This window comes from Falco peregrinus, chromosome 18, assembly GCF_023634155.1.
Source record: "Falco peregrinus isolate bFalPer1 chromosome 18, bFalPer1.pri, whole genome shotgun sequence".
In the NCBI taxonomy this organism is placed as follows: domain Eukaryota; kingdom Metazoa; phylum Chordata; class Aves; order Falconiformes; family Falconidae; genus Falco; species Falco peregrinus.
Window position 1 is genome coordinate 1,156,949 of NC_073738.1, and position 68,366 is coordinate 1,225,314.

General features: G+C 46.7%; 5 protein-coding genes and 1 long non-coding RNA gene across 10 annotated transcripts; 4 read left to right on the top strand and 2 right to left on the bottom strand.

Moving 5' to 3' along the window:
- Positions 1–7,090: 7,090 nt before the first annotated feature.
- GIP (gastric inhibitory polypeptide) lies at positions 7,091–12,303 on the top strand. The gene is made up of 5 exons (XM_005236578.4): positions 7,091–7,164; positions 8,258–8,404; positions 8,726–8,857; positions 11,018–11,110; positions 12,087–12,303. Exons 1-5 carry the CDS (start codon positions 7,091–7,093, stop codon positions 12,094–12,096), a joined length of 456 nt encoding a protein of 151 aa, XP_005236635.4. The 3' UTR covers positions 12,097–12,303.
- Positions 12,304–13,203: 900 nt separating this feature from the next.
- Positions 13,204–17,556, top strand: SNF8 (SNF8 subunit of ESCRT-II). The gene is made up of 8 exons (XM_055789872.1): positions 13,204–13,296; positions 13,800–13,850; positions 14,409–14,547; positions 14,933–15,037; positions 15,767–15,839; positions 16,489–16,630; positions 16,797–16,871; positions 17,310–17,556. The coding sequence occupies exons 1-8, from the start codon at positions 13,243–13,245 to the stop codon at positions 17,445–17,447; spliced, it is 777 nt and encodes a 258-aa protein (XP_055645847.1). The 5' UTR covers positions 13,204–13,242; the 3' UTR covers positions 17,448–17,556.
- Positions 17,557–17,598: 42 nt separating this feature from the next.
- UBE2Z (ubiquitin conjugating enzyme E2 Z) lies at positions 17,599–29,830 on the bottom strand. Of its 2 annotated transcripts, XR_008744668.1 has the most exons (8): positions 29,409–29,830; positions 27,543–27,615; positions 25,574–25,761; positions 23,530–23,641; positions 22,819–22,931; positions 22,186–22,276; positions 19,980–20,360; positions 17,599–17,849 (listed from the first exon to the last, which is right to left on the bottom strand). XR_008744668.1 is itself a non-coding variant. In XM_055789871.1 (7 exons), the coding sequence occupies exons 1-7, from the start codon at positions 29,729–29,731 to the stop codon at positions 20,190–20,192; spliced, it is 1,071 nt and encodes a 356-aa protein (XP_055645846.1). In that variant the 5' UTR covers positions 29,732–29,830; the 3' UTR covers positions 18,841–20,189. The 2 variants fall into 2 exon arrangements, 1 of the variants encoding a protein (XP_055645846.1); XM_055789871.1 differs by lacking the exon at positions 17,599–17,849 and having other exon boundaries at positions 18,841–20,360.
- Positions 29,831–31,451: 1,621 nt separating this feature from the next.
- On the bottom strand, positions 31,452–34,070 carry ATP5MC1 (ATP synthase membrane subunit c locus 1). 2 transcript variants are annotated; one of them, XM_055789927.1, is made up of 5 exons: positions 33,985–34,070; positions 33,393–33,441; positions 32,728–32,805; positions 32,266–32,441; positions 31,452–31,676 (listed from the first exon to the last, which is right to left on the bottom strand). In XM_055789927.1, the coding sequence occupies exons 2-5, from the start codon at positions 33,429–33,431 to the stop codon at positions 31,562–31,564; spliced, it is 408 nt and encodes a 135-aa protein (XP_055645902.1). In that variant the 5' UTR covers positions 33,432–33,441; positions 33,985–34,070; the 3' UTR covers positions 31,452–31,561. The 2 variants fall into 2 exon arrangements, with proteins under 2 accessions (XP_055645902.1, XP_055645901.1); XM_055789926.1 differs by having other exon boundaries at positions 33,934–34,049.
- A 263-nt stretch (positions 34,071–34,333) lies between these two features.
- Positions 34,334–46,332, top strand: CALCOCO2 (calcium binding and coiled-coil domain 2). Of its 3 annotated transcripts, XM_013298465.3 has the most exons (13): positions 34,338–34,929; positions 35,289–35,403; positions 37,763–37,951; positions 38,302–38,404; positions 39,075–39,208; positions 39,929–40,066; positions 40,532–40,659; positions 40,771–40,861; positions 41,654–41,776; positions 44,273–44,368; positions 45,053–45,191; positions 45,601–45,638; positions 46,148–46,332. In XM_013298465.3, the coding sequence occupies exons 2-13, from the start codon at positions 35,293–35,295 to the stop codon at positions 46,322–46,324; spliced, it is 1,467 nt and encodes a 488-aa protein (XP_013153919.2). In that variant the 5' UTR covers positions 34,338–34,929; positions 35,289–35,292; the 3' UTR covers positions 46,325–46,332. The 3 variants fall into 3 exon arrangements, with proteins under 3 accessions (XP_027641192.1, XP_013153919.2, XP_055645900.1); XM_027785391.2 differs by lacking the exon at positions 35,289–35,403 and having other exon boundaries at positions 34,334–34,929; XM_055789925.1 differs by lacking the exons at positions 34,338–34,929; positions 35,289–35,403 and adding an exon at positions 35,801–35,921.
- An 8,744-nt stretch (positions 46,333–55,076) lies between these two features.
- Positions 55,077–59,446, top strand: LOC129782649 (uncharacterized). The gene is made up of 4 exons (XR_008744704.1): positions 55,077–55,271; positions 55,549–55,671; positions 57,717–57,848; positions 59,195–59,446. It is a non-coding gene; the product is annotated as an uncharacterized LOC129782649 (long non-coding RNA).
- The last annotated feature ends 8,920 nt before the right edge of the window (positions 59,447–68,366 follow it).

Sequence of the window (68,366 nt, forward strand, 5' to 3'; positions counted from 1 at the left end):
ATAATTCCACGTTACTGAACCAGCCACTTGGGCAGGCGCCTTGCCGTGGACCGGGTTGTCTAGTTTCTCGTCCTGCTGGTACATAGTTGGGATTTAGCGGGACTGATTATTTCCTCTCCTTTCCTGCAGCTCCACCACTCTAATCTCCCCAGCTGGTGACTTCTGGCCCTATCTTTGCTCAAAAGGGGAATCAAGGATGGTTTTCACATCACGATTGCTGCCGCAAGGTGAAGTGCTAACGGGGTAAAGCGCTAACAGGGTACAGCCCAGGTAGTTCTAATGCTACAGCAAGTCCAGATCACCTCTCCAGCCCCGGGAAGCTGTGATGGTGCTCACTACGCAGGGGTGAAAGTTGCAGTTGTGAGATTCTTATAAGCAGCTCAATGGTCCAAATAAATCTTCCCCGCATAGATGTTCCAGGTGCTGTCACAGGCTTTTTGTTACGGCAGTTACTGTCCTGTAGGTCCCTGCTGCTGGGAGATATGACAAGCGTTTCAGAAAAAAAAAAAAAAACCCAAACCAAAACCAAAAAAACCAACAAGCAGAGGATGCAGCAAAAAGTCCGTATTCCCTGTGTTTTGCAGTTCCCATTTTTAGTTGTTGTGGATTTTTTTCCCCTCGCAAAGAACTGGCAATCAGGAAGGCTCCGAGACAGCCGCCCCAGTGAGCTGAATTAGTCAAGAACAACTGCTGGAGCCTTAAAAGGCCCTAGGGTTTGTCTGCAGTTAAAAGAGAACATTGGCATTTAAAAACATATCTGGTATTTTGCCATCGTGAAAAAACCTGTTCCAATCCCCGCAAGCACTGGAGGGGGAGGCAGGTCTGAACCCAGGAGAGAGGATGAAGCGGCGTGCAGCCCTCCAAAGATGCCCTGGAAATCCATCCAGCCCATCATCCGCATCCCCGGTGCAGCTCCACGTGAGCAGGGGATGGGACGAGGAGCCAGGCAAACCCTCGCTGCCTTCAGCTGAGCCCAAGCTGCTGCCACCATGTTTCGGGAAGCCTGAGCTCCCTGGCAGGGTCCTGGCCCCCGGGATGGGTGCGTGCTCTCCCCCCCTAACAGCACCAGCCCTCGCCGCACGACGGGTAGAAGGTGCTGTTAGACCCCAGGCAGCCCTGGGAAGCAGGGGAAGGCTGGACACGGGCTGCGGGGTCAGGGCTTGGGGGAAAGAAGCTCAGATTTAGGACTTGAGCTCTGCAAAGGGTGAGTGAGAATAAAGCATGTAAGAGTTACCTCCTCTGCGAGACATTGCTGGTATTTTAGGGAGACAAACAAGCTCCCAAGAAAAAGCTTGGAGCCTCTTGCACCTTTGGCAGCAGCAAAGTTGAATTAAGAACAGAATCAGCCCTGAATCAAGACCAGAGTTGAATGATGCTCCACTGCATGTGATTTCAGGTAGAGGATGGGGGTGAAAAACTCTAAAATCCCTTCTTCCTCCTTCCCTGTGCTTTGAGGAGCCGAGCAAATGCTAACACCGATCGATCATAGCCAGCTACGGTTGGGAACCTCAGATCAGCCCAATGCTTGCACACAAAATGGAGCAGAACGTGCTGTTTTCATCTGGGACAGGCAGCACCTGAAATCCATCCCTGGCAGTGCTGAGGTGCCCTGAGCAGCGCCACGCAGAGCAGCAGCTGAAGAGCCCTGCTCCGATGGGAAAGGGAAAATCTTACTCACCAAATCCATTGGGAAGAGGAGAGGTGTAAACTGTGACACTGAAGGAGAGATGTTAGAGCTAAACACCAAGAAAATTCTTTGAGACGTTTGCAGCATTCTCCTTGCTGAAAACTTTTGGGAACGGATCAGACTTGTCCTTTCAGAGTGATCTAAATGGAGCTGAGGCTGCCTGGGAGCAGGGGAAGGAATGGATGACCTCTTAAGGTCACTTCAAGCCCTATTTTTCCATGATTACAGGGACATCTAATACTTGAAATGCTCTGTAATCAAAGTTGCCCTTGAGATGTTTCGGTGTCTCAAAGCAGAGCAGAAGGACCATTTCAGTAGCGCAGCTGTGATCTTCCCAGTGCATTCCTGAATTCCTGAAACACCAACTCCTCGAGTCAGGTCTGCTGCAGAGCAGAGCAGAGCTCGCTCACTCCACACTGCCTGGCAGGGTAGGATGAAGCAGGGCAGCTCCACCTCTCCCGTTTAATTTGCAGGGAGACAAATGCTGCAGCTGGGTGAAACCTAAGCTAAAGTGTCCTCTGTCCCAAGCTAGGACGCAGCGGAAGGTTGTGAAATGACTCGTGTTATCAGAGAAGGCAGCAGACCACAGATAGCACTACAAGGGAAGAGCTGCTGTGGCTGGGATGGGCTGAGGCTGGAGAAGAACAAGGTTGACATCATTAATTGGACCCCCTGTAACAGGGGGCAGAAAGCAGATGCGGGCGCGTGGTCCTTCTCTAGGTCCCTAGGTCTGCCCTGGGCGCTTCCCAGACCCAAACTGGCATGCAGAGGTTCGGCGCTTCAGGTACCGACCAGTGGATACTGCACAGGGCAGGATGAAACGCAGGCAGTGCCCACCTGCCCTCGGAACTCCTGCTCCTCTGCAGGCTTTTTGCATGAAAGGTTGGCAGAAATTTTGGAGTGATGCTGCCGTCTGAACTGCGTCATGAGTGGATGCCCCAAAATAACTGTAATTGTGAACTCTGGGTCAACATTTCATGTTGCTGGACATTTATTTCACCCTATTAACTTTATACCCTACAGAGGCACTTAATGAGAGGAAAACAAATAGGTTGCACTTTGGAGAAACAAGATATCTGAGTTGGCTGGGAGCAAAGTACCTAGAATACATATAATAAAGACACTGGGCTAAACTATTCTATTTTATTGATTAGCAGCTATGCTAGGAGTGCAAATTGGTTACTTGTAACTATTATAGTGCATCATTTATTACAGCAGGCACAATGCTCCTGCATGGGTGAAAAGCTCTGGAGACCCTGGCACGCTTGTGCGCTGCAAGCTAAAGGACGAAGCCACATGTTAAGTAGCTCCTGTGAAAGTAGTAATTACTCCCTAATAGCACTGAACTCTTAATCTACACTAATAATGTCCTTCTGAGCCTTTATCTTGATGCAATATAGGTGCAAGATTTTTTTTGCTGGAGAGGCTGGTTGGGCAGGGGGTTGTATAACTGCAGCGCAGCAAGAGCTCGCCTCTGCCTGCGCCGGGGGCAGGTGGATGCGGCGTTTGTTCTGCACCCTGTGGTCTTTGGGGGCAGGAACACAGGTAGCGGTTGAAACCAGCCTGTATCCGATGCTCTGTCCCAGCAGCACTTCTCAGAAGAGCAGAAAGAGACACTTTATAGAAAGGAACTACAAAATGGATAGCCTTTCCGTGGAGAGAAGCACCTCACCGTGCTGGATTTCTGCATGTGTTTGGGATGAGATACACCAGGGGCACCGTGCCAGCACAGCGAAACCCTCTCCCACGCCGAAACCACCGACACTCCAATTTTGCCATTATTACTGCAATTCCACTAAGGGCTGCTTTTTGCTCAGCCCTGTCAACCAGAAATCCTACTTCTTTCCCACACAAATCCCTGATGTAGCTGAGCCAGCACAAACCTGGGAGGATACACGCACCCCTCCTACACCCAGGTGTGCAGGGTTACTGCTCTGAGCCGCTCTGCTGAGCTCCACAAAATAAATAATAATAATAAAAAAAAGCTGGCAGACCTGAGGGGAAGGTTGTAACTTGGATAACCTCCTGCAAAAGTTCAGGCTGCTCGGGGGAACCGAGCTGCGGACGGGACCGTGCCATGAGCCAGCCACGGGCACTGCCGCGCATCGGAACGATGCGAGCGCAGCTCAGCCCCTGGGTTAGGCTGGCACAGGCACAATCCTGCTCTGCTTCCCTCAGCAGCTGAAGCTGGGTGTGACGGGGATCCTAGAGCAGCACCTGGTAGCAGTCCCTAAACGAGATTTACACACTAAAATGCAATGGGTCGAGCTCTCCCAGAGGGACTCAGGGAAAGCAGGCAAGTCAAGCACGAGGGAGAACATCTTACCGGGCACGTAGTCACAGCAGAGCTGATGGGAAGGTGGGTTCACCCCTCCTACTCTGATGGCACAATTCACATCTGCAGAACATCTGCTGTCCTAGATCCAGCTGTGCGAGGGCAGGGTGAGGTGGTGGCCTCACTGACCCATGTCCCCAGCAGCTGCAGAGCCACCAGGAAACACTCCATCACCTACTCAGGACAGAAAAAGCCCAAATGGGGGCTCAGGTCCCCCTACCACCCCTCACCATTACAGGCAGCTGCTGTGCCGCCACCATCCGCCTCGTTAACCAATGCTGCCTCACCATTGCCTACTAGAGTCCTGTCTGCCACCTTCCACCCCAAGTTTTCTTCTCTTAGAATGCATATTTTGGGGGACAGATGCTGTTTTCAGTATTTGGGGGGGTTGCACAAAGGGTTTCAGACCACAGTTGAGATGCCCAGGCTTGATGGTGACCAAAAAATCCCAATGATAGAAGCTATTGATTGTAGCAAAGATATTCTTTCTGTAAGAAAGACAAGGAGCAGATTGGATCTCTCTGAGACAGCACTTACACTTGGCAAAAGAAAAGATGGAAATTAAGGAAGTTTTTGCCATGGAAGGAGGTGCTATGCGGAATTAAGGTTTAGACCAACGCCATATGTCTTATGCCCACAATCCACGTTCATTCTTGATTTTGTGATAGAGTAATGTTTAATTGCCATTAATGTAAACAAATTTTAAAAGGTTATTTTCCTGCTCTGTAGGTCAATAGACTTAATGAAGCAGCTCTAAGTGGGTTTGAATTGCTTTGATTAGGTGCCTGATTTCCTGTTTACCTCATGGGAGTGGGTTTGGTCCTGCACAGCTCACATATATAAAAGCCCTGGAAGGTCTCCTCAGCACCAGAACCAACTGAAATCCTCTGGGCAGCTTCAGAGAAAGGTAAGCAGCTCTATGTTAGTCTCTCTTGTTGTATTTTTTTACTTTCTTTCCTCCCCCCCCCCCCAAAATAACAGTGGGAGCGAGCAGTTTGAGAGCATCAGGCAGGAGCTGGAGCAGAGCAGAGCAGCCTGTATCCCTGGCGCAGGGTTTCCTGAAGTGGTACAGGACTAGCCACTCTCTCGGTAGCTTTGGCAGGAAGGACCCGCAGCAGCGTGGCTGCTGGGTTGTAAAGGGAACGATGGTTCTTTCAGAGGAGGATTCAGTATGTGGCAAATAGCAGTTTGGGATCTGCACCTGCACAGGGAAACAAGGAGAAATTGGCTCTTGGTTGCTTTTGGGGACCTCCCAGCTATGGATAAAACAGGGGCAATGTTTCTTCCAAAGCAGACAGTATTGTATGGGGGACTGGAAGACCTTCACGTTGCAAAGATCCCAAACTTTCACGTTGCAAAGATACAAGGGAGTTGCTCCTCCTTTGATGAACAAGTCAAATCACAGGATCAAAACAGCGTAGGTGTCACAGCAAACTCCGTGCCAGGCAGGGCTAGCACAGCTCGACTACCCCAGTTCAGTGTCACGCAGGCAAAGGGGTCTTGTATTAACTAAAAAATGGGTTTTTAACAGCCTCTGAAAATGTGGATTGCTTTCCCTCCCTGTCTGGGTAAATTCTGCAGAGAAGGAGAACTGTCCTTCCTTAAAATTAGGCTACAATGCATTTTCTCTCCTAGTATCATAAATAATTACCCTAAGCAGAACAATATTCTTCGCACAACTGAGCTATTTTCAGATCCATCATCGTACCCTCAGTTATATCGCCAATATATGAAATGAAAAGCAAATAAAAGGGAAAGCCTCAGTTATTTAATCATGATGTTTTTTTCCCGTTCTCATTTAAAATACTCCTCAGCTCTTTGTATAATGGAATTTATTTCTGCTGTTAACACACTCTGTAACTATTTGTCTTTTATTGCTTTAGCTCTAAGTATTTTAGGGATTTTGCCAGTGTTCAGAACATTACATTACACCTTTGCTTTTAAGAGCATTCCTCAGAACTCGATGTATCTGAGATAATGTAATGCATTCAGTATGAAAATGAAAACATTTGTAAAAGATGTCACAGTTTTCCAGAAATAAAAAATGCCACAATTACAAACAACATCCCAACTTGCAAATTATTGGTCTCTCCAAAATAAGAACTGGGCTGTCATAAGAGTACAAATTACTACTTAAAGGAGTAAAGTTCTATAGATGTATGAATAAATTTTTGAAGGATGGAATATTTGAGTCCTGATCTAGACCTTTTTCGTTTTGTTACTGTACTATCCTTCCTGTTAACAGCAGCTCTCCATCGCAGTGCTGTTTCCAGAAATAGCTGTGACAAAGAGTGAGGTGAGGGACAACAAAACATATCTGTGAGCCATGATCAGAACCATTTTTGTACGGAGTTTGCAAAGCTGGAATAGTAATTAAAAGAGCTCAAATGTCCAAGGGCTTTTGAGCCGAACTGTGGACATGAAGACTCGGAACAGCTTGAAACTAATAAATCTTGGAATCCGATCCTGTCACTGTCCATGCGGTATTTTTCATAACTGATATTCGCTGACTCTGGCTCCAGTCCCTACATAAGGCATTACCCACCCCAACAGAAACTGTCCCAGAAATTAGATCAGGCTCCTAAATCCTGCGGAACTGCAGCGTGGGATAAGCGGGATGCCGTTGCTGCTGAATTGTCTGATCCAACGTAGGTTCCCGTTCACATACTCAAGATTGAATCGACCCTTAAAGCACAATGAGGTACCCACAGGGTCAGCTTGTAAACATGGAGGAAGACAAAGCCCTTGCCTCCAGGAATGTGCAACTCACAATGAATTTGATGGTTACAATAAAAGTATAGGGAACCAACATTAAAAGACACCAGGGTGGGAAAGAGCGTTGGCATTGAAAAAGTGATTTAACTGGGAGCGGCAGAATAAGGCTTTGTAGGATGGAGAAGGCTGCTCGAAGCACAAGGACTGAAGAAACACATTTACAAGCACAGGCACGTGCCCAGCCACCACACATCCTCCTGGGCTCACTGTCCTGTCACTTATGTCCCATGTGTTCGTAGGGGCCGGACATCTGGATTGCCCTTTGCTTTTGAACAGAGAAACCAGCTGAGAAAATGATGTCTTTCAAAGTTCTCTCTCTGCTCCTCGCATCTCTGGGGTTTGTTTTGATGGAAGAGAACGTCTCAGGGTAAGTGTTTTGGAAAGCTCACAGTATATTTTGAGACTCTTCCAGCTCCTCACTGGAGGCAAATGGACTCTTTCCATTGGCATCTTGGTGAGTAGGTGAGAACATGAGTCCTGAGGTAGAGCTCAGATAATAGAGACAGCCAAGCATACAAAGATGAGCACATGATAAGAGAGATATCAAACTAAAGCCCTGAGCCTTTGAGCCAGAGCCAGGAACTCCCAAGTTTTCCCTACAAACTCCATGGCTCTGGGTTAGGAGGAACAAGCTGGAAGTCAACCAGGAGAAGAAGGTTGGCTGAGAACTAGAAACAAGATGTAATCCTCTCGCATGAATGAGGGTGGGGGCACCCAGTATTTGAAATAGTCTGAAAAGATGACTGGTTACATAAAGCAGGTATGTTATAAAGACTTTCCCTACCTTTCCCTACATCAAGCAGGTATATTATAAAAACTTTCCCTATCTTTCCCTACATCAAGGAGGTATATTATAAAGACTTTCCCTCTATTTCTCAGACTCCTATTACAAAATTTCCAGCTACCACCTGAGAAGATCCAAAAGATCCCTTATTAGAGCAGGAGAGCTTGCTGCAATCCCAGATAGCAGTACTATAAAAGGATCTGTCTTGAAATCCTTCAGTAACGTAGGTAGCCACCAGCTGTCTGCCCTGTCAGACTGGCTCTGGTCTCAAGGTCAGCCCTGGTCTCCTGCCACTCGCCCCTGAGCCTCTCGAGGATGCGGGGACAGGTTTCCTTGGCCCGAGGTGCACGGCTGGCCAGAGGCAGCCCAAGCACACTGGGTGCCTGAGCTCGGAGCCATGATCTGTGAGGATCAGGCAGGGAAAGCCTCCCTGACTCCAGGCTGCCAGCAAACACCCAGAGCTCTGCTCCTCCATCTCCTTCCGGGTGGTCAGACACGAGCTGCCATCGCGTTCGCAGCCAGCAGAACCCACGAGGAGCTCAGTGCGGGAACAGTCACCGGCTCCAAGGGGGATCCAAAGCGATCACAAAACCTCGCGGACTGTAGGGAGCACGTGGGCCACTGGGGCAGCCCAGGCGAAGCAGGACTCACTCTTGCCTCTGTGCTCTTCCCCCAGTTTAAGCATCAGCATCCCCAGTGCCAGACCAGTGCAGCGGCGCTACTCCGAGGCCACCCTGGCAAGCGACTACAGCCGCACGATGGACACCATGCTGAAGAAGAACTTTGTGGAGTGGTTGCTGGCCAGACGGGAGAAGAAAAGCGAGTAAGTGCGTAGACTCCCAGCGCTCCTACGGTCCAAACCGACAGCTGCTGTCAGCCGACCTATGGCTACAGAAGGATGGGGAGCCGAGGTTCTTCCTGGACCGCAGCAGTGATTCTCCAGGGAGCTGGTTTTCTTTATTTCTTGTATTTTCATAAGTCCTATAACGTTTCTGCTCTGTCAGACAGCACAGCTACCCCGCTCCCTGCCCGAGCCCGCCGCCCGCCCTGCCGGTGGTGGGGGGAGGGAGCCGGGTGCGGGGAACGCGGCGTTGTGGCGCCCCCTGGTGGCGCCGCCCGGCATCGCCCCGTTCCGCCCTTGCAGCAGCGCCGCGGAGCTGCGCAGGAGGGAAGCTGAGCCCCGAGGTCCAGCTGGGGACGGCCAGAGCTTCGACCTGGGCGCTCAGGGAGCCAAGGACTTCTTCACCTGGCTGCTGAAAGCCAAGAAAAACCAGAGGTGAGACTGGAGAACAGGTCTGGTCACCGGGAGGGGTGAGGTCTCCAAGAGTTTTGGAGAGTTTGGGGGCAGGTGTCAATGGTAACAGTGTCAAGTAGGAAAATGAGAGGATTTTGATTTCAAAAGGAAATTTCACATTTCGCCATTCTGCCTCATGAGTGAGGAAAAGAACAAAGACTAAAAAAAGCTTCTCTAGATTTTAAATTTCTCAGAACACACCCCACCCCCACCCCAAATTTACAAAAACATAGATGATTTGGGTCATCTTTTGTTTTGCAAATGTCAGCACAGCTTCATCAAACCCCAGCGCTTTGATAAGGTCAAGATGCGGACTTTTGACAGGGCTGAAGCGCATCCACTCCTCTAACATCACCCTAACAGAGAAGTCAAAATGAAGTGCTTTGACCTAATCAAAACAAAGCCCTCTCAAAAGAAAACTCCCCAGCAAAAATGAGATGAAATTGATACATTTCTACAAAACATTTTGATTTGATCAAATCAAGCCATGGGGGGGAAAGAAAAAAAAAACAAACCCAACCCACTCGTTCACACTCTCAGCACCTGACCGGTTCATTTTCTAAAAAAGAAACAAAACGGTTCATTCCTTGGATCACCGCTACAAGCTCTCATTATGAAGAGCCTGTCATCTAAACGCGAAACCAGGCAGGAGAGATGCCTGCCTGGCCCAGGAGGAATTTCCCAGTTTGTTTCTGATCTGAGCATCCCCAGTTAAAGGCACAGATTTTTTTGATTTTTGTTTTTTTTAAGATGTAATTATCTTAAAATCATCACGGTTACAATGGCGATACGAGCTCACTTGGAACAGGTACCTCTGGGCAAGGTAACCGAGTCCATATGGAGCATTCTGGTGCTGCAGCTCGTGCCTGCCTTTCCCAAGCCATCTGGCTGTGAGCACGCTTGTGTATCTCAGCCCTGCGCGGCTTTGTGCTGTGTCAGCATATCCACAGCCTGTCAATAGCCTGTTTCACCTCCCCCAGTCTTAGCTTATGTCACAAATGTTCAAAAAGCAAATTAGACACGAGTCCAAGGAAAAATCTGTTCTCAGGCACTTTATATATTAAAAAAAAAACAACACACAAACCACTGACAAATGAATGAGGGATACATTTCCTTTCTGTAACATGAAGGGGATTTTACAAAACCTAACAGGTTGCTGCTGCTTAGTCCTAAAATGGTGGCGAGAAGGGAAAAAAAAGCACTTACCGCACACAGCCCACATCCTTCAGGCACAATCCTAGCCTCTTCTGGCAAAATAAATGGAATTTCTAACTACAGGGAGTCATGGGACAGTCACCCAGAACAAGAATCTGGGGGCATTTGTTGTCTTTTGCAGCCTTTGCATGAAAACTGCTTTAGAAACCAGGGTGCAGGGGATGACCCGGGGTGGGGGAAACGAGCAGAGTTCTGGTTCACAGAGGTGTCTCAGGCCAAGCACTCAGAAAATCAGACACCGAGAATCACTAGTCATACTGAAAATACAAAATCAAAGAAATGAGGGCTTTGAGGGATCTCAAGAGGTCACTCAGTCTGACCTCTGCTCCAAAGCAGGATCAACTCGCCCTAAACTGTTCCTGACAGATGTTTGTCTAACCTGTTCTGGGGGGGGAGGTGGAGGGGGGAAGGGAAACCTTTGATGCTAGAGATTAATCAGCTTGATTAGCTTCATTTAGAAAAAAATTGTTTGCTAGCGTCTCCCTTAATCTCCTTAATTGCAAATAAAAAACAGGACTTGCAGGGGGGAAAGTCCTTCTCGGAAACAAAGACTTTCCTTTGTGAGTTGGGAGTGTAGATGCCGCTTCACCCACGCTCTGCTTTTGTTTTGATGCCTGCTGGGTCTAGGAGGAGGTGGGGTGCAGGGGGGGTCACTGCACAGCTCCCGCTCGTCCCCCCAGCCGGATAGACATGCTCACCGCCAGGCAGCCCATACACGCCAAGATCAAGGCACTGTTGTGTGCAAGGAGCTCACCATGTCAGAGAGGTTAAAGCTTTTTTGTGGGTTTCTCTCAGTCAAAGACAGTAGAAGACGAGGAAAATAAAATATCCCTGTGAACTTGAGGAGATGGGGAAAAGAAGCTGTTATGTACTGCATCTGGATTGTTGCCTCTCCTCTGTCTTCATGGCATGGCACGTTTCTTGCAGTTTTACTTCTCTGGAAGGTTCAGAAGGTTTGAAGGATGTTTTGAACCAGGACTTTCTGACATGGCTGATGTCGACTGATCTCTGCAGACCAGCGTGAGTGGCTGTTCTACCCATTCCTGGTGTTACAAGCATCCCTAGAGAACTCTTCCCAGCCCTCGTCCCCAAAGCCACTTGCTGCAGTGCTCAATCAAGGAATTTAGGATTTCTTTAGATAACCACTGAGTGCTTACAGGGCACAGCTCAGCTGGATTTGACTGGAGAGTTAAGGGCTCTGGCCAGAGTTTGGTCCTGCAAAAGTATCCTCAGCTCATTGATACAACAAAGATGGGGAAAGACAGATTGCAAAAAAATTGCTGTCTATAGAGCAGGGAGGTTAGTAAAGCCTTTCCCCCTCTTTTTAATGAGAAAATAGAGGTGTCTTTTTTTTTTCCTGTGCATTGTACACTGCTACGAAAGGCTTTCAGAGAGAAACACAAGTAACCAGGATGCAAAAGGTGCAGGGGAGGGCCCCAAGGAGGCTCCAGGGAACAGCGAGCCCATCCTATGCTTAGCCGAGTAAGACAAAGTCACCATCTATTAAAAAAAACAAGCGAGAAAAGAGCTGTTTATGCTAATGGCAAAAGTTGGCATAAGAACAAAAAGGGATGAACTGGCCATGAATAAATGTAGGTTGGAAATAAGAGGCAGCTCTGTGCTACAGACAATTCCAGGCAGCTTGGTCAGACAATATGAGCCGAGTGGCCGGCCAGCCGGCCAGGGAAAACAAATAACTGTTGAGCTCATACTGCAGCCTTTCCTGCGGAGAAACACTGATTTGCATCTCTCTCCTCTACCCAGCTGCTGGCTGGTTTTTGGGGTTTTTTTTCCTCAAAACTTGTAGGTACTTACTATTAGATACTAACTTGGAGTCACATCTTGCTATCAAAATGGATTTGCAAAGTATCCAGGGGGGGTGGTCGCTAGGGAAGGCGAGAACTTGTGCCTTGTTTCCTATCGGAACCAAATGAAAACGGGTTAAGCGCCACACCGCAGGAATTGATGTTTTTCTCTCCCACTTCTGCTTTGTTAGGACTGCGTAGCTCCAGGACCCCCCAGGGAACGCTCTCCTCACCCCAGCAAGACCCGCGAGGAGGAGGAAGGGACCCTACATTCACTCCCTTCTGTGCATATTGTCCGTTTTGCTAATGCAGGCAATAAAGAGTTGGGTTTGAAGCTGAAGTAAGATTCGGAGAAGAACCAATTTGGGGATGGGCTATAAAATATGAGTTAAAAAAAATACGTATGTCCTTTCAAACAAGGTTGTTAAAGAGTCACCCACCGTGTGTGCCAGCGAGGGGGCCGGCGGGATTCCCACACAGGATTTGCGGTGTTCGGGACCCAACAAACCGGGCTGGGAGCTGGGCTGCCCCAACACAGGCGCCCCCGGCTCGCCCTCCCGCCTGACCCCCCAGCGTGGAGGGGCCCCTCCCACAGAGGGGACCCCCCCCTTCCAAACTGGGACTTACCTCCATCTGCGGGGGCAGGCTTACCTGAGTTGGGCTCACCCGAGTTGGGCTCACCCTGGGGGAGGCTGAAGCCCCCCTCCACTGAGGGCTAGCCCCCCACTCCTGGGGGGGGACCCCTTCCCCCAAGGAGGGACTTACGCTCATTTGGGGGGCTCCCCCCACCTCGGGGGAGACTGAATCCCCCTCCACTGAGGGCTACCCCCAACCCGGGGGGGGGGGCCCTACCCAAACAGGTACTTAACTCCATTTCGGGGGGCCACCTGTACCCGAACCGAGCTCCCCCCACCCCAGAGGCAGACTCCCCCCACCCCAAAGAGGTGACCCCCCAAAGAGGGACTCAAATCTATTGGGGGGGGGGTGTCATGCCTACCCGAACAGGGCTCCCCCCACCCCGGGGGAGCCTGAAACCCCCCTCCAGTGAGGGCAACCCCACCGCCCCGGGGGGGGACCCCTCCCACGGAGCGTCCCCCCGCAGACGGGCCTCCCCCCCCGGGGGGCCCACCCCAGCAGGGTCTCGTCCTCCCCCCGTGCACACACACACAAGGACCCCCCGCGCGGTCTGGGCCCCCCAGCGCCCCCCCCCCCCCCCCGCCCTCGGGAGGGGTGACGGGGGGGCCCTGTCACGCGAGGGGGGCCGGTCACGCGGCGCGGCCCCGCCCCTGCCGTGCGTCACCCCGCCCGTCGCGGGGAGATGACGTCACGCGGCGCGGCGGGGCCGGGATGCACCGGCGGGGGGTGGGCGCCGGCGCCATCGCCAAGAAGAAGCTCGCGGAGGTGAGGGGCGTCGAGATCTCGCTGGGGAAGGGGACGGGATCGGGGGGGCGGCGGCCGGGCCCGGTGCGGGGGGTGTCAGGCCCGTGGGCAGCGGCCCCGGCCCGTGGAGGGGTACCAGAGCCGCTGGGACGGGGCAGCACCCTCCGGGCCCCTGGGGAGGCGGGCAGGACCCCCGGTCTTGGGTGGAGGGAGCTGCCCGGCGCCATTAGTCCCGCGTGAGGGGGGCCAGGACCCCCGGACTTGGGTGGTGGGAGCTGCCCAGGGCCATTAGTACCCTGTGAGGGGGGCCAGGACCCTTCAGCCCTGTGGCAGGGGGTGCCAGGCTCGGTGTGGGGCCATCCCTGTTCTCACATCTGCCATCCCCGGTGGACTCCCTGCTTGCCCAGGGCACTGGTCCGCATGTCCTCCTGGTTCAGCCATCCTTACGGAGCATCTCCCTCATCCAGTTTTGGTTTCTGGTCCACCTGCAGCACTGCCTCCATCATCCTGTTTTCTTCCTGCAGGCGAAGTACAAGGAGCGAGGGACGGTCCTGGCCGAAGACCAGCTCGCCCAGGTGGGAGATCCCCTGCTGCCCCGGCAGCAGCAATAACTGGCTGTGAGCCCAGCCCAAACCTGGCCTTTGCTTCCCGCTCTGCTTTGGTGTCCGGAGCGTTATCCATGAGCAGCGTGGGTAACAATGGCACCCGTTAGGCTGCCTTTCCCTCACAGAGCTGGGGTGTTTGCTGCAAGCCTTGCACTGCCTCCCTTCTCGAGACCTCGGCAACATCTCATTTCTGTAGAACTGCTTCTGTGTACATCACTGAGTCACTGCTGCCCCCCTCAAGCCTATCTCTTGGCCTTCGCTTTGTCTTATCTCCACTGTGGTCTGATACTGGTTTGTATTCAGTATTAAAAGCGTGCATGTGGAGAATTCTGATTTCACTGAGTGATTTTTATCTTGTTTCCTTCCTTTAAGACCACTGGGGCCATCAGCACTGGGTAGGCAGCACGTCAGAGACCTCAGTGTTTCTTGAGGATTCTGCTCACTCAGTGCCTGTGGGGGCTGCCTTGGCAGAAAAACCACATTAAATAAGTGCGAACACAGAAACGCTTCTCTGTGATTCTCTTTCAGATGTCTAAGCAGCTGGACATGTTTAAGACCAACTTAGAAGAGTTTGCTAGCAAGCACAAGCAAGAGATCCGTAAAAACCCCGAGTTCCGGGTCCAGTTCCAGGATATGTGTGCAACCATCGGAGTGGATCCTTTGGCATGTGAGGAACAGGCACGGGGGTTAACGACCTCGCTGATCTCTCACTGTAAACAGGTCACACTGAAGCTGGTGGCAGCTGTCCCCGAGCGAAGCTGATGGGGTTTTGACTCACAGGGCTTGTGAACTGGTGCAGTGTACTTTTGGGTGCTATTTACTTAAAAGGGTGGGAGGAAAATGGGTGGAGATAACCAAAACTGTTGGACTTGGTGATCTTAAAGGTCTTTTCCAACCCAAACAATTCTATGATTCTATAAAGTGGAGACTTTTCATTAACAGACCTGAGTCCTCACAGTGAGGTTTGTGAGCAGCCTGCTTCACATCAGTAACTGTTAAGGAAGAATATTTTGCCCAGTGGTCCAACTGCTTTCCCCTTTCTCACTTCACAGCCGGTAAAGGATTCTGGTCAGAGATGCTGGGAGTTGGAGACTTTTACTACGAGCTGGGTGTGCAGATCATTGAAGTTTGCTTGGCTCTGAAACACAGGAATGGAGGTGAGGATCCCACTCTGGTTTCTCTGAGATACAGCTAATAGGAGGACAGATACCTTTTTGCTGTGGAAAATGAGTTGCATCGCTCTGTGTAGCGTTCTTTACTAGATCTCACAAATTACCAAGATGGCAGTTAAGTCTTCCTTGTTCCTCAAAAGCCTCATTTTGTTTCTACAACACGTTACAGCTACCACTGATAATCAGCCAGCTTTAGTGATTCCTACAGAAATCAACGAGCTCTGCCCTGTTTAGGTAACAAAACCATAACTCACAGTATCATGGGGAAGGAGCGGGGGTCAGTGACAATCCTGAAGGATTACAAAACTGCCAGGTTACTGCTTTGAACCTGGCAGTAAGCTTGTCTCCGAAGGATCACAGCAATATTCAGAAGAGCTGGAATACCAGTGATAAGTGCCTAATGAAAAGGTAGTAGATGTTCTTCATTCCAAAGGGGCAATCTGAGACCAGGACTGGGCTACAGCAAAGTCAGTTGAAGCCTGAGTCTTGTGGGAAAAGGCAACAGCTGACTGCCGCATGTTAGTCCTGGGAACAGAAGGGACTCAGTGCTTATCCCACCCAGTGCTTGATTCTGGGAACAATGAACAGCCACTTGTAAAATGGAAGGCAGGGGTGAGCCAGTGGCAAATGCACGAAGGACCCTTGCCTGCTCTTGCTGGAGTAATCGTACTGCTATGCAGTAATGCTTTCCTGTCCTCTTTTGTTGACTCTTAGGTCTGATAACATTGGAAGAACTTCATCAGCAAGTGCTGAAGGGAAGGGGGAAGTTTGCTCAGGATGTCAGCCAGTGAGTGTCTGCGTAAAGGGGAATCAAGTAGATTTGGGGAAGAAAAGGGGGTGACTGATCTCCAGCTGTGATGGGACTCCAAATTTGACTTCTGTCAATGGAGTCACTTACACATGATCCACATTTAATGACTTAACCATTTCAGAAAGCAGCAGTGTGCTTTCTCTGGGAGCCCTAAGGTGTAAAGGACTGTTGCCTTGAGCTGGAGACAGTTGGTTCCCTGAAAATCCAGCTCTCTTACTGCCACAATGTGCTGGAGCGGTTCTGGGCTCCCGAGCTGTAAGGGAGGGACTCGGGTATCATTACAGAATCAGACTTCAGGACACAACTTGCCATGATCACAAACTGGGGCTGAATCTTTAAACTTTAACACTTGCAGCTCCGGTGCCACCAGTGTGTGTCTAACGCAAGTCTGCACTTCTGAAGGGGGGCACAGATATACTATATCTGTATAATATATATTTATATAATAACACTAATTCTAAATTGCTTTATAAAAAAAATTTTCAGCTGTTTCAGCTGAAACTGGAGCAAGCTCCAAGGGGCTGTTCTTGCTCATAGCTTCTGCACATCAAGCTTTCATTTACAGAATGTAGTGTGCAGTTTGAGAGAGGCTCTCTAAAGCCTTGCATTGACCTCTGCTTCTCAGGGATGATCTCCTTCGTGCCATCAAGAAACTGAAGGTCTTGGGGAACGGCTTTGGGATTATCCCTGTTGGCGGAACATACCTGATCCAGTCAGTGCCAGCTGAACTGAACATGGATCACACTGTCGTCTTGCAGCTGGCAGAGGTATTGAGCCAGGAGATTTTAAAATACAACCACCTTGAAAGAACCTTATTGCTTCCATGATGAGAAACTGATTAGACCAGGCCTGCAGGCAAAACTGTCCACACTCTTTTAAACTATGGACTTAATTCTTGACTATAAGCAGAGAGTATTTTTCTTCTTTTTTCAGAAAAAGGGCTATGTAACAGTCAGTGAGATCAGGTCCAGTCTTAAGTGGGAGACGGAACGTGCAAAGCAAGTGCTGGTACGTATGAAGGTCTCACGTCACGGAGTTCAATGACAGTGTAGAGTGACTGCTCGCGCAGCCCTGCAGCAGACACCTGGCCGGGGACATGTTATCACAACACACACAGGGGATCCTAAGCCTGCTGGTTGACCAAAGGCAGAGTACGTGCTGCGTAAGCAGAGCGAGGAAAGCGGAATCTCAGTAGCTGCATATATTCCTGTGGCTTTGCTAAGCTCCATTAAAACTTGAATCTTCTTAGCTCAGGTCCTACACAAACATGGGCATGGCTGGATGTCTGAACTATATTTCTCCTGGTCAAGTTGACTAAAAATTACTGTAGCCCAAACTCTAAGCTCTCCCTTACCCTCGAATAAATACGGGGTCAGGCCTCTGTTGTGAATGGCTTCTCAGCCATTTAGTTAAGTTTCACTCACAGTTTCCGCTCTGTCTGTATAGGAACACTTGCTGAAGGAAGGAATGGCCTGGCTGGATATGCAGGCAGCAGGAGAACCTCAGTACTGGCTGCCCGCTCTCTTTACGGAGCTGTACTCTCAGGAAATCACTCCAGAGGAAGCCAAGGAGGCAATACCTTGACTGCTACATGTTCTGTGCCTGTATATAATTCTTCCTGTGAGGTTATTTGCATATCACCTGAAACACAGGGACAGTGGACTTGAAATAAAAGTTTTGTAAAAAGTGTCTAGCTTGAAAAGTTTACCAGGACTAATTCATACTTGCTTACCTCTGAATTTTCCCCTCTGTTGTGGGTGGAAATGCCACTTACCATTACAGGCAACTAAATACCTTGTCACAGCAACAAGGAAATTATCTAAGCTGCTTTTGCAACTGCAGTCTCAGACGATGCAAATGTGACTCTGGCTAAAGAATCCTGGAGCCAGCAGTGACACTGAGAAACTGTTCTGCAGTCCTCTCTGCTCTGTGAATGAGTCGTTGTTCCACTAAGGAGTACCACAGCCTAGATTCTGCCAAAACAAACTTTATTGCACAAAAAAAAAAAATCTTATGTACAATAGTATATAAACAAGGTATCTTAGAGTGACTCTTGTGCATATATTTTCAAATCAGGTCTAAAAATCTGTTGCTAAAACATCTCTGCCTAGAGCAGTCATTTGAGGATTGTCACTTTGAAATGGAAACATTCAGAAATGGTAGGACAACATTAGAGCTATAAAACTAATGCTTCTCTTTTACAGCCACATGCTAGTTATGTGAATAGTGTCCACAATAAGGCATTTTCTTGTTTCGTTGTATCAGTGGATGGTAACGCCACATGCATCACAAACAGATTTCAGAACCAGCTCTGCCTTGGGAAGGCAGCAGAGTCACAGCTCTACCCGCAATGCTACTGAATGGTGAAAAACAACGTGACATTTACAATGGGATTACAGAGGCGGTAAAGTAGCACACAGCTCATGACTTCTCGGGAGACCCCCTGCCTCCCCGAGACCTCATCGCAAGCTGAACACCACTTTAGTCACTCTCCTCTGGTGTTATGTGTTGAGTGAGTCCTATGTAAGTTCAGCTTTCCCTTGAGGGATGACAGGGTTTAAGTCTAAATCAAGCCAATGACAGACCCAGGGGAGTTTGCTTGCTAAAAGGAAAAAAGGTTCTCAAGTTGTTAAATAATTCAGAAATGTTTCCACCTTTCAGCTTTTCAGAGCTGCTTAAGCAGCAGTGTGCAGGCTTCTGAGTTCTGCAAGAGTTGATACAAATCACAGAGACTGAAAATAATTCAGTGACGCATGGGGCATTGCCTTTCTCGTACAGCACGCAGCAGGGGTCTTTTGGCCCCTCTTTCTGCACTTTTTTTAGAAGATGACTGCGTTGGAAGTTCTCCCACCACCATCAGGAGTCTGAAACAGGGCCGAGCTGGTGGGAAGGTGTTTAAGGGAACTGGGAGAGGGCCCAGGACAATGTGCAACTTTGTGCTTAGCTTTCTAGCAAAGCTCCCATAAAAATTATTTAAAAAAAAAAAAAAGTATAGATTAAGCTCTTTAACAACAAAACATTCTACTGCTCCAATCAATCAGCAGGCTCATTTGCCTGGAGAAACGGTAATTCACCTCCACCCAACTGAATACATCTTTGATGTAATGGCACTCACAGCCAGCAGACACCTCTCCAAGAGGGTGGCCTTCACTCAGTAAAAAGTTGCTCTTTAGAACGGTCAAATACACTGAAGTGTTAAACTTTACGACACTCGGCTCGGCTGGACTCAGCCAAGTTTGGCAAAGGAATTTATCAGTAACAAGGCATACACCTCCGAAGGACTCCGCCCGTGAACAGTGGCTTCCTTAGCTAGAATTGCCCCTTATCCTAGCATCTCAATCTGATGGATCAAGGTAGCAGCAGCAGCGAGTGAGGTGGCAGGAGGAAGAAGGAAGGAAAATAAAATAATACACTGATCAGAGAGGTGGAAAGCAGAGTACTTCAGTTAAGGACACAGAACAGCTCCGTTCAGAGCAGCCAGAATAAAATATTTCTAGAATGCTAACTTCAAATCAAATACACAAACTAGGCTTATTTTTAAGTGCTCCCCCCATCTCTGAACAATGATTTTCTCACCCTCCCTTCCCCAAAATGCCAGGATGAACACACCTGCACTTGATTTATGGATTCTTGCTGTTTCCACTTTGCATCCACCCCTCTGTGCCCAAAGTTTCAGTGGACGAAGTCACCCAGGGCTTGAGTAAAGCTTTCAGAAAGGAGCCCAGATTCCACCACTGCTCTTTATCTTTGGTCTGTCTAGAACAGTGTCTAGAAGAAAGACATCAAGTAGATGGGCTCCACAGAGCAGAGAGGCTCCATCTCTCCCAACCCGCACAAAAAGGTTTCGCCTGGGCACACAGTGCGTGGGCCCTGTCATACCCTGGACTCATCAAAGCGCTCCCACAGCTACAGCTCCACATTCAGCGTGGCCCCAGGAAAGGGCTCACTGTCTAGGAACAGAAAAGCTGTAAAGAGGATTTGCAGTCTAGATCTCATTCTTTAATCAAATGGAGGAAAAAAAAAAAAAAAGAAAAAAAAAGAAAAAACCAACCAGTGTAGGTGTTTCCAAAAAATAACCTGATGCCACATGCTCCGGCTTTCTAGCATAGTAAGTACCTTTTAAGAGTAGCCTGTCACAAGCTTGGCTTTGTCTAGCATGAAGTCTTCTCATTCAGCGTTATCCACCAAAGCAGTACAAGGAGACAGGAGATATCCCGCAGTATCCTCCGCTCTGGCATTGGTTTGGTTGTCAAGTCTGTCAGGGGTACTCTAGAGTGTGAAGACAGAACATCCCCATGGCTTGGCCTCTCCACTGTTACCGTAGCTCTAAGCTTTAGAGCAACCCTGAGTGTCTGTCTCTGTCTCGGAGGAGCTGCTCTCAGAGTCTATTTCTGTATTCTCCTGCTGGTGTTTCTCTTGCACCTTCTGCCGAATTCCTTGCAAACGCACTAATAGGGACTGATAGTCAAAGTGGCCTCGTTTTTCACCAAAAGGATCCTGGAAGAAAACCATAGATAAGCCCATTAATACAGACCATTATCCGTCTGGCAAGAGGCACAAAGGAGAGAGCTGCATAGTAATCGGGCAACAAATTATCAAAGGCTTAAGGGTTAAATTCCATCTTATGATGGAGAGGCCCCTTAACTTCCCACTGTCGTGGCAGAGGTTGAAGACTGATAACTTCTGTGTGGAGTCTCTTTTGGGAAACCTTACAAACCTAAGCAAACTTCCGAAACAGATGAAAGGCCAAGCAGACATGGGTTGAATTTCTACTCCCAGATTTGAGGAAGTAAACTACTTCAAAGATTTGGTCTCAAGACCACTCCAGGGAGGCAGGGAAAACATTACAAATGAAAGCCTCTAAAATCCAGGAGCCAGAACACTTGACCACACTTTGTACTAGTGCTACAGACCCTGTCCAAATGAAAGCATCGCTATTTCGTTTTAAACCAAGCCCCCCAGCTGAGATGTAGCCAAGTCAGAGGCAGAAAGTCTTTGGAGATTATTTAGCATTTGCTGCTTTCACGCCCTTCCCAGGTCAAAGACACACTGCCAGGGCTATATAAGGTGCTGGTGCACTTTACGCTGTCCTACCTGATGGGAATCTTCAGTACAAGCCAACATGTGGCCCCAAAGTTAACAAGACAGCACGTCTTGCATGCACTTAACTGATACTGAGCCTGGAGCGACTTAGTTTGAAAAACAGGGTAATGAAGACAACAAAACCATCTCTCCAGCACGTGTTCATGCTTCCTGCACTACTATTTACAAGCGAGCAGAAAACCAGCCATGGCAGTCACTGCCTCTGGGAACCGAGCACAACACAGTGATCTTCATAAACCCTGGAGAAAAGCAACTGAGTCCTGGCTCCTTGAAGAAGAGACAAGAGTGGAACCAAACCTGACAATCCTCTAATGTCACCAAACTTCACTCGCTGCCTTCAGTTCAGTACTCTCTGCAGCTGTAAGTCAGGCACAGACCTTCCTTATGGGAATTTGTCACTCCAAACATGAACTCTCCTGTTCTGGGAGTCCTTTCAATTTATGAATTACACAGCCAGCAATGCACCGACAGGAAAAAAGGGCTGAGACAAAATCATTAAATCAACCACCTCCATCTTTCCTTAGCAGTGGAATTTCTCAACGAGTCAGACAAGAGGTGGCTGATGAGGAAGACACACCTATTCATATGCAAATTAGCTTTGTAATCTATTCTTTAATGTCTACTTTCCTGCAGAAACAAGCTCCTGTAACTCAACCTGTCTAGATGTGTCTGCTATATTGACAGTGTTCCCCCACTCCTTCCCTCCTCAGTAACTTGACTCAGTCACCCACTTTCAATCTCATCTCACAGAACTAGGGGTGTCAGAGAAAAGTTGCTACCTGCTGTGTGAGCAAAAGAACCTCAGAAAACGAGAAACTCTAGCAGCAACCCAACAAGAAAATACTGCAATGAAGTTCAGTTGCCACCAGCATTGGTTAACCTGCACGCACCCTCCCTGCTTAACATCAAATCCGCATGAACACACACTGTGCCAGTTCCACCGCTGAGAGAAGTACCTGCTTGCCTGGGGAGGGCGTCAGGTCCAGCACTCTGAAATCTAGCAGCCTTGAAAATCTAACACAGAAAAACTGTGTGCATACTCTGAACTTGAGAATTATACTGTTTCTTCCACAGGAACGTCTCAGTTTCATGGCTGATACAAAGTTGGAATACATATTTCACAGAAAAGATCCAGATCCACCCCATGTGCCGCACATTGTTGTTTGTCAGCCTTATCTAAGGCAGTGTGTTATCAACAGGAAAACTGTCTGCCACTCACCTGCATTGTCTGTCCTTGGAGATAAAGTCTCTCTTTACACACCCCTTCATAGAAGTCATAGTATTCCATGAAGGATTTCTCCATCACGCCCCTGCATGCGAGACAGCAAATGATCAACACAAAATGACAGTGTTACAACACTCACATCATCATCCAGGGTCACCCCATCCCACTGAACTCCAGTTCACGTTGTCAGCATGGACAGCCATACAGTGTGCCCCAGTCAGCTAACAGGGTACAGTGAGGCAGGACACAGAGTGAAACAAACTGCAGCATCACTGCAGCTGAAGAGAGCCTGCACGTGATTCCACAACAGCTGTGCTCCCCCCCCCAGCCCAAGATATTTTTTTTTTCCTCTATAAGACAAGGCACATTTATTCTCAAACACGAGTCAGAGGATGCAGCCATTGTGCACAATAACACAGGCTTTGTCAATGCACAGCTCCTGGGCACCACAGAGACACAGCCATCCACTTCAGGGGAAACAAAACAACTCTTAGCAGGACCAAGCAGAGTTAAAAGACTTGCTCTTCCCTGAAGCAACTCTCAGGATCTCAGGAATAACAGCCAGGTACGTTTATCCTGCTTCCCTACACCACTTTCTTATGCTCCCTCCATGCCTCTTTTCCATACCGTAACGGCTCAGGACAGGGACACTTCCCTTCCAGCATGTCGCACACTGCTACTCGGATGGTCTCATGCCGAATGCACTCATTATAGTTCTTGCTGTCCCCAGGGTGCCTCTCCTGGAAACAGAATTTGGGCCAGTGAGTCCACGCAACTGCAATGGCTCTTCGTCTCTCCCTCCTGGGCCTGATGAATTTCATTGGTGCATGAACCCACTACAGCTCTGTCTGTTCTGTGTATGCTGAGCTAGTTTATACTGCAAATGAAAAGCTGGCAAGATTTTACCTGTCTCCAGAGCCTTGGACTCACACAGCTGTGGAGACAGGTCAACTGATGAAGTTAGCACAGAAATCAGCCTCTCTCTGAGATGCTGGAGACCATGAAAACCTGAGTAGTTTGGTTCCCGCATGACTAAATGTCCCAGGGAAGCCATTTCAGGAGTCATGTAGCAGAGAAACAAAGAGCCATCCCATACTTCTCAAATGCCTCGTGTTCTTCTATTACCTTACATATAGGCGAGCTAAGGAGCCTCTGGTTCAGAGCTGGCTTGCAACTCCCCCTCAAGCTCTGACTAGAGGCAGAGCAAGCTGAAAAAGAGCCAAGCAGCATAACCTACTTTTGTCCCAGTTTCCAGAATGGGATTTGCCACCAGGAGCAAGATGTGGAGGGAAAAGAGAAATAGCTGCAGAACCAGAGAGATCCACCTCAAACTCTCACCTGCTCAAAGCCGGGTTCATTGTGATAAGGGTTCTCAGTCATCAGAGACTGGATGGAGATGAGGACTGAAGAGATACTCTGTGCTGGGCTCCATGCAGGCCCGGTCCAAGTGCTGAAGCATCAAAACAGAAAAGCATCAATTAACAATGCAGGACTGGCTCAGTGAGCATCACCCCTCCAACGGCCAAGGATCAGAAAGCTCGGGAAACCACATTTACTTCTTACAGAAATGCAACAGAAAAAGAAACAGCTGCTACAGATATGGGAAGCACTGGACACTGAGGAAGTTTTCAGGGTCAAAGTAGTTTATTCTCTCAACCAAATGAGTACTTGAGCAAGACAAGAGGCTGGCTAACCCCACTCCACTGCTAACACACACAGGGCATCACACGAGTTGAGGAAGAATACATTTCCAAGCATTTTACAGGGAACTTTAAAGCTATGTCTATCATCTTGCACAGCTGCCTGGAGCAACACAAGCTCCCAGCACTACCATAAGTCAAACCCAACAATTTTCAAGAACTAAAATCTGATTTTCAAGACTCAAACAAGACCATGACTTGTGCAGTCTGTAATACAGACATTCAGTGCAAGGACTGCCATCAAAAGCACTAACAGATGCTCTACTATAGGAATAAGTATAGGAATGCCCATTTCATACACGCAGGGTAGCAAAAACCTTCGCACAGAACAGCACAAGCAGAAAAAGCTGCTCTGCTGCTTGCCCTTAATATCCTAGTTCCAGATACAGACCTGTCTCCCTGTGAGCTGAACAAGGATGTGCTGACCCATATATGCTCTTCCTAAATCCTTTCATTTGCAGCTCCCTCTGCGCTTCCCATTTCTGCTAAGGCCGAAGCTCTTTGTTCACTCTTCAATAATTTAGCTTCCATGCTAGGGCTACAATTGCATGAGCCACAAGGCAGCAGCTTGTGCGGGAGCTGCTGGGCATTCAGACCTCCAAGATAAGGACGTGCCCTGCACACCTCAGTGCTTTGCAGGTGCTGGCATCTAGCTCGCTGGATCAGGAAGACTTCTACACTGAGCAAGGTATTTCCCAGCACCATGTGCCTCGACCAGCACCTATCAGCTGACTGGTATCAGCTACTTGCACCAACTTCGGTGTGAGCGGCACATGCAAAGCACTGCTGAAACCATACCAGCAAAGGCAGTCATAACCACATCAGCACTCAGACTGTGCTGGTTGATCAAATCCCCACAGCAATTCAAGCTGTTGCTGCCCTTTCCTCACCTGGCCGCTGTTACTGCCTCCCTGCAGCAGAAGGAACCAGGTACTCACAACCCAGCTGCACCAGTCCAGAGCCTCAGCAAAAGCCTTTCTTTACTGGCAACTGGAACTGTTGCAGCTGGGGTTGGGAGTATCACACCGTGGCCTGGGTTCCTCTGGCAGAGCTGTAAGAGCCATTCAATCAGCCAAGACTTACACATGTTTAAAAATCAGGCAGGTGAATAACGAGCATTTGCAGCCGTGGAGCCTGTTTGAACAGGCATCATGGGAGCAGCGCTTGTAAATCATTACACACAGCGCTCAGCCCCACATACTACGTGTAAGTGGAAGCCCAGAGCAGTCAAATGGCTCTCAAGGAAGTTCTTAGTGGCTTTTAATTTTATTTATTTATTTTCAAACTCACACAGAGAGAGGAAATTAAAACCACAAAAACCTACATTCAAAGAACATTAAGGATCAGGCTGCAAAGCGCAAAAGCGGAAGAAATGCAGTGCTTGGTCCGAGGCTTTGCAAGGGGAAGCAGGAGAAAAGCGGCAGCATCCACTGAACTTCATGCTTCCCCTGCTCTGTTCTCAGGTGCTTTTAAACACAAGTTAGGCTCTTACGTCAGTAGAGGAATTTGTGCCGCTTTAAGACTCTGATTCTGCACATGACTTCGCAGAAGCATAAAGGTGCATCCAAGCACGCGTCTGGGGCAACATCAAGGCACAATGTGCTGAGAAAGATGCGTGAGGCAGAACACAGCCTGCAGCCACCTCCTGATCTCCCATCAAAACAGCCAAAGTCTCCTCTTACCCTAGAATACTCAGGCAGACTTTCCCATTGCGGTAGAAGTTGGGGTTAAACCTCACTGTGTTATTTCCCGTTGTCATCAGTTTGACCCTTGGTGGGTGGATGGGATAATCTGGAGGACAGCGAAACAGGAACAAGAAGAAACCCCCTTCATAAGGCGTGTCAAATGGGCCTGTGATCAATGCATGAATCTGGAAAACAAAAGCCCGTCTTGCGCACCACTTCAAAATTGTGCAGCACCGTCAAATCCTCAACAAAGCCAACCAAAGGCAAGAAACCTCCACCCAGGCAACAGCACAGAGGCAGCATCTTCCACAAGCACACCCATGTGCAGGCCATACTTAACCCTCCCTCCTTCCCTCGTTAGCCAGAGCCACTGCTGTGCACTTCTCTCCCCTCTGCCACACTCAATGTGCAAAGCAGGTTTCCAATGTGAAGTTTGGCCACAGTCCACAACAGCTGCCTCCCATACATCTCTATACAACCCAAACCAGACTGAATCACAGTTCAGGTGGTAAGCTATGCTTAAAAAAAAAAAAAAAAAAAAAAAAGATTTCAAACATGAAAAAAAATCTAATTTTAGAAAGAAAAAAAAATCAGAATTTCTGTGCATTCCTCAATTTTATGGTCTTGTGCGGATTTGGTCTTATTAAAACCAATCACTCAATTTCCTCTTCCAGGATCCAAAATTGAGACCCTATTCTCTCCATGCTAATTACCCTCCAAGATCCCAATTGTATACCAGGAAATCTACTCCCTTTGGGCTATTAAGGAAGCTTGTTCCCCAAGCGATCCAAGCAGTCTCCTTTAATGATCCTCTTACCTCCCCAGGATTTCAGTTAAAAGCCCTGAGGCTGGTGTTCTACAAACCCGCATTTCCATTGAAGGGCATTTTGGTGCTTTCAGCTATCTACACCAGGGAAGCCAGAGCAGCAGTAAGAGCCCCAGGTGGGAGCTGGCTGTGCAGAGACACTCCCTTTGTGCTACCTCCAAAACCCCAGGGGCGCTAAGTTGGGCAGGCACTTACACGGAGGGGGAATTTGGGGGATGCCACGTTTGTCAGGGGGGTGGGAGAAGTGTGCAGCAGAGGAAAAAACAAAGCAACCTCACACACACGCACATACAACACCCAGAAACCAGCATGGCCAGACCGGGTGACACTGGCTAAAGAAAGGGCAGCACCAGCCAAGAAACACACTGGATCAAGAACACTGAGCAACCTCTTGCCTCCCAGCTCACTGCATTCTCTCTGGCATAACTGGAAATTCCCAGTCCTGGAAAAACCCGAGAACCAGGAGGGGAAGAACTGGGGCAGGAGAAGCCGTAGCCATGCCCGTGTCCCTAGAGAGCAGGTCTGTTGGCAGCGATGTGGTGGGAGCGTGGGTCAGACCTGCACGCGACCCTGGTACCTGTGAGAACCCAGCCGGCAGCTCCGCAGCAGGACAGGGCCCGCCTGCAGGGACGCACCTCACTGCCAGCTCACAACAATTAAACATCTCCAGGTTCCGCAGGTGGATTACAGATACTCCAGCACTGCTTGTAGCTAATGGACATTTCTCATTTCTAGCTTCTCTGAGAAGCCCCCCATGGCCACTAGCTTTCCACAGAGCTCTCCTTTGAGCTGCTCTGTTGATTGTTTTCAAGCATCAGTAGGATGAAACGAGCTGAATCAGTACCCCACTGGTTCACAGGGCCTCTAAAGCAGAGCTGGCTTTATCTGTGGAAGCTCCTCGGATTCCTGTGATGGTATCTCTCCACACAGCCAGTTTCCTTGAGAGCCTCCTCCCATTATAAATACAGCCCATCGCAATGCCACCAAGAAAACTGGAACTTCATTATGCTTTTGCAAGACTCGCCCTGACTTCTCTCAAAACATGAAGGGAATACTCCATTTGGGTACACCCTTAAAGCAGCCATCAGCAGCAACATATAGAGAAGTGGAAAGTTGAAGCAGCTCCAAATCTTCTCTTACCTTGGTCATGTCATGGGGATCAGGCACAACAAACATTCCCGGGGGCGGTTCCTTGTAAATGGACATGATATCCCTGAACAAAGGAAACAGGAATTAGTCAAGATCTCCCTTGGCGTTCATCAGCCCTTGAAGCACTGAACGTTCTAGATGACAAATCTGCACACAGATGCAAAGGGACAGACTTTTAAGACAGAAACTTGTAAAGAGCTAGACATTTTTCTTTTGCCTCTGTTTTCTGGCTGGGCTCTTTCAACTTACCCCCCAGAACAGCTGAGGCATTTCAAGGGCACGAGCAGCATTCAGGAAAACAATACACAAGACATCAGAACAAGTGCACCTTGACTAACTGCTGTCTTGTATTTCACCATGGATCAGCTCCAGCATGTAGAACTTCAACCATAAACTTCCCCTAAAGTAATCACTTGAAAGTTCTTCTAGGTGAAGTTTGTTGTTTAAAGGATGACTTCTCCTCCCTGTGTTTTCCTTCTCCACACTCAGACTATTTACAGGATCCCTCTTATATACCCAGTCATTTGGTTTTCCCCAAACATACCATGACTCAACTGCCTTTGAGAACGTTACCACTCTGACAAATTCGGGTTTAATCAGACAGCAGGTTCAAGAGTAGTGAGAATGCACGCACACACACAGCTTGATCACAACGGCCTTGTTTCTCTAGGAACTCAAACCAAATGAAGTGAAAAACAATAAATCACCTACAACTCCATGAAATTTACAGATAAATCGAACGGCACCTATTACCTTCCATCACCCAAAACCTCCCTCCCATAACCAGAGCTGCAGTGAGCTCCAGGACAAGCTCCCACTCAACCTTCCCATTTCGGAAGCAACTAGAGCTCAGAGGTTTCAAGGTGAGAACAAATGCAAAAGCAACAGCAGAGCCTTGCCTTCCTGCCTACTGTTACAAGGTTAGTGCTTCTGGCATTTGGATTGGAAACTGCCCAAATAGCTGGTGCCATCTTCGGAAGACATTATACAAGCTCTAGAACAAGGATGAGCAAGAGCCTGGCAGGCAGCGATACTTGCTCTGAAGGAAGAGGAAGAACTTGTTGAAACAGTGCCAGCATTTCTAACAATACAAGACTGCTTGTTATATTAAAGGCTATCGACACACCAGGTTTAACCAGATGAACCTTTAAAAAGTCAGAGCAACCAAACGGATGGGCATCAGCAGGAAGAAGGATCGCTACAGGCAGGTTAAGTATAAAAAACTTGACCGTTAATGGGAGTTACAAACCTGCTCCCCTCCCCATTTAACAGCACCTCCAAGGAGCTGCTAGCGATCCCGAGGGCAGGATCGGAGCCACACACCAAGGAGCTTTGCTGCCAAACACCCCAGAAACTGCAGATGGAGAAAGAGACCCTGGATGGTGATACAGGGGTCCACGGCTCCAGGGCAAAGGGAAGTGTGAGATTCCATCGTCACCCAAACACCTGGGCAAGGGGAGTCCCGGAGAACAGTGGGGACTGGGGCCTGTTCCCAGGACACAGAAGTGGGGGCCTGGGGCCTGTCCCCGGGAGCACCCCGGGACATGCGAGGGGGGAACCGGGGCCTGTCCCCAGGCCCACCTCCAGGTCTCCAGGCCTGTTGGTGAGGGGACGGTGAGGCCCAGGGATCCATTACCCCCTCGAGGTTACCGGGGACAAGCCAGGTGTCTCTGCCCCGTTACAAGCCTCTGCCCCGTGCCCGCCCTCCGCCCGGGCAGCCCCCCGAGCCCAAGCCGGGGCAGGGCCCGGGGGTTTCCCGGCCCACACAGCTAGCCAGGCCCGGGGCCACCCCCCAGCTCGCCAGCGGAGCCGGCTGCGGGCACAGCCACCGGGCCCAGGGCGGGGAGGCTCTCTCACCGTTTGATCCGCAGGAGGCAGGCCGGGCTGGGCCGCTCGCTATCCCAGTCACCGCTAACCGTAGGGTCCCAGAAGGCGGAGTGCGTGAGGAGCGCGGCCCCCGCGGCCGCCGCCGCTGCCGCGATGGGGGCCCCGCCGCTCCCCGGGGCCACGCCGGCGCCCGGCGTCGCAGCACCGAAGCCCGCCGCCGCCCACAACTCGGCGGGGATGAAGACGCCGGGGCTCCCCGCGCCCCCGCCCGGGCCGGCCGAGGCTCCGCCGCTACCCGCCGCCGCCAGCACCGCGGCCGGGGCCGCCTCCTCGGCGGCCGGACTCTCCGCCATTCCGCGCCCGGCCTCGGGGAACGCCGCTTCCGGGACTCCGCACCAGCGAGTCCGCCGGCCAGAGCGGCCCCCGCTCCCCGCCTCCACCACCGATCGCCGGCCAGAGCGGCACCGCCCCCGCTCCCCCCTCCCACTACCGGCGCAAACTCCCCCCAGCCACCATAGAGTCTCTGCACTGGCGCCAGAGCGCCCCTTCCACAGAGACGCGTAACCCTGGGCTAGAGTATCCCACCGGGAGCAGCGCGCCCTCTGCCGCGGCGGATGTCTGCGGGGCTGGAGGCGGCACAAATCCTAGTTTGCGGCTTTTTGGGCGGAAAAACAACCGTTCTGCGGCAACAGGCTCGCTCCCAGCACGCCTCAGCCTGCGCAGGCATGGCCGGGCCGCCTTCCAGCCCTCTCCTGCGCCTCAGGGCACCCTCAGGAAGCGACAGAGCCCGCCCGGAGCGCTGGGGGGTCGCCGTGGCCCGTAGGACACCGCCGGGGCCCCTCACCCCCGCGCCGCCTGCCAGACACTCGGGTACCTACAGCACACTGCGGCTGCACGCAAACGGTTTGAGTTTCAAGGTCACAGTCGCTTTGCCAGGGGTACAACAAGTTGTTTATGCCCATTTTTATACGTATCAGGGAGAATAAACGCAACGTGCTGTGCTACCAGCAACTGCTGTGTTCCTGAGACACGCAGACCACTGCGCCCCACGACAATTCCCAAAGCGCAGTGTTACCGTTGTAGGGTTACACATTCATTCCCAGCAGCCAGCCTGGCCACCTGCTTATGATTTTTCCTTTTTAGTTCCACCAGCAAGTCTCCCTTGAGCTCTTTTTTGTTTCTCCAAGAAGTCACAGAACAGTTTGAGTCAAATTCTTCGCAGGCCCTTCCCCTTGCCAGGGCATAAGCAGCTCTTCTGGACAGAGCACTGCCTGCACCCCATTCACATCCCCAGGGAGGCCACAATCCTGCTCCAGGGGCTTTAAGCACACTGAGGAGCTGCATTAATTCAATTACCTAAAGGAGATAACCTCCCACAGTGCTCACCTTCCTACCTTCCTCAAAGGCACAGCTGTCCTACCACGAGGTCTAAGACTCAGGTGAGACTTTAGTATCTCTCCTCCCTAGTATACTCCAATCTCTAAGACAGCTGAAGCACGTAACTGTTGGGGGGGAAAAAAAGAAATAAAATTCAGCTGTGGTCCTTTGTGTAAACTGATGCTTGGAGGAGGCACATGAATAGTGTGACCTTGAAACTGACTCTTCTTTGCAAAAGAAGAAAATTCAGATGATATGCCAGTGCTTATCCTTGTGTACTTGTAGTTTAGTTATGCAAACACCATTAATAAGCTTCTAAGCACACTCACCTGTACCCAGCACCTTTTCTACATACTGCCTTTCAGACAAAAAAGGTGCACAGTATTTTCAACAATATGTGGAAAAACCACTTTGTCAGCTCATCTAGACATATTTGCTTCACTATGGACAATACTTGCTGGGATTTTTTGTATAGATTTGAGCTGTTCAAGGGCATTCTAACTGAATTCACATTAGATTTTGTCCCCTCCCACCACCATTTCACACTCCCCTTTTGCTTTATCAGCGAGTGCCTCCCCTACCTGGGATATAACCCTCTTCAACCAATACATCAACTCACCTAAACACTTCCTCACCACTGGACCAGAACATAAGAAAAAAAAAAAAGAATTAAGAAAAAAAAAATAAAGCCACCAGTTTATTTAGAGAAATCTTTTCTTTAATTGTCAGTCTGGAACGCTCTGATGGAAGCAGACTCAAACCGCAGAGGACAGAGTGATGGAAGCCGCAGCCAGGACCAGAAGTTGTCACATAGCAAAGAGGATAAGGAATGCCACCATCAAACAGAAGAGACCCATGGCCTCAGACAGGGCAAAGCCCAGGATGGCATAGGAGAAAAGCTGCTGCTTGAGAGATGGATTCCTGTATGTTGTACAAGTGGGGGAACAAACCAGAGAGGGAAGAAAAACAAACACACAAAAAGATCCACGGTGAGAAAAAAAAAAACAAACCAGAGCCTGTATCACAGAAAGACAGGATTATGTCACACAGGCAACGTATTTTGGAGTACAAACCAGCTTTATGGCAGGTAACTACTGGCTGGAATGAGAAAGTCATAATTCTTCCCTGGTTTTAGTGATGTAGACACACTGAAGCCTGAAGGCTGGCTTCACGTGCCCTGGTGGTACCAAGCAACAGTTCCTGCTAACAACTAGTGCTTCATCTCTTCTAGAGGCAGACAGAGCTCCACAGAGCAGCTGCATCATTTAGAAGTAACTACAGGGTGGATTCAAACAATTCATGTGCTTTCTTACTATTTATTTCAAGAGAATAATGAATTATAACAACTATTTTATAGTCCAATGAGGACTGCTTCAGTTAAACACAGTATCTGCTTATATATACTATGCGTGTAGAGCTGGACATATATTGCAAAGAAAACTCTACTAATCTACCAAATTTAGTGCTGGGAGAAGGGAATAAATTCAAGCCAGCCTAGCATCTTACTTACCTGGCATAGCCAATGATCAAGCTGCCGAACACTGTCCCAATGCCTGCTCCTGAACCAGCCACCCCAACTGTGGCAGCACCAGCACCAATGAACTTAGCAGCAGTGTCAATATCCCTGGAAACGGCACTGGTTTGGAACTCACGGCGGGTCAGCTGTGGATAGGAAATGCCAGCTGGCTGTAGGGCATAGGAGAAGAAACATAATAATGACACTTTTAATCATAAATAGAAAAGTTTACTAAAACATGCTCACCATTTATCCTCTACTCAAGGCAGAGCAAGACCAGCCAAGCTTGCTAAGCTATCTCTAAACTGGCCTAGAAGCCACCATATTACCCCATGTCCCCATATTACCCACCCTCTAGATACACAAACTTACTCCTCCATCTCAGGAGAAACCATCAAGTATCACAGGCAGCGAGTACAGAAACACAGGACCCAGTTTACCACATAAAAGTCTCACCTGTACAGTCTGAACCTCCGGCCTGCTGAAAACAGACACTGAAACTGGTCTGGCCAGGGCCCTGGAACAGCACCGGAACTGAAGCAAAACACAGACAATTAACTCCTATAATTGGATGTGGCCGCACTAACCCTCAGGGAAGAGCAGTTATTTTAAGAAGAACAGTCTTAGAAATTCCTGAAAACATCTTAAGTATGAAATAAGACTAAAAAGCAAAGGCACGTGCAAATGGGGGATATTTCTGTTTTAGCCAGCTGGATTAAGTCCACAAGCAACACTAGCACAGACCACCCAATGTAGCACAGTGTCACACCTGCTACAGCAGTTTAGTTATTACTACAGTTCCCTATCTTTTCCTCCTAATTCATACCTGGAATGAAAGGGGTGGCCGACTACCTCTGTGACAATCACTTAGCTTATCTTTGGAGACGCCCTTGGGCCTACAGTTCATCGCACATCTATTAACATGGGAGGTATCACTCTGGTCACCAGAGGTCACCTTGTTTCCCCTCCTTGATAAATCCTCGGTATGACCAGCTTGCGCAGTCCCACCTCAGCTGAGGGTGGTCGGCACAGCGTTTTGAACCAAGCAACACACCGAAAAGCTTCACAATCGTCCACGCCCACTAAGCATTACTATACTCCTCTTAAGACAGGCGACTTACCAGAGCTGGAGAGCTGAGGAGAGCCAAAGGAGCCTGCATTTTGCTTAATCTAATACAAATAAACAGAAAAAGAAAGGGAATTGGGAATCCCAATGCTACCGCCACCAGCCAGCACCCTCCTCCCGGGACTGGCCCACCACACGGCTACCTGCAGCCCCGTCGCCGAGTCGTGCCCGAGGCTTTCCCCACCGCCCCCACGCGCGGCTCCGTGTCCCCCCGCCTCCCTCCCCCAGTTAATCCTCCTCAGGAGCCTTCCCAGGGCTGAGCCTGCGCCTCCCCGACACGGGGCGCGCCCCCACGGCGGGCCAGCCGTGCCAGCCCGAGCCCAAAATGACAAAATGCCCTAGGGGGGCCTAGGAACAGCGGAACCACCACGCCTGTCGCGCCCTCGGCGGCTGCCGCCTCCCAGCAAAGGGCACGGCCCGGCCAGGCCCCGACCCCGCGGGCCGCCCAAGCCCGGCACGACTCCGCGGCCAGCGGCACCTCCCCCACTGGCGCCGGGGCGCGGCGGGGCCCGGGGCGGGCCAGGAGCGGGGCCCACCTGCGCGGGGTCCGCTCAGGGCTGCGGCGGCGGCGGCTGCGAGAGGCTCACCTTGCCGTGTGCCCCCGCGTCCTCCGCGCTCATTGGCTGCCGCCCTCCGCGGCGCGCGGCATCCTGGGCTAACATCCGGCTTCCTGATTGGCTGCGGCCGAGCGAGCACCTCCCACCAGCATCCGGGACAGCGGGACGGGGCGGGAGGGCGGTGTCACTACGCGGGCCGCTATTGGCTAGTTATTTTCACTGGGTGCTTGCTGATTGGATGACGGCCTGGAAGTCTTCAAGAGGACCATGAGGCCAGTGGGGTTGCTCTTGTACCATAGAGGTGACCATAGAGGCCGGGGGGTGATGCCGGAGGGGCGGGGTGGGCGGGGCAGCTGGTTGCGGTGTGCCGGCGGCTGCTGCGCCCGCCCCCTCCCCAGTCTCTTTTAAAAGATCATTTTGAATGTTTAAACGTCTTCCCGTGCTTTATTGCAGTGCCCGGTTCAGCCTCAGGGCCGCTCTGCGCGTCGGGTCCGTGCGTCGCTGGAGCCGCGGTTGAGGCCGTGGGGCCTGGGCAAGGCCCGGCTCCGTGCCCCGTGCCCGGGGGCTGCCGCCGGGGTGAGCCGGGAGAGACAGTGGGCCCGTCCGGGGCCTCCGGTGTCCCGCTCACCGGGGTGTCCCGGAGGGGCCTCCCCAGGCCTGCAGCCCCTTACCAGGGCTTTACGCTCCCGCTTTGCTAACCTCCCTGAGCTTTTTTTCAACCCCCTCCCGAGCCTGGCGGCCCAGGGCAACCGGTACCGGAGTTCTCTGTCTTTCCCCACGCCGTAACCGGAGCGCTGGCACGGAACGGGGGTATCGGGGCGGGGGGATCCCGTATCGAACTACAAGTCCCAGCAGCGGGCCGGGACCGCCCAGGGGGAGGTATCCCGAGCAGGCGGCACGGGGACGGGGGCCTCCGCCTTTTCCTGGGCTTCCGCCTCTCCGCGCAGTCTCGGAGGTTTCCAACGGTGCCCCTCGGTGAGTGGGGCGGGGGGCGGAATGTGACGGGGTCCCCTGTACCCCTCCCGGCCCGGAGTTCTGATGTCCCCCGCGGGGGTCGTACGGGAGGCTGGGGGGGGCGATCCTGCGAAGCGGCGACGACACTTGCGCTTTCGTTTCCCGGCGGTGGCACCGGGGGTGTCCGGCCTATGGGGTGGGGGGAACAGTCTGGTCCTCTCCCCAGCGGGACCCCACTCGCGGGTATGCTAACGGGCACCGGCTGCCGGCTGTGGGGGCTGCCCGGCGCATCGGGTGTCCAACAGCAGCTGGAAGTTGGTCTCGCTTGGGAAAGGGGATTCCATGATTCCATGTTTTTCTACATCTTCGGGACGCTGCAGGTGAATGAAAGAAGCAAACGGCAACAGCGAAAGAAAAGGGAAAAAACCAGGAATTTCCCGGAGAGGCTGGGCCATAAGCACCAGAGGAAGCGGGATTTATTCTGCTCTGCTCAGGGTGAGCTGTTATGATACCTCGTTAGGCATTAACACCCCGAAGGTGTGGCTGTCCCAGTACCCTCAGGCGGCAGCAGCCTCGCGCGGCCTCTCCTGCCTTCGCTGATGACTTGGAAGCTGTTGGCGTAACAAAAATGTGAACGTTAATAAAATGTCCTCTCCCCTCTACTTCCTGTCATCTTTTTGTGGAAGTGAATCACACGCTCTGCCATCAGCACGCTCTGCACAGCCTCTGGGCTTGTTTGCCTTCAAGATTACAAGTATTTTCACCAAAACCAGCATCTTTTCTTGCTTTTTTTTTTCTTCTTTCAGCAAGGCCTATTGTTTTTCTGCATCCAGCCAATGAGTCTTCATTTTCTTTAACCTTTGTCGCAGCAGGGGCTCATGTCCTGTCCCAAAGCAATGCAATAACATGATTAAGGTGCTGTCCTTACATCTATTTTTTTTTTATCTCCTCCATCTGGTGGCTGTCAAGAGATCCTTTGCGTTTGGGAACTGCAAATCATAAGGCACATCAAGGTAGGAAAGATTGACAAGAGCCAGATAAAGGCTGAGGCTTAGGTGAATTGCACACCATTTCCAACGCTTTACTGAAATAACTAAAAGTACGCTGCAGCCCTGGGTGTCCTGGAGGATTGCACCGCATCCATTTGTAGGGGTTGCCCTGCCTTCTACTCCCAGCAGGAGGAATTCCCCTCCCAAGATAGCCTATGTCAGTGCAGTTATCACTGCTCTTTCCAGCTTGGATACCTTTTCCTTTCTGAGTGCAGCCTCACAGTCCCCATCTAAACTTCTGCCTGATTGTCAGGCTATTATTTGGCACAGAATACAGGTGATCTCCTGGATGATGCCCGAAAAAAGAGCAGGGTTCCTGGGAGCTTATTTCCATGTGAAGCTTCTGGATTGGAGGTGACCTGAAATGCTCCAGTAGGATGATTGCTCATGATGAACTTTCCCTCTGTTCTGAGGTCAATCCTTGCTTGCTGCTGCTGTCACTAAAATCAGCTGAGAAGGTTCTGCTTTGGATTCCTGGAATTGAATTGTCTGGGATTGGTGGCAGAGCTTTCTCAGCAGTGATCTGCCCCTTGACAGATTGCCAGGGCTGAAGCCTTTCTGCCTAGAAGACCTCATGGCAAAGAGGGTGATTTATTGTTGTGTTTCCAGTCCTGCCTAGGCTCCTGGCAGTTTGCATACTGCTTTGATCAATGTACCTCGTACAGATTTATGTTGTGTGATTTGTAGTGTCACAATGCACTGCAAAGTTTCCTGTATAGATAACTCACACAAAAGCTTTAATGCTGTTTGTTGACCCTGCTGTCATGCAACATATTCATTTCGATACTGAGAATCATCTTGCAGTTTCAGCATAGCAGTCACGAGTAGCAAGGCTATAATAGCCTCATGACGCAGGCTGGTGAGACAGAAGTACGACGATCTGCCTCACCAGGATCTCCTCTGTTTCTGCTTTTCCATGGGAGCCGAGCTTAGCAAGGTACCTCTTTTCCCTTGAAGCCAGGAAGCTGAAGACGAAAGATACTATGTTTGGAGGTCAACTCATTGCATCGGATTTGAATGCAGATGACAGGGAGGCTGTTGAATTTGCTTGTCACCAGCATGACTGTGTCTTGTGTGTCTCACCACGGTCAGCCAGTGAAGGTGGAGCATGTTAGGGCTGGGAATGCACAAGTTGTGGAGCTCCTAGCATGATAGATTGTAAGCTGCTATTTTTGTTGTATACTACTGTTGAAGCATTTTACTGATGCAGTGAAACCTCTGTTCTTCTCGAGCAACATACTTGTGTCCAGATTTCACAAGAGCTGATGCACCCCCACATTAACTACCTACGGTGGGGGTGTGCCCGGAGTATCACATCACATTAAAAACATGATGTGAGGCTGCATGTGGGGACAGCCGGCATTCCAGCAGGGTCTTCAAGCATGGGATCCCACCAGCCGGCACACATTCTCCTGCTGCTGCAAGGCACCACTGCCTCTCCCGTGTGGCAGATCTGTAGGTTAGTCAGTGGGTCTGGTTCATGGAAGGAGAGAGGCTGTTGTGCCATACGAGCAGCCTCAGAGTGCCAGGCTCTGTGGCTGGGAAGTGGCAGTCAGGTGAAAGTCTTGCATGTGTCTGCTAAAGAGGATCTGCAAGCTGCCATGGATGTCCGGAGCAGCCTGGGCGCAGTGGCAGGGACACCAGTGGGCTCATGTGCCTCACTGAGAAACCCTGGCATGTGCTTAGGGGGTTTGGACCTCACAGCCGCGTCATTCCCAAGCTGTACCTGTTCATACCCTTCACGGATACAACTGCATTGGCAGCATCTGGAGATGAGATAATCCCCCCCTCCTTTCCTCTTATAGACTTCCACGATGGACGAGACCTCCGATGAGCCTCCCACTTCCGTGGTCCTCTTGGACAACTGCCACTTCTCCCAGGTCATCTTTAACAATGTGGAGAAGTTTTACGTTCCCGGAGGAGACATAACCTGTTACTATACCCTCACACAGAACATCGTTCCTCGTGGGAAGGACTGGGTGGGCATCTTCCGGGTAAGTGACTACTGTGAAACCAGATGTGCCAAGTATGAGAAAGCAGCAGCAGGCAGAAACAAATAGCTTGGGCTTTGATAGAACGGGGTTGGGGAATTTTTTCAGTAATAACCTTGTGTAGTGGAACATCTTTATTGTGCCTAGGGACAAAGTGCCAGACGCGTTGTGACCTGAGCAGCCTCAAGGCTAATCAAACACTCCAATTATCCTTTCATGCATAGACCACAGCTCTTAAAAGTCGGTATCAATGGAAAACTCCTCCCAGTAACTGATCTATGTGGAAATGTAGTCCCATGACCACAGGATAAACAGGAACTGTGTGATGCCATGTAACAGTTTTGCTGTTGCAGGTGGGATGGAAAACAACGCGGGAGTATTACACATTCATGTGGGCCCCTCTGCCTGGTGACGTCCACGGTGATACTGCTGTGCAGCAACAGATCCAGTTCAAAGGTGTGTTGGGCACTTGGGTCACTGAGGCGATGTATGCACACATGCACACACAGGCATGCGCACAGACTCATGCCTTAGTGCCGCTAATAGGCACTACATTTGGAATTACAGAATGTAGGACCATGCTTTGGGAGACTTTATTTCAAATCCCATAATAAATCACAACGTTTTGAATCTGCTAAATTCTGCCATCCTGAGTGATATGGTTTGCATTCTTATTACTGGCACAAGGGGTTACTAACAATTAATAACAATAAATAACATTGCAAGAACAATACTGAACTAGGATGTCGTGGTTTTCTGTGATTCTCACTATCTGTGCTGTATAGTTAAGATGTAGAGGAATGAAGGCAGTGGGTTGATTGATTATCATTGATAATATGCAGCTGTGGCCTTGCCTCGAAGGCAGTGAGTTGATTGACATGGACGATGTGCAGCTGTAGCTTGTCCCACTAAGCAGTTAAATAGCCCTGAGGAGTGTGGGAGAGGTCATTGGGCAGAGGGAGAGTTAGTGTGGTCTGTGTTGGAGGAAGGTGAAACAGCATGGATGGTAGAATCTGACCAACAGTAAAAGCCTTGTTGCAGCCAGCTAGTTTGTTTGTGCTGCAACATTAAAAGTACTTGAATAATTAGAGGCTGGACATGATGGGATTGTTGTGCTTGTCTGAAGGTTACTATCTCCCGAAAGATGATGAATATTACCAATTCTGCTATGTCGACCAGGATGGTGTGGTCCGGGGAGCCAGTGTGCCTTTCCAATTCAGAGCAGAGACTGAGGATGATATCCTGGTGGTTACCACGCAGGTATGTGCCCTCTCTTCCCTTGCTTTTTGCTGCCTCTGCTTTCATTAGCATATGCTTACTGCTAATGTGGAGTGATCTGGTAACCTGGATGCTAAGCTGGGACTCAGCAGACTTGGATTCTGTTCTTGGCTTTGCTACTGATCTGTCACACAAATTTGGGCGGCCTTTGTTTTTCTACCTGCCACTTATCACTTAGTTGGTGAGCTCTTTGTAACAGACAGCAACTTAATATATAGCATTTCAGGGCATTTTGAATACTTTTAAATGTGTATGTTAGTTGCATGGAAACAGCCTGCCGTTAGGTGGGAGTAAGGGGATGTGGAGGGACAATAATGAGGTTCTGTGAAGCTAAGAATTCTTTCTGTAGTGTCTTGTGTGCAGCCCTTTTGTTAAGAACTACACTGCACTCATGGTCCTAATCTAACTGATTTTGGGGCTGCAAGCCCAAAGTTCTGTCTGCGCTGACTTCTGCAGATGCAGAAGGCCTTGAGCATCTCCAGAGATCAGGGGTAATATGTGCTCAGTATTCAAGAACTGGGTTGATGGTCATTTTTGGCCAGGCTAGGGAGAGGAAGCAGCAGTCTGGTCTGCGCTGCTAGTGAAAGCACGGGGAGGTACGTGGTGTTCCTTTTGCAGAGCTCATCTTTCTTTGCACTGTGCTGTTTGGAATGTAGTTTTTCAGTGCTTCTGTTATGACCGAACAACTTTGTTGCTTGCTAGGGAGAAGTGGAAGAGATTGAACTGAAAAACAAAAATTTGCATAAAGAAAACGAGGAGCTGAAAGCAAGCTGTGCAAGTCTGCAGAAACAAAACAGTGATCTGCAGGAAGAGCTTAAGAAGACGCAAGTAAACAAAAAGGTTAGTAACTCGGAACCTTTAAGTCTGAAGGATGAAGAGGGACTAAGTTAGGTATTGTTCCACTGTATACTTCCAGAGGTTTCTCCCCATATTGTGTTTAATCCTTTATCAAATCATACAGCACAACAGTACAGTATCACTTACTGTGATAAGAACAATAATTATGAACAAAAGACATCTTCAGACACAGGAGTCAGGAACATATGTAAAGGGGAGTGTTCAAAAATGTTTTGTAGACTGTCCTGAAATCACGTTATCATTATCTTTCCTTCCTTCAGTTTTGCTTAGGTCAGACCCCATTTCATTGATATTATGAAAGAGTAGTCAGGATGCAAAGGAGAGATTTTCCTTCTTCAGAGGGGCTGATTAATAGTGTTGCATTTGAGGGTTTTTGCACATTCAGTGCAGAGCAGGACTATTGCTTAGGCCCCATTTACCTCCTGTCAACCTTACTGTGATTTTCAGGAGCTGCAGGATAGTCTAGAGTCTCTAAAGAGCAATGCAGAGAAGCTGGAACTGGAGCTGAATTCCCTGAAAAAGGAAAATGAACATCTAAAGGAGCGGGATGACTGCAAAGAGACAGAACTGCTCCAGTAAGTGTATTTACAGCAATTCTCAAAGTAGGGTTTTGTGTAAGCACCTTGCCTATAGGGGTTAAATTTCCATCCATGAGAGTATGGTGTGTTTTGATTTGTTTTGAGTAGAATCAGAGAGCAAATTCAGAACGTGACCTCTGACAAGGAACGCCTGGAAATCAGACTGAAAACAGCCCTGGATCACGTGGACCAGCTGCAGGTAGCAAACAGCTGCCCTCCTTTGCTTTTACGAGCTGTCTCTGATGGAATCAGTTTCCCTTGCTCAGAGAGCTGAGCAACTTTGTGTAGTATGTGGTGTATGAGTTTCTTTTTTGATTTCTTGGGTTCTTGAGGAAAGTGTCAACCTTTGATATGATTTGACCTCCAGGAAACCTCAAGAAAGTTGTGTTCTGGAATGATGGATAGAGGGGAGTGTGCTAAGAGAAACTGTAAGGATTTTATTCCTTAAAAATGTTCCCTTTGCATGCTCATTAAGTTGACCAAAGTAAGACTGTTGTTTACCTCCTGCTAGCTAAGGATCTAGGCACTAAACACTTCTGTTTAGAAAAACATTCTAAAACTATGTTCAGTACTTGGATGAAAACAAGACTTCTAGCTGGGAGGTATGTGAAGGGAGAAGGTAGACTGAAAATAGCTTGGTGGTTACGTCTGGGATGTGGGAGACCCAGAACCATGGGCTAACCATCTGGCTGTATGTCTCTGTTTTTCTCTTTGCTTTCTGACTTCCCAGACGAGAAGTGTTGTGTTGAAACCTAGCTCTTCAGAGAAAGTCTGAATGAATGCTGTGTTCTGATGAATACATCAGCTCCAGTGCATTCCCATGTAACCAGTCTCAGTTTCTACAAAGGTTTTAATGGGAAAATGTTTTCAGGAAAAAAAAAATTAATCATTGGTGGGTTCTAGAGCTTTGCCTTCTACAGCAAAAGGTGCCTGTGCTCCTCACTCAGAGTTGTTGGATTTTCACTTTTTGCACACCCTTGTTTCTCCCTAGTCTCAAGTGCTGAATTATGAGAAAGAAGTAGAAAGCCTCTCTCATAGGGACCATGACAAGACAGAGCAGCTTGAAAGTTTAAAGGAAGAGAATCGCCAGTTACGCATGGCTAGAACTGAACAGGTAAAGCTGTCCCTGAGTATCGTGGTGCTTGGGGGAGCCAGGGCAGGGAAGCAGAGGCATCCTCTGTGATGAGCAGTAAAAATATTGCTCAATCTTACAAGAGTCTAAGGGATTCCATGACAGAGAAATGTCTGTGGTGGTGTGGGTGTTCACATAGGTGGCTCTGTGAACATGCCATCTGACAGATTTGTATAGTATGTATTCTTATAGTATACACATACGGTTTAGTTTTGGAAGAAATGTCTGTATAACTAGACATTGTAATTTTGATTCTCTGAGGCAGGAAAATTCAGCCTCTGTCTTGATCCCTTGAGTCTGCTCAAGGGATAAAGTAAATCAGTGGGAAATCAGGATTGATACTTAGCTGATTGCAGGTAACTGCAGCTAAGCAAAATTGTTCCAGGACTGGCATTTAGTGATAAATAAAACAAGTTACCCTAAATCTGCCCAGACTATATGCTGTAAACTTTACCTCCAACAGGAAGCTGACTAGTAATTGGTGTGAGGTGGCAGCCTTGCTGGTCTTCTCCCTGTTGATGTTTTTGTATCTTTCTCATCTTTTAATATCTCAAATTTACCATTTAATAATCAGTAAAATAGATGCAATGTGCTCAGAATACAACAAAATAAGCTGTGAACAATACAAAGTTTCTGTTCTGCAGTTTGGTGCTCTGCCCCACATCATTCTCCAATACCTCTTTGCAATTCTTCTTGTGAAAATATGAGACTTCTGTGAAAAAGGAGCAAAATAAGGAACTTGAACGTTGAATGGAAATCTTGAAAGGATCTGTTGTGGTCTAGCCCCAGCCAGAAACTAAGTACCACGCAGCTGCTTGCTCATTGCCCATCTGCTCTGCAGAGGGATGAGGAGGAGAATCAGAAAAGAATGTAAAACTCAAGGGTTGAGATAAGAACGATTTAATTATTAAAAATAGGAGGAAAAAACCCCAAACCAACAATAATAATTATTAATAATTATAATGAAAAGGAGGGAGAAGGGGAGAATGAAATGCAAAGGGAAGGGAAAAAAACCCAAGTGATGCTCAATACAATTGTTCACCACCTGCTGACTGATGCCCAGCCAGTCCCTGAGCAGCAGTCGGCCTGCCTAGCCAACTCCCCCAGTCCCTATACCATGTGTGATGTCCTATGGTATGGAATATCCCTTTGGCCAGTTGGGGTCAGCTGTCCTGGCTGTGTCCCATTGCAATTTCTTGTGCCTCTCCAGCCCTCATGCTGGTGAAACCTCAGAAACTGAAAAGTCCTTGACTTAGTATAAATGTTAAGTAGCAACAGCTAAAAACTTCAGTGTGTTATTAACATTGTTCTCATGCCAAATCCAAACCACTGCACTGCAGCAGCTAAGAAGAAAATTAACTCTGTCCCAGCCAAAACCAGGACAGGGTCAGAGGCCAAACTCTCACTTTTGTTTGTCCCACTGCCTGCAGAATGAGCAGGTGCCCAGCATTTCTGGGAGAGCAGCTGGAGAGGTGGTCCTGAGTGCTGAGCACAGAGCTCTGCTGTATTGCATGGAACCCGTTGGTACCTGTGCAGGGAGTGAGGCCCACTGACAGCACTGTTTTCTGCCTCCTTCCGATTTGCAGAACCATCACAGTTTCCCCATGATGTTACAGATGACTATATGTGTAACAAATCTAAGTTTATGGACAAAAAGGCTTGCTTTTCTGAGGTAACTTCTGCAGACCTTTTAGAAGGAATCCACAAACCTTAGCAGTGGAAATCACTCCTTGAAGGAATGTGAAGTATATAAAAGGGCAGCATGCTGTGGTATTTCTTTCTGCTGAAGAAACTATCATTGGCAGTGACTGAGGCCATCATATAGTCTTTAGCCTGTTGCCCTGAGTGACCTTCTAACGGTGCTTCTCTCTCTGTGTGTGGTGCTTAGGAAGCTTTTGCAGGCTGTACTCTCACTTTGGCATTGGAGATTGGATGCCTAAAATAGATGATGTGATTACCTCTGCTGTGATGCCAAATGTTCAGAATTCTTAGAGTGATACTTGGAGAATGACTGCAGAATCCCTAAGTACTCTAGCTTATCTAATTTACTGATTTAATTCAAGAGTCAGCTACAAGATTAATTCCTAAAGATGTACTGGCTACCCACCATCAATGCAAGTCTCACAGCACCAGGAAGCCTGACAGACTCAGATAGCTCTCACCTGCCAGGATGGATTTTTCAGCTGTACGAGCTCCTTTTCTTCAACCTCCCTCTTAGTTTGACCTCCTGTATGTCCCCTACAAAGGTCATGTGTCACCTCACATGTTGTAATGAAAATACAGAGTGTAAATGAGTGGGATGTGGAGATACCTAGGTGACAAACCATGAAATGGTAAGACTCCCACTGAAAGGGAAGGGTTATTTGTTGGTAAAAATGCAGCATGAGGCAGCTAGTATGAGAGCTCCAGTGCTTGGAGCTGTCGTCATTTTATGTGTCAGTTTCCCATGATTTACCGATTGCCACTCTTCCTTCATAGCAACAAACCCGCGACTTAATGAAAGAACTTGAGGAGCAGAAGTGTTTGTTTCAGGTTCTGCAGGCAAAAAAGAATGAAGCTGATGAAGAAAATCAGGTGAGAACTTGGGACAACTCCTTTGCCTTTTTCCTGTATTGAATATGACACTAATCTCTCGGTCTAGTGTTCAGTTCCATTAACCTTTCTACCATACGGATCACTAATTGTGCCTGCACGTGGGCCATCACCTGAAGGCTGGCTGCCAGGCTGCCTGCAGGCACGTACAAATGACTCTGTGTGTACACTCACAGTGTGTTGCTGCCACGTCTGTACAGCCTAAGAGGAAGGGTCCCAAAACTTGCACCTTTTTCCCCCACCAAAGAATAGTCTGGTTTAACCATGATAGTGTGGGGTTTTTTAAAAAATTCTGTTAGCTTAATTCTGACACCACTGGAATGAGTGGACTTTACTCATTTAAATGGACATATTTGTTTTGTCCAGTCTAAGTAATGATTGCTCAGTTTTGTTCCTTACTCTGCATGACTTCAGGAGAACCTTCTGTCTTTTAAAGTGTATTCCTCTGTTGTGATCATGCTGTCTGCCTTTCTGAGCAGGCCACAGAACAGATCCTTGCCCACTCTTACCTTACTTTCCCAGACAGTCAAGCAGGACTAACGCTGAGCTACCTAAAAATTTAGAGCAATTTTGATTCTGGCAAAAGAGGATCTATGTTAGTGCGAGGTATGACTTTTCTCAGAAATGGTCTCCTAAGCTAATGGAAATGCATTCTACCCTTTGCAGAAATTAATGGAAGAGAATAACAGACTGCTGAGGCATCTCTTTCAGGCTGCAGAGGCTTCTTCCTTCTCTGTTTCACAAGCTCAAGCTCCAGTTCGAGCTCCTGAAGTAGGAGGCCTTCTGTTTGGAAATCCATATTATGGTGAGATTACTTGGCATTCTGTCTGAAACTGCAAATGCATGGCAGTTAAAGTCCCGGCAAATTATCCTTCCTCTCAAATTGAATGCTGTAGAAAAGACATTATCAACAGCACCTCTGTGCAGCTTTGTGGGTGTGCAGATGACTTGGCAGCTGCAAAATGCTGCCAGGTGTTAAGGGTTGGCTTAAGCGATCAGCTGTCTGTTCATTTGCTGCCAAGAGAGACAACTATTAGCTAGTTTATTCAGCTGTGAGACAGCTAGTTCTGTGGCTTATATCCAGTTTCCATAGTCCTAAATATAGAGGTTTAGATGCAGAACCACATCCTCATGTTTCAAGAATCACTAGTTATCATCACATTACATTGTTAATAACTTTGCTGCGGCTAAATTAATATATTATTTTTTTCCAGCTGCAGGAACAAACCCAGGGGCAGGAGATGCAGACATAGTAAGTAAAGTGGACACAACTGGACATGAATTACTGGTTTGAAATAAAAAGCTCCAAGTTCAGCTCTTTGGCCAATGGTCTACTTGCTGGTTTAGTCCTAGTAAGACAGCGGACAACAAAAGTGGATCCACATATGCTTAATGTGTGGAATTAACAAGAGTTATATGTCTTAAGGAAAAGAAAGGAAACTCTGTTGACCTTAATCTCTAGATACTGCTAAGAGCTGGTCCTCAATGTCAGAGTAAGCAGCATGCAGCTGCTAAACACCTTATTTCATATTGGAGACATGGACATGTGCTATGTGGGATGGAACGTTCGAGAACCTCTCAGAAGCTCTTGACTTTTAAGTGCTATTTAGAGAAGCCTGGAGCCATTTGGAAAACATGAGGGTGTAAGAAGTCAGAAAGACTTGTCCAAAAGTGATAATAGCTGACTACTAAGCTTTTCTTTTTCTTCTCTTCTAATATCATTTTTAAACTGACTTTATTTGCATTTGCTTTGTACTTCAGGCTTCTATAAGGAAATGCCCCATGTGTGATGAAGTATTTCCTGAAGACATTGAAACAAGCCAGTATGAGGCCCATGTGCAGAGCCATCTCCTGGAGTGCCCACTCTGCAGCGAGACCTTTGAAAAGTCCAATAAGCAGGTGTTTGATGACCATGTTTTTTGTCATGGCCTGGAATAATTCTGAATTCGTATCTGCTCTGTAGAATAGGTAGCAGAGGCCGCAGTATAGAATAGACCAAAGTCACTGTATAGGCTTAATTCACGCTAAGATCACCCAGACAAGACTGACTATGCCACTAGTACTGTAATTCTGACCCTTCTGTTCCATGCAGCATATGACCAACACATAAATCAGGTCAGACATCCACATCCTGAAACTGAATGACCATCATCAAGCTTGAGTTCTCTGTCTTGGATAAGGATATATGCTTGGTAAATGAATTGCAAATCCTATAATTGGTAATGTAGCTGAGCGTGGTACCAGTTCTTTAGAACAGGATTGGCCATGTAACTGTTTATGGGCCAGGTGATGGGAGGTGGTACAGCAGTTTTCTGTACTTGGCTGATACATCTCTATTATAATGGGTTTATTCTTTAATATAGCACTGTGATTGCTAACCAAAGACCAGAGACATTTTATAATCTTTTAGGATCACACCTTCAGCCCTGCTCAGCTTCTGGAATGCAGAATTAATAATTAATAAGTAAAAGTCTGAATAAAAACAAATCTCACTATCAGCCGTAAAGCAAGTGAAAGAGATGTATTTATATAGAGACCAAATATCCATTTGCAGATCTGAAGGTTTAGAGCTGTCCTTCTAGCAAAGTAGGCAGCACAGCTTATTCTAGGTTGAGGCACACACACTTTCTCCATCCATCTCGGGATGAGAATGAGAAAAACCTGATGTTTCTGAGAGAGGGAAGGTCGGTGTGGTGTGGAGCCCACAGGAGAGCAGTAGCCAAGTTGTCTCAGCAGCACAGAGGATAAATGGTCTCTTAGAAACTGGGCATCCTCATTTAAAGGAAACTATTAATTTGGATTATTTCTTTTATATTTCTAAACCTTCTGGATTTACCAAGAAGAGCCTGTTCTGAAACCAAAACAATGTGATTCAAAAATAAGTGCCTTGGGATATTACAATGCTTTGTGCATAGATTATCCAGTTACTATTTTAATTTCTGCTTCAGGATTTTCAATTTATGATTAACAGCTCTTTTTTCCATGCAAACACTAATGGTTAAAGGTTTATTATCCAGCTATATTAGACTGTTTCCTGCTGACTATCTGAAGCAATAGAAAATCCGAAGTTTACACAGTTCTAAGAATATTTTAGAGTAACAAAGACTTCAAAATGTTTTGACTGTTTTGATTCTACACAACCTTTTTATCAATCTCTTAAAACTTAAATAGAGTATTTCTGTCTTGAGATGTACTATACTGATAAGCATTATTTAAAAAAACCCTGTAACAGAAAATAACTGCAAACAAAAATAAAAGCTATACAAAGAAAAATCTTTGAAAAAGATGTCTATGTCTGATCATTCCTAAATAAATTGGAGGAATTGATGGGGGCTCTTCAGGGAGCTATTTGCAAGCTTTCAATTACTTGCTGAAGCTCTGTATAACAAAGTACTTAAGCACCTCTCTGAATAACTTTTAGCATGCAAAGCAGTATCCCTAAGGGTAGCGAGACTCTGTTCAACAGAAAACACATATTTAACTGGTTGATCCTCAGTGGCTTCTCACAGCATGGGAATATATCACAAAGGCCAAAGGATAGTATGGGATAATGAGGAAAAAAAAAAAAATCCAGGAAAGTAAAATGACCTGTGTGGGATCTATTTGTTTATATCTGTTCCCAGTAAAGCTCATCTAAATACCTAGAGCTGGCTGAATTTCTTCTGTGTCATAGGAAAGTCCAGCGTATCAACACCTTTTTTCCCTAGGCTAGGAGAAAAAGCTGAAAAGCTTCTTGCTTGGGATGATAAAATATTATTTAAAAACTACTTGGTATTGTACATATTTTGACAGTGATTACTGTAGTCTATCTCAACGTTCCTGGCATAGCTTTATCCCAATTTTGACAATCAAACATTCCCCAAAATGAGGCTCATTTTTAACTGAACCCTTGTTTCTTCAGGAGAAGCCCTACTGTTTTTCAAGAAAATGCTTTCCCTGGCCCCCAACCTTTTCCCATACGTCCTTATTCTAAACTATATTTTTCATCTTTTACTGCTTTGTATCCTGACAGAAGCAGATTAGATGTCGAGAGATGCAAAAGTAAATTTTACTAAAACCCTGGTAGTTCACCCAAACGCCTATTATCAGACCTCTTTCCTTTGTACGCTGTGGCTGGTACTGGCTTTACCACCACCTATCCTAAAGTCAGACCCGGCCACCTGGGTTTGGAGTTCTGTCATGACACTGCCTACGTCCTTGAGCTACCGGTGCCAAGTGCTAGCACCCCCCTCTCCATCCCTTTGGCACTGGTGCCTATCGTTGTCCATTTGCCTGCTCCTGTCTTTCTGCAGATCCCATTGCCTGTGCTGAGGTGCCGGCCCTGGGGCACAGGCAGCAAGCGGGCGACCGGCAGAGGGGGTCAGACTGCAACAGATCTCACCAGGATGCTGGGTTTTTTGAAGCCTTTTTTTTTTTTTTCTGTAATAATGACACAAGATTCACACTCCCAGCCATATACTTTGGCCTGATACGGGTCATACCTTCCCTATCCTGGGCAGCCAGGGACCAATTTACCCCTAAGCACAAATTACATCATCTATTTTCTGACCAAGTTTTCATTTTGTTTGTAATTTACAGTATTATTTATGTTACTGCTGCATTTAGCCTTTGGAATCGTAAGAGGTTTCAATCCTATCTCAGTTTTATGGTTTAATACAGAAGTAGCTCAAATGGCTGATAATTACATATAGTTATATTTTGGATGAGCTCCAATTTACATTGATATGTTTTGGATAAGGACCTTGAAATACATTTGCAAAAGGGACTGTAGGGGTTTGGCACAATTTATACCTGAACTCATGTAGCATCTGAATGAGTATTCGTTAGAAATGTATCGGAAAGGAAGAAGTCATACTTTGTGGGCCAAATCTCTGTGATTATTTATCTTTTTAAACCTTTACAGGGCTTACCAATTTGGTCCAAGTTGGGAACTAGCCCGGTTTGCTTTCCATCAGCAATTACTGCTCCGGTGAAGCACAGCATTTTCTGCTCTCTTGTCCAGGCAAAACCACTCAGCCTCAGAGAGCTCTTCTTCCCTTTGCTTGGTCCTTTTGATTCTCCCTCATTTTTGTCAGACCCTTTGCCTGCCTTCCCCAGGAAGTTTGATCTTCTCTTAGGCTTTCTCTCCCATTCACACAGAGTATATTTTTAATATGTCTGTCCATGGCACATCATTTTCCCATTAATAGGTGTGTTTCTGTGTGTGCAAAATGCAAACCAGATGATAATTTCTCTCAGCTGCAAAAACACGCTGATAACCATGGTCACAGCAGGCATCACATACTGACTGATGTCAGTTTGTTTCATAAGAAAGACCATTGTTTTGCCTGCAAAAAGTTATTTTTGGTGCAGAAAAAAAGACTGGCTGCAAGGGAGATGGTTACAGATTCCCGATGCCCAAACTATTTCAGCCTCCAAAGACAGAGAATCTGAAAGGATGCTGAAATAACTGACTGGTGGCTCAGCTTCTCTCAAGAAGTGATTCCGAACTGTACAGCTACAGTCCACTTCCCCACTTTAACAGCCTCTTTCCTCCACCTGTTCTCCTCCTGGTTCCTCTTCACCTGTCCATCCTTCTTTCCTCTTCCTGCAGAACAATTTGGACCTTCAGCATCGTCAGCCTCCTCCAAAAACACATTGCTGAGGTTCAGGGTGTGGACGAAGGGAGGCAGAGGCACAGAGCATGGTCCATCTGGCAGTGCTGCCTCTCCCTGCCTTTCACTCCACAGAACACAGCCTGGGAGCGCTGCCACTGCTGCTCTTCACCTTAACAAGGCTCCAGTGCAGAGCAGAGCAAGCTGAAAGATAATAAAAAGATTCTTGATAGAAAGGAATGTAAATAGACAAGATGCAGGTGAACAAAGGAGGAAAAGGAAAGCCATGTATAAGCCAGCAAGTGAGTGGTTATACTCAGTAATCAACTTGTCAGTTTGATTTTAAGACACGGCAGAAGAGATCGATAATTCTTTACAGCAGCATAATGCACATCTAGGGTTTAAAGTGTTTTGATCGTCAAAGTACTTATTTCAGGCGTCAATCCTGTGCTCACTTAGTAAGTGGAGGTGCTTCTGTATTTGCTGTGTCAATGATAGGAAGGGGAAGACAGCACAGAAGGGAATGGTGGAAAAAAATGCTCTAAAATGCACTTAAGACTGCCATGCTGGTTTAGGTGGGCAGCTCAGGAAAACCTGGGGACGGAGGGAAAAGTGAAGATATCACATACACAGAGGATTATTTTTTTTCTGGTCACTTGTATTATTTTGTAAGGACACATTGTTTATCTTTGTTCTGCTGTGGAGATCCAGACTGACCTACTCCCGCTTGCACAGGAGTCAATGAGTCCCTTTATCTCTAGTGCACTAGTACAAATAGAGAGTGCTCAGCGGGTATATAACGGCACGAAATCCAAACGCTGCCATTTATCACCCTCTTTGTACTGAATTAAATCACTATGTGAAATGCACTGAAGAATCGAACCTTTATTGTTTTGTTCGTGAAAGGATTGGGTCCCAGAATTACATCAGTTGTTTTCTCTAAACAGCTATTAGCCTCCTCCATTATACTAACAGAACTGGTTTCCATCCTCTGGCTCATTTATTCCAAACCAGCATTATTGAAGTGAATGGGGTCTAGGCCCTGGATATTAGAAGAGCTGTTGGTCTACTCATAAATAACAAGTTGTCAAGGATTTTAATGGAAACCCTTAGAGTGCTGTAAATCTGTGCAGTTCTGCCTGCATCCCCTCCCTCATTTCCATCACAATATCACTCCAGTGGGACTGCAGCTTGCAGCTTGTGCCAGGCAGCCTAGATTGGTAGGACACGGGGGAAGAAGGAAAAAAAAAGCTGGAGATGGGGTGGGGGATTCAGAACAGTTGGTACTGCAGAAGCATCTGCTGGGTGGCCGGTTTCGGAGTCACCTGGCCTATTCAGCATAGCGAGGGGATAGGGCTATTCATCCAGGGGGACCGGAGAGGGGAATAACAGAACCAGGGATGCTTGTGGAATAAAGACGGATGTATTGCAGTTTACATTTCGCTCCGTTGGTCTGTGAAGCAGTAAATCTCGGCAAGTAGAGGGTTTTGTTAGGTTTTGATCACATTTTAAGTGGTAGAGCTAGTGCAGTGGTACTGCACAGGATGCCTCTTGCTGTTTGGCAAAGAGGACTTTCCAAGACAAATTTTTTTGAACCTTCCTAGCCAGTCCAAACTACCTGCAGGGAAAACTCTGATCGAAACAGCAATGTTTCTGTAGTTCACTGGATCTGGCCAGAAACTGGGTTACTACAAACTATCGCCCTTGACTTAGTCATGCCCCAAATATCCATAGCTCAGTTGCCTGCTTAGATCACAGCAACCTGCTGTGTACAACACTAAAGCCTTCTAGGAAGGAACCTGAGCTCTCTCGTCCATTCTCCATTGGCCATATGATATTATGGAATATATTATGCACAGCCACGCTTGTGCCCATCCCACTCACAAAGCAGGCAGGACTGCACGGGGGCCTATTTAAGAGATCATCTGGACTCTCTCTGCCTTCTGAGGCATCAGAGCTCTTTAAAATTTATATGCAAGGTCAGTTTAGGCTTAAATGTAGGCTTGCACCCCAGCTTACCATGTAATATAAATAAAAAATTACATCGGTGACAAAGCTTCAACTAGCTTCAGAGTGCCCAGGGCTTATAGTCTTGTGTAATTACTAGTCTGGCACTGAGAGTCTAAAATACAGCAAGGCCATCAGCAACACAGATCCAAAATTAATGACGTTAAATATAGCTCCTTTCACATTACAGCTTCACATGAGAAGCTCCAAAGAAGTAGGCCTTAGGAGACTTATGTTCTAATTAAATATTACCCCTATGTTACAGACAGGGAAACAGTTATGCAGATATGAAGGAATTTGGCCAAAGTCACTCCGAAAATTTGTAACATAATCCCCCTTTCCCTCGCCAGATTTAACATTCATTTTGAGAAAAGCTGAACAGCACAAGAAGTGAGCCAGGATGGAGAAAAAATGGACGGCTGCCAAAAGGGATTGATGCCCTTCAGACTCCAGGGAGTTTTTAACCCTTCCCAATGGTTTTTCCAGCCTGAAAAACCTGGTGGGGTTCATCAGACTCTACTTCTCCTCTACTGATCCATAAGAGATTTGCCAGTGGGAGCAGCTGCTTGGAGAGTGAGTTGATAACTCAGGCCCTGAGGCACTTACATCTGTACGGCTCATCCCCTGCCTGCTTCCCTTCCCCAGTAACAGGATGAGACTAGAATATTGCATGTGCTTTTATAATGTGTATTCCTGTGGGGCCTTGGTCATGATTATGGCATCTAAATGCAACCAGAAACAAACAGTGACAACGAAAAACACAAAAGAGAAGGTCAGCCTGAAGATTCTGAACATTTTTTACACTAATTTTTTTTCTATTTAATAGTAAATTGCACTTTCATAAGCAATCCAGTGTAGTTAATTCCTTTTTAAATAACAGTTATAATATTTTTGAGAGCAGCTGCTGCACATGTTATGTAGTACAGCTGAGAGCACCATATGGATTTTTAATTCCTAGGAGTTATTACTTGGTTGTAGCAGTATATATGAACCCATGCCTGCCTTAATGGAGTCATTAGGTTTGACAATCCTTCCTTAAAGAGGGCTATTGTTAGGATAGATCTGATCCAAAAGGTAGGAAAGGTTTGGAAGATGGACTCTTCATTATATGAAACCGAGAACATCAGTATTTTTTTAGGCAGCTCAGTGGTTTTTACACCTTCAGGAAGTTCCTTCTCTGTTAGCATAAGATAATTTTAATGACTTGTATTCTGTCCTTTCGGAACTACACTTAGAAAGTTTGCCTTGAGGTGTTATGGTTGCCTTATGCTGGTGGGTTTTTTAACAAATCAGGCAAAATGGGAACACTCAAATTTCCTTGCAAGCTACCTACTAGAATGCCCCTCTGCTCTTAAAGGAAGAGATCTTATAAGAATACTCACAGTTACAACCCTAACACATGTTTTGGAAGATATATTAGCTTTGAAGGAGCTATTAAATCATATTTTTCAGTGAACTTTTCTAAGACAACCTCTACACATTAGATTCTTGCACTTCATCCTAAAACATGTGGCCAAACAAGAGACAGAAGACAGACTACATGCATCATTACGGGATCCTAAATGAAAATTTCTTTAGTTCCAGTAAAGGCTCCAATCCTTGTACTTACAAGCAGCAGAAGAGAAAAATACACTGCTGTAATGTAGAAGCAATATATACCTATATATCACTTGAATGCATCTTATTGAGTATGCTACAGATTGCTCAAATAAATCTGAGCTCACTGGATCTTTAATTCTATAGAAAGTGTTGGAAAACTCTTAACCTTATGACACATATCAGGATTGTAAAATTTAAAATGAATTCTAGTAAATCTGCTGCTGGCTGCCATGGAAACGGAGCAGGTTAGTTTAATGGAATCAGTATCTCAAAAAGAAAAGGGAATCCAAGCTTTTTTGTGTGTGTCGAACAATTAGCTCAGAACAACCTGCTCCATTTTTAGCCGTGTCAGTCTGTTTCCATGGCAGCACGAACTGAATTCATACAACTGTTGCAAATTCTGATTGTAAATGGTGCTACCCATTGTGTCAGCAGCACCAGCCGACCTCGGAGTCTAATTTCAGTTTCCCAAAGCTGATAATTTTGTTTCATTATGATTTTAATCGCATTATTTTTGCGCTGGTTTAAACATTTAAGACAAGGTTGCTGTAGTATCTGTGCACTATTAGCCCAGAGTTAGGGAAGCATGGCCAGATCTGGTACAGACTAATCTGCAAACTTTTGAATGTTTCAAAGCAAGTCTGGAACTCGTTGCCTCACAAATAAATTCTTGATGGGAAGATCATCCATAGCCATTGCTGTTTAGGGATCAACACTTGGCCCTGTGAAGAACTTCAATACATCAAGTCACCTGAAGTTGCAGGCCTCACACCCACTCACCTCCCTCCTTCTGGCCCCCCAGAATTACACCCTACAGCAGCCCAAACGCAGAGCCCTCCGCCTCCAGCCCTCCACACGAAGCTTTCCGCAGACGGAGAGCAGAGCTCTGAGGTAGGGACCGTTTTTGTACCACAGGATCCCGCCCGGCCCTGAGGAGCGGGGACAAGCCCCGCCACCCATGCCTCCTCGCTTGCTGGCCGGCCAGCTCAGCTCCTCAGACAACACCCCACAACCACCCCCAAGACGCCCCTGCGCAGCCTCCTGAATATTCAAATCAGTCCGCTCCTCCCATCTGTGATTGGCTGTGGCCGTTCAAATGAAGCCACGCCTCCCTTGCCGGGGCGGGGCCGTTAGTGGCCGTTGGTTTGGGGGCGGGAAAGGAGGCAGCTGGATGCGCACGCGCAACACCGGCGCACGCCCGTGACGCTAGCGCGTCCTCTTGTTGCCCTAGCAACACCTCCCCCGCCCCTTGCTGCTTTTATCCAACCAGAGGCCCTCCTGGCCTCTTAGCCCAATGGAGCAGCAAATGTTATTAAGGGGGCGGGGCGAGAGGGGTGTCAGGCAGGTTGTTTTGCCCAATCAGGAGGCGGGGAAGGGTAGGAGCGCGCTCCCCTTAGCCGCCCGGCTGCTGCGGGCCTCGCCCTGTTGTTTTGCCTCAGCGGCTGGCGGGGGTGGGTCGCGCAGCCTGCCAGCCTGCCAGCCTGCCAGCCCGCCCCGCGGGGGTACCGGCCCTCCCGGCTTGGCCCTGCCGGTGTGTGGGCTGCGGGGTCCTAGCTCCCTGTGCTGCAGGCCCAGCCGTGCCTCCGGGCCTGCTGAGGGCCGTTACAGGGGTGGCGGTCTCTGTGAGGTTCCTGCCCCGGGATTCTCCTGCTGGCGTTGAAATAACGCCAGGGGCTGCGTGACAGGTGTGAGGGTGAAACCCTGAGGAAAAAAATGCTTCAAAAATTGCTCTGTAGCCATAGATGGGTCTGTTGAGTGGTAGAGTCTGCTCCTGGCACAAGGATGAAGCACGGGGAAAGCGTTTCTGTTCCGTCTTGGCTGGGAAAGCCAAAATAACTGTGGTGGAGTCGATTCCTAAAGGACTAGTAAATTTACAGTTGCACGAGGGTCAGCATTATTTTAACATATCACTTGAATTGTTAGAAATCAACAGCTTTAGTGTCTGTGCGCCTTGTTTTGCAGTTTGGCAGCCTGTCCTTGGAATTCCCCCACTGACGCTGTTGACTTCAGGCATGTGCTACCAGTCCTTCAAGTGTTTCTTTATTGGCCCCGGAGTGTCCCCTGTTGTTGTAACACTTGCTCTTTGTGAGTATGTGCTATCCCTAATGTTTAATCTTTCTGAAGTACTAGCTTGTGATCATTATGCATATTTCTCTCATAATGACTGAAGTTAGGCAAGAAGTCAAAACTTAGTAAGTCTGTGAGCTCTTGCCAGTATTTTCTGGATTTGTGCCTTCAGAGAAGAACATGAAGAAACACTGTAAATGGCTCCATTCCCAATCCAAATAAAGCATTATTCAGAGTTGTATTCCAGGAATCTTTGTTTTTCACCACTCATCAGAAACGTCAATGGAACTGTTTGTTCTAGCAGTTATTGCTAGCTAGTATGAAGCTTCTGAAACAGTAAGAATTTGTCTGTTTGTTTGGTAGTCATTTATGACTAATTGCCCAGATTATTATCTAAAGTGGACAGTTTGTAAATAATACATCCACAGCCAGCAAAAGCAATCCACCTTGATTGATTGCCGAGATCTAATTGAACAGAGATTCCACATGTCCCTCTGAGTGCAAGCAGAGAGTTTGAAATTACAAATCTTCATTCTCTTGAAACTGCTTCTGCTCTGCGATGCTGTGTGTGGAGCTGCTAGCGGGTATGGCTTTTGGGGAGCAAGAGATAATGAGCGAACAGCATGCTGCACAGATGTCTCAGCAGATCGATTAGAGGAAATGAAAAATAATCAACTGCTTGTGAGAGTGAGTTGGTTAGGCTATACGCATGTGATGATCCCTTTATTGTTCTTTTGCAGTCAGAAAGGTGAAGATCAAAATATTTGTTTCTGGCTTTTTCTTTTCCCCTGGACTTCTTTCCCCAGAAAATTAGCCACTTCCCTGGAAGGAGTAAGGTATGTAGGAAATTTTTGCTGGCTAGGAACATAAGCAGGGTGGTAAAGCTCTTCCCAAAATAATTCAACTTCTTTCTTAGTGTCTTCCTGCAGAGTAAAGCTTAACTTTCTTCTTGGCACAATTATTTTTTGGGCATTGGATTTAAATTCTATTATTTGTATGTCAGAAGGAGCTAACTTCCAGCATATTAGAAGCCTCTCCCGAATGCTATGTGAAGATTAATATGCTAGGCTAGTTAGAAATTAGTCTTAGAAAAGAAATCAGGAAAATTAAGTAACTGTCACTTAAAACTTTAAGTGCAGAGGGCTGAAGGAAAGTAGTCCTTGTTCTTTAATCTTACAAAATTCTTACAATCCTATTTGCTGTTACAGTTAAAGTTACGCTTCTGCAAAATTCTTGCAATTGTTTAAAAACTCAAGCCTAGAAAACTGACATTAGAAAGCAGCTTTAATGCAATCATTTCATTATTTCATAGTGTCCCTCTGTTCTGTTTCCCTCCTCATAGTCATGACAATTTGTAGCCCAACAGCGGATCAAGTAATCGCAAGACTTGTATCTGTAAACTGGACTCTTGCCTGTCAGGGCAGACAAATCTGAGGACGACATAAAACCCAGACAGGATATGATCTGCCAGCTTTACATCTCAAGGGTAATCCCTCCATTCCGTGCTGCTTTGTCACTGAGCTGGTGTTTTAATATCCAGTTTAGCCTTGCCTTGATGTGGTCAGTCAGCCATAAATAGCGTCCACTGGTCATTTCCTTCAGATTCATCACTGTCAAAAGAATTCATCACTGTCAAAAGAAAAATGTCTACTTTATATGTTATTCTGTAAACTCTTGTTCAGAAATGACTTCTAATATTTTGCAGCAGAATCACCTTGACAAGAATTCAGGGCATTCAGGATAGATAAACTGAACAAGGAAAACTTTATCCTTCATCCATGAATGAGCACTAAAAAGATACTTATTTTTCAGGAGTCCCATTAAGCCCTATTGTCCTGTTCCAAACAAGTTTCTCACCACAGTGTTTTTGATTGACACTTTTAAGTCATGTCCTTAATTAAGTTCTAATATAAAAACTTCATTAAGCTTCTAGTTGTTTGGACTTCTAATAATCTGAGGAGCAAAACCTTCATTTACTTTGGTTTATTGTTGACCTTTGGTCACACTTTATTTTATGGGCTAAATTTGTTTGACTTTGCATTGACCTCATTGTTATTTTTTAGGGAATGTTCCAAGGAAAGAATGAAAGTCTATGAACGTCTGGAAAAAATAAGAGATGGAATGGAAAGGAGGACACACAGAGCCTCTGGCTCAGAGAAAAAGAAAGTAGGAAATTGGATCCTCTTAAGCAGGAGGTAGGGTGGACTGACCAACAGGCTCCTTTTCTGTTGTTCGTGTTTCATTCCTTCAAACATTCATGCTTTAAGTAAACTTCAAACTCGCTGAGCTGTACGATGACCAGCTATGGCTTTAAATTTAAGTGGAGAACCCGTGAACACTTGCTGTAGTGCAGACACAAGCTCTAGTTTGGTAGGTGTTACTACACCCCAGTAAGAGACATTTACAGTATCCTCCCCACCTCAGCACCAGGCTAGAGTGTATTTCTGGCTTAGAAAGTACTTCAGTGGGGACATCAGCTAGCCTTGTTGCCTTTGCTATAGCGATTAATGAGTTACAGTGTTGCTCTGGTGTTCCAAGGAAGTTTAGAAGCAAATTGGCTTCATGTTCTCCTTCCCAGCCTTTTATTCTTGGTAGATTAAAGTTTGATCTGAGGATTTATGTGCTGCTGACATCCCATGACCCTCTGAGGATATTTGTCTATAATGAGGGCCTTACACATTTTGCTACTTCAGCATCCTCTGACCTTTTGCATAATAGCTTGGTAAGTAAACAAGCCTATTAGCAGAAGTTAATGACAGTTCAATACATAGCAACCAGAGATATGGAGAAATCGTAATGGTTCGACTGTCCGTAGCATCTTTCTCTTGAGAATCTCTAAGCACTTCATAAATACTGGCAATTAATCTTTGTAGTATCTGAATGCCATAAATAAAATTATGCGTGAAATATTTGAGCAAATTCTACAGTAGAATACAGCATGTGTTATATTATCCAAATCAGTGCTGCAGACAAGTTTTGGCACAGTTAGTACTTCTATAAATACACGTGTAATTAACTTTCTGTATTATTCTGTTACTATTTTTCATGAAGCATTGGGGTGGGGAGAGGCGGGGAGGATAGTTAAAGGAAATCTTGGGAGGAGAAAAGGTCCTAAATGCTAAGATAGTTTGGCTTACTTCTTTATGAAAAGTAGTCGTGGCTTATCTGATGGCTGGAAAAGGTTCTGGTATGCAGTTCTGGATCATTCCAACACAGAATTAGCTCTACTAATAAGTGGTTGTAGAATGGGACCTGACTGGGAAAGAGGGTTATCTTCCATTGAAACTGCTGATTTCTCAGAAGTGATGGAATTGGAATGCTGATGAGATTGCAGTGAAGTGAAATTGAAACTGTTGAGCCTCATTTATTGGGTTCTTTAGAGTAATGGGATCAGTATAGGGCTGATCATATTTAGTGCCATTAAATCTTCTGTGCTTAATTAAGATGCTTTGTACATTATGCAGTGTGACCAGGATCATGTAGAGAAGAAGGGAGGAGGCTAATACCTTTCTAACCCTGCATCTTGTTCATGCATTTGCAGGATAATGTATGCATGCATCTGACAAATTATTTCATTAACAAGAACAGAGTTAATTCTGCCAGAGAAAAAGACACTGTTAGTAAGAGGTAAAAAGGAGAGAACATTTCTAAGCTACTCCCAGAGGGGGTGGTGTTTACCTTGTCTTGTACATCTTCCATATGCTTGATGTAAGTCTTCAAAGCATCTCTTTGTGTTTCCCCAATGCACTGAATGTTTTGCTGTTGAATAAATCAAGTGAAGAAACTCAGATGATTAACAGAATTGAACACCAAAATTGGGAAGAAAACTCCACAGTGGGGAGTTTGTACTCCAGCTTGACAGCATAAATGGGATTTGTTTCAGTTTTGTCCTGAGATTAAATGCTTGCCTGCTTTTCCTAGGTACACTGATTTGTCTGGTAAGATGTTACCACTCTCCAGACTTTGCTTGTAATCTTAGATCATCATGCTATCACAGTTCTACTTCTTCACTGTATTTGTTATCTTCATCAGCTGTGATAGGCATTTTTATATTTTTGTTTATGTTTACCCAGACATAATATTTTTCCCTATTGCAAGCATTTCTCTTGCGATGTTCCTTTTGTGTTATTTGTTTGTAAAGAAATCAGCTGCAGTGCTGGGATTGTGCAAGGCATAAGTCTTAAAAGATGGTCCACAAGTATACATTTCTTCTTTACATTTTGCTTCCTAAATCCTTTCCTATACTATTAAATGGGATTGCTCTAACTCAGTAATAATTTGAGCAACAGAAGGTTCCAGGCATGCATACAGTTATAATGGTATAAAGAAGCTGTACACAGGTTGAACTATTGCAATGTTAGGGTAGAAACATACCAGTTCAGTCACATTTGTGTTTGTTATCAAAAAAAATCTGCCCTTTCTAGAATATCGTCCACTTTTAATAACTGCATGCAGAATAGGGCTGCACTACCAGCCAGATGTGGCTGCATATAGCAGATGTTATTAAAATATAGGTAACAACACAGGCTATTATGAAACATAACCATCATATCTGCTCCCCCAATTACTCCAGGGTAGTGCTCACTTGGAAATACACGTGTTTGATGTTGTCTTGAATCACAAATCCAAGCCCCAGTTACTTAAGGGCCCTGATCCTGCAGTACAATCACGTTTTGACTGCTTTGGGGGGCTGGGGGGTGGTGGTGGGGCTGGTGGTGTGTGTCAGCCAGCTGGTTGCTACCATCAGCCTCTTCCTTACCCCCAGTTTCGGATTGTTTTGGCTCCTTGCAGATCTCCCGCAAGCTTCCCGGGGCCGGACGGCAGAGGGGGATAGACTACACCGAATCGGTGGGAAAGCTGCTGCTGCGCTCCTGGGCACTCGTGGGGAGCGTTGCCTGCCGCCGTGGCCTCACCTTTGCGTCCAGCTTCACTCCAGTTCTCTGCACACAGAGGTATCTCAGCCCTATCCACTGCCCTCGGTGGCAGCTACTTGGCAATGGAAGGGGCAGACTGCGGTTCTCAGAGCACAGCAAGTTAATGCCAGTTCCTTCTACTGCCAGCACATGCTAGACTGGTATTGACTCTGCATTCAACCTGAGGCTACAATTTCAAACTGATGGGTGTTACTGATTTGCTTGCCTCTTTGCAATATATATAAAAAAGAGCTGGCATCACTTTACCAAGAACAGGCTGGGTAAGGTGGGTGTTTTTTCCAGCTTAAGTGACTTGTTCACAATTCCTCGTTGAAACCAGCAGCAAAACCTCCAGTTTTCCTGTGTTATTTATCTCTGATCTTAGATGCTGGGATCAAGCATAGTGCATCCCCTCACCTGGCTCCACAAGTCTCTGTCACCTGTAAGATATATTTAACTTCCTAATACAGCATGTATACTGTGTTCTAGGTAGCCATCAAATCACACAGGAATTTGGTTTATATGCAGCTTGAGGTATGTAGGTGAGGGATCTTCTAGGAAGGGCTTTCATATCAGTTATTGTATCTTAACAGTCCCAGTAATTAAGGCAGTGGGGCCTGGGCTCTGCTTTCTGCAAAAAGTTCCATGCAAAGGGATAGACTGGGCTCACAATTTCTCCTTTAGCATTTCCTGGAGCCACTCAATACCACAGCAGTTCAACTCTAGGCAAGTATGGGTGCCTGTAATTACACCTAGGATGTGGTATAAACCTATTTCTTCAGCCCATCTGTGAGCTATGATATGCTGAACAATATTGTCTCTGTTGCTTCAGGCTGGATATGATTTTTAGCAAATGTCAAGTAAGATTTGGAGATGCTGGATGGCTACAACTCCAATCCAGACCCAAGAGACCATGCAGTCTGTGTTCATCACCCTGCAACAGAACAGAGAGTCAGATTAGCAAGTAAAAAAACTCAGAGGTCTATAGTCACAGTATTTTTTCTGTTAGCTAATTCCAGTCCTCTAAAACCTTGATCTCCTTATGAAAATATCAAATGGCTTGTAGCCGCAGCATACTAGTTCTCTGACACAAAGAATAGCATAGTGTGTCCTAAGTTACAAACCGTGGAAGCTACAAATAAATTTGAGGACAAAGGAAGAGGAGGAGGAGAAACTAAGTGATAACATCTATGTGTCCAAGAACTATCACCTTTCAGAAGTATTCTGCAAATAGTGGGTCCTACCCAGCCAGGAGTGAACTGCATTCTGTGAAAAATGGTGCACTTCAGTGGGCCTTATCACTTGCTAGGTTTGACTTCACACTGTAGGAAGGAGAGATGAGAGTTACTCATCACTCAGTGGGTGACTTTTCTTTCTCTGACTCAGCATTATATCCTCAGTATACTATTTATAGCTGTTAAGGCTAAGTATAAAAAGAGCAAAAAATTCCTTATTTTAGTTTTAAAGTGATTTGGGAATGAAGGATTGAGCACTGCAAAGAGGGAAATCGATTTGCTTTGTGTGCTAGATGATTAATCAGAAATATTCAGTGTATGATAACTGCCTCAGAAATGATATATTGACTTGATGGAAGCTATATTGGGAAGGGAAAACCTTGACAAGGAAGGTGCTAGCTTCTGCTGCCTTCACTTTGACCATCACGTTGTTACTGGAAACAATACAGGACAAATATGCTGCCAGGTAGAGGATTTTTAGGATCTGTTTTGCAAGTTGTTCAGTTATATCATTAAACCCATGCACAGGTTTAATGGCATCTGTAGGAAGAATGTCCCAAGCTGGTGGGGAAGGGTGTGCTTTCTTTCAGTGTGTGATTTCCATCTGCTTCCAAAGCGTGTATCTGTTGGGCAGTCTTGTAGTGGTAGTAGGAAGTAACTGGTCTCAAACTGTGATTGATGCCTTTATGAGCAATGGCACACAGGTCGGTTAAAATGACAAGTGAGTACCACTAAAATAATGGAACGCTCCTCTGCATGCAAATTTGTAGCATGGGGAGCAACCTAATTTGGGAACCCCTTTGTGAAGCAATATCTGAGCTATCTTTAATTTACTCACTGAGAACTGGCAATGCATGTGCAGCTCTGCCTTAGCTATACTGCTTCCAGAATATGAACTAGCTTGTTTAAAGCTTCAGCCTATAGTGTGGACATACCTTTAATCTACTAATTATTCTATTTCCTTCCTTATGGGGCTTTAGCAAACCTCTACTCCCAAAGATTTTATTTCCCCAAATCAGAGAGATCCTGTTTTCTATAGACAATATTGTGAATCAGGAACTGACAGAACCATTTTGTTGCTTCTTTTTTTAAACATACTCTTTGGCAACTGCTTCCATTTTTACAGCTTTGCTAGCACATAACATCCATCAATAGATGTGGGAAATTTGCCTTTAAAAAAGAAATGTCAGGAGTTTGTGGGTGTCCTGATGTGAAACTCTTGTACCAAAACTTGATGTATCTATGCTTGCTATGATGGTATCTGGTTGCTGCCAGCTCTTGTTTTGCTCAATGAAAAATCCTTTGCTAAGAATGTCAGGGCAGTGTCTGATCTACCTAGTGGAATATCATTAGTGAGGGAAGTTAGTTTTCTGTACTGAACTTCAGCTGAACGGCTGAGTGCTTGCACCACATCTTGAAAATTTTCTCTTCATAGGGCAAGATATGTTTAAAACAAACCTGTACATCTGTGACTCTCATAAGACTGTAAAGAGCATAAAAATAAATACATTAACGTGGTATAGCAGTCTCACTTCTGAGACTTGTGAAGAATAAAGGATGGAAGAGGCCAAGAAGAGGAACACCAACTGTGATCTTGTAAGTCTGGGGGTTTGGCAAGCCTTGTTGTTTATAGTGCTCCATTGAGAGTCATTCATTTTGCACTTAACCCTGTTAAGAAAGCACTCAACTACTCATAGATATGCCCTTCCTTGGCCTAGTTTTCATCTGATTAGAGAGGCAAAAAGACCTTGCGTCTGACAAATTGCTTCATTGGATAAGGCAATTTCTTTTTCAACCTCATTTTCAGAAAATGTACATTTGTTTACAACATATTGACAAAATTAGGTAAGGAGGCATTGTCCCAGTCCAAAGCATTCACAACATCTGTCTTGATGAAAGAAAGATTTGAGGCTATTGCTTCATGGTTCCTCTACCAGCAGCAGAACAAATATAAACATTCTGCCTGATCATCCGTGTGTCTGGAGCCTGCTGCTGTTAATTGTGCCAGATTGGTGTTCAGCACTCCTACTTTGAACTTCACCTGTGGAATTATGTTAGGAAAATGCTGATGTTTTGTGATTTTTAACAAAAGCACTTTGCAGATCCACTGCAGAGGTAGCTACAATTGTTTTAGTTGAAAGTGGGCAGTCACTGAGGGAAGGTGGGGAATGAACAGCTGACTGAGCAAGGGATGAAAACCTCTGCCCCAGCAGAATAGCAACATGAAACAAAATTAAAAGGTAACCAGTGTATCATCCTCACTTTTTTTTTTTTTTTAGCTCATTTTTTAACAGTAGCCAATTTTGTAACATAGACTGGGCTGATGCTCTGTGTTTCACCGACCTCAGCAGTGTTGCACCAAGAATGAATTTAGTCTGTACCATCAATCTGACTTTGAACCGGCTCCTGATACAAGCTATTTAGCCTTGTGAGACAGATGTGTCTGCGTTAAGGAAGATAATTACTGTGCAGGACATCAATAAGATATGAATCTTTTCATATATTTTAATAGGATTTTTTGGTAGAAATTAAGCTACCCATTCCAAGACTGTTCCTATGTAAAAATACAATACAATGTAAGTCACTGGAAACTACCACATACATGAGATGCAGTTAATCAGGTCACTGCGAGAAAGATAATGTGAGCCTGGGAAGGGGTCATGGATTGCCTCCTTGCTTTTTTTCTAGTAGCTAGGTTCTTAGCACAGTGATTCACTGCCGTGTGAGCACCCACACAGTGGAAGGCAGAAGGATTTCTGAGTTGAAAGGAGATCTGGCAGGTGGAGAGAAAAATTTCAGACCTTCTAAATACTGGAAGAATATTTTAGTATAAAGAAGGGAGAAGCACGTTTCATATTATGTATATTATTGAACAGCATATTAAAAAAACTTTGAGGGGCAGCAACCAAGGCAATTAGTACCTCTTTCTTTTATCCTTCATCCTTCATTTCTGGAGCCAAATGTACGTGAAGAAATGAAGCATGGTGTATTAGAAATACTGCTTGTACAAAGCACCACTAATGGATTGGGAAAATATTATTATGGCAGTGGTATTGTGGATAGGGAAACTGAGGCACCGAGCCCATTGCTACCTGGCAGAGATGATCATCTGTGTCACTGGACCTCTCTGGAACTTTATCTGTGACCCACAGAGTGAGGAACAGAATCGAATCTCATTCTCTCCAATGTGGAGTAGAACTTTTTGGTAGCTTTGGCCTGGTTTTGGTCCCTGCTCCAGCTATTAATGACACAGGCTTGGAACGAACAGCAAAGATAACCCTTAGGGGCTTTAGCTCTTACTGACTCTTGGAAAGTGTCAGATCCCATAATATTCATTTCTACAGCCTTGTTCTGACCTTCTCAGTGTTGATAGCAGACCTTCATGGTACTGTCGGGTATATTCAGGGTATCCATCACCTCTTGCCTTTTAATTCTGGAAAAGTAAATTTCATTGAGTTATTATTTTTTCAGGTCATCTATTTCAATAGCAGATTCTCAATAAAAGAGGTTCTATGTCTACAAAAGGAAGTTTCTGAGCTGTACAGTTTTTCATTTTCTTGTGTCAGTGTGGAAAAAGAAAAAGGATACAGAACTAATTCTTTTCTTTTTTGGTTTAACAGTGATATCAGTTTAGGTATTAAAATGGCCAGATCTGTAAATGTAGTCAGAAAACAGCAAATCAAAGCAGTAGTTTCAGAAAAACTGGGTTTTTGAAAGTTCTTCAGTGTGCTGTGTGTGGCCCTGACCCATGGGTTAGGACGGGATGGGATATCCTTGGGAGCAACTGCACTGGGAATGTACTTTTTATTTAACAACTTAAATAGAACCTGGCCATTTCTGGCTTCTACATAATTACAAAATACTTAAAAATCTGTCCCAAGCTGTGACAAAAGTTTAGCCCTTTTGAAAGCCCCTAACACATTATCCCACATGTTTTTAATACTTCTGAATAATCAGAATAATCCAATTAAGGGCCCAAATGAGAATTAGACTTCTTTAGAAATCTGATCGAAAGTGACTATAGCAATCATGCCTTTTGATTTAAGTTGAGGAAAACCTGCCAAGCTCATATACTACAAAAAAAAAAAAAAAAAAAAAAAAAAAAGCCACTGTCCACTTGGTCTGGTTGCAAAGCACATTTTCAATAAGTTTATGCTCTAACAAGCTGTATCAGTTTCATCTCAGTAGATCTGATGGTTATTGAACAGTGTTCAATGTTCTGGAGGGTGCCAGGCACATAATTGTTTTTACAACACTGTAAAATGAATCAGACTGAAATTAGTGTCACTCAGCAGAATCACTTTCCTTCCCTTTAAATTACTTAATCTGGGGGTTAATCAAAAAGAAAATGAAGTTTTGACACTGCCCTTCAGCTAAGGGCAAGTACAGGTTCAGTTGTCTTCACTTCATTTGACTAGGAAGAGTGTTTTACAGTATCTGCGCTTGTACATTTGCCACTTCCCTGCTGCTCGTCCCAGGGGGGAGCACAGGATGGTGCTGACTTCTCAGTGCTTCCCACTTAATAGTCCAATTAGCAGAGAAGGAAGCTAATGCCATTTTTTCATTTTAACTCTGGTGAAATGGGAGGTAGCAAAGAGGAGTTACAGGAAAGCTTAGGGAAAAGGGTATTTCTGTAGGGAAGGTCCTCGAAAGAACAGGCTGGCAGCTTTATCTGTTATAGACTACAGTGACACCCTCACCCCTCTGGTGCCACTGGAGCTCAGGATCTGAGGTGCCAAGAGCTAATACAGCTAAGATATGCCATTGTGTACAAATATCAAATACCATCTCCTTGATTTCTCTGGTATAAATTGGCTCCTTGCTGAGATAAACCAAACCTCTTTTGTTCTGCCCACTTTGAATTGTGTATTTTGGAAGCAATTCCAGTAAATGTCTCTGCCTTGAAGGCTTTCAGGTCTCACTATATGTGACTATTGCTTGTTCTGATCATTCACTGTAGCAGGTTTATTATTTTTCACTCCATCATATTTTGTATGCACGCAGGTTTCAGTGGCATTTATTAGTAGTATGTTTTTAGAACAACGTCTGGCTGATGAGTTGTATCAATAACAGCTGGGCAAAGTAAGATGATCATGAGCCATAATTATTATATACAGCAATACTGTCAACTAAAGGCTCTGAGAAATTATCTAGGCTAGAGAATATCGGTAGTTTCAATAGTGCATAATCCCTTTGCAACAATACAATTATGCAAAATGAGATTAAAGGGTTTATCTGCATGTGAAAATTGCATCAGTTTCCATACATATTGCTTTTCAGCCAGTGTAGATACTTGTCCTCTGATAGCTTCATTTCAAGAGCTAGTGGCACAACAAGCCTCAGCTTCCATTTTTCCTTCTTCCCTGAAAGAAATGGTACACTGGGGGCAGTTGGGTCCATTTTGGGTTGAGTTCAGACCACCCCATCTCAGACAGCTGGTCTGCCAAGGCTAAGTTGCCAGCGGTCAGTCCTCCTCCGTCCTACCAATGCCATCACTTAATACAATTTTAATACAGCCCTATCATAAACTGTTGCAGTCCAGCACAAGCCATGTGGATCACCTGCTGCAGGATTAGGGCTCTCGGGATATAAAACCACGTACCAAAGGGAAATGTGAGTGCAGCAGAAGACCTACCCACCATTCCCACCCCAGCTTTAGGGCAATAGGAGCAAACCCAGAATAACAGAGGCTTAACACGGGTCAGGAGCCAAAACATCAGCTCTGCATCCTTCAGGGGCCTGTAATCCCAGCTGCCAGCCTGGACAGGAAGGTGCAAGTCTCCGCTTCTCTGCATGGAGGAGCTGTGCTGCTCCCCAGGCACATCGCCTCTGTTGGGAACATGTGATTGGGATTTAATTAGTTCCAGTGCATATGGGATGGCTTCTTTCATTACAACATATATCTGAAGATTTATATTCTAGCAGAGACAGGGAGGGATGTAGCTTGTAGAGTGCTTTGACTCCTTTCTGCTGAAACTAATTCTAGATTTCCTTCCTCACAGCAGAGCCAGAAGAGGCTTTGTGTCTGAAATCCCTGGGCCATTATAGCCAAGAAGTGTAGGGATCAGGGGGAGCCAATACAGATTTTTTAGAATATCCAAGATAAAACCCCTCTACCTTTTAAAAGGATACCAGCCATATAGATCTGAGGGAAATGTCTTCTCTACAAGCAGTAGAAAAGGGGGAGCTCAAGCGAAGAGATGATTACAGTAAGCCAGCCATGAGGAAACAATATTTACTTCTTAATTTATTTTCTTAAGCAACAACTGATAGCGTTTTGGACACGTGTTCAGGAATGAATGGGAAATACGAAGCCACTGATGGCAACGTCACACCCCCTGCTTTTAACAGTTGGGGCCTGGGTGCAGAAATATATGATCACATTAAGTCACACGGGTGGTAACATTGCTCACAACCACCAAGGACCAGCAAGCAGTATTTATTGGTCCTGGCATTCATAAAATGATCCAGCGCTGCCTGATGTCTTGCGGTACGTGACTAGTCAGCAGGAGAAGTTGTACATAACAGTGGAAAGGCAACATTAATCGTGAACCATCTGCCAGAC

Coding starts and splice junctions, on each gene's coding strand:
- GIP (XM_005236578.4), top strand. CDS start 7,091: ATGATGTCTTTCAAAGTTCTCTCTCTGCTCCTCGCATCTCTGGGGTTT. Junction 7,165..8,257: donor ATGGAAGAGAACGTCTCAGG/GTAAGTGTTTTG, acceptor CTCTTCCCCCAG/TTTAAGCATCAGCATCCCCA. Junction 8,858..11,017: donor AAAGCCAAGAAAAACCAGAG/GTGAGACTGGAG, acceptor CGTTTCTTGCAG/TTTTACTTCTCTGGAAGGTT.
- SNF8 (XM_055789872.1), top strand. CDS start 13,243: ATGCACCGGCGGGGGGTGGGCGCCGGCGCCATCGCCAAGAAGAAGCTC. Junction 14,548..14,932: donor CGGAGTGGATCCTTTGGCAT/GTGAGGAACAGG, acceptor CTCACTTCACAG/CCGGTAAAGGATTCTGGTCA. Junction 16,872..17,309: donor AACGTGCAAAGCAAGTGCTG/GTACGTATGAAG, acceptor CTGTCTGTATAG/GAACACTTGCTGAAGGAAGG.
- UBE2Z (XM_055789871.1), bottom strand. CDS start 29,731: ATGGCGGAGAGTCCGGCCGCCGAGGAGGCGGCCCCGGCCGCGGTGCTG. Junction 25,762..27,542: donor ATCCCCATGACATGACCAAG/GTAAGAGAAGAT, acceptor TTTGTTTTCCAG/ATTCATGCATTGATCACAGG. Junction 22,277..22,818: donor CCCTGTCCTGAGCCGTTACG/GTATGGAAAAGA, acceptor TCTCGCATGCAG/GGGCGTGATGGAGAAATCCT.
- ATP5MC1 (XM_055789927.1), bottom strand. CDS start 33,431: ATGCAGGCTCCTTTGGCTCTCCTCAGCTCTCCAGCTCTG. Junction 32,442..32,727: donor CGGAGGTTCAGACTGTACAG/GTGAGACTTTTA, acceptor TATGCCCTACAG/CCAGCTGGCATTTCCTATCC. Junction 31,677..32,265: donor TTGATCATTGGCTATGCCAG/GTAAGTAAGATG, acceptor TACAACATACAG/GAATCCATCTCTCAAGCAGC.
- CALCOCO2 (XM_013298465.3), top strand. CDS start 35,293: ATGAAAGAAGCAAACGGCAACAGCGAAAGAAAAGGGAAAAAACCAGGA. Junction 40,067..40,531: donor AGACGCAAGTAAACAAAAAG/GTTAGTAACTCG, acceptor TGTGATTTTCAG/GAGCTGCAGGATAGTCTAGA. Junction 40,862..41,653: donor ATCACGTGGACCAGCTGCAG/GTAGCAAACAGC, acceptor GTTTCTCCCTAG/TCTCAAGTGCTGAATTATGA.